This window comes from Tupaia chinensis, unplaced genomic scaffold (assembly GCF_000334495.1).
Source record: "Tupaia chinensis unplaced genomic scaffold, TupChi_1.0 Scaffold000066_1, whole genome shotgun sequence".
Lineage (NCBI taxonomy): Eukaryota > Metazoa > Chordata > Mammalia > Scandentia > Tupaiidae > Tupaia > Tupaia belangeri.
In genome coordinates this window covers 11,381,269-11,437,329 of record NW_006159525.1, presented here as the reverse complement: position 1 = coordinate 11,437,329, position 56,061 = coordinate 11,381,269, and the positions used below count along the sequence as shown (strand labels likewise).

Sequence of the window (56,061 nt, the reverse complement as noted above, 5' to 3'; positions counted from 1 at the left end):
GATTTCTTGCTTTCTGTCTCTCTGTCTCTCTCTGTCCTTCTGGCAAGCACACGTGCCCTATAGCAAAAACCTCTCAAAAAAAAAAAAAAAACGACCAATTTCTAACTAGAAATGAAGCCTGATAAGAGGAAATAAGAAAACTGAAGAAAGCAGAAAAGTCGGTGCTGAGTGCTTTGCGTATACGATATGTGCCCACATAACACACTTCACTCACATACGCAAACGATCATCGCTAGATTGTATTCTCTAGCATGTAGTCATTGCTGTCTCTCTTCTTAGATTCTTTCCCTTGTGCAATTCATTTCTCAGTCGTGTTTGGTTTGATGTTGTTCCTACTATTCCAATGAGTCTGTCAAAACCATGGTTATAAACCGGCTTCTAACCATGAAAGCCAGCAGACACATTTGTCTTTACCTTACTTACTCTCGGCTTTGTTTCTTAGGTCTGACCCTCCTTTCCTCCTGAAACCTTCACCACTATGAATTAAATTATGTCTCTCTAAAATATACACTGAATCCTGATCTGCAGTACCTCTCCATATGCTCTTATTTGGAAAAAAAAATCTTTGTCGATATAATTAAGTTAGATCTTAATCTAATATGGAAAATATCCTCATAAGAAGAGGAAATTTTCTATGTAGAGAAGCAACACAGAGAATGCCATGTGAAAACACAGATAGGGACCATTTGGCGTAATGGCTATGTCCCTGGACTCCCATGTGTTCTACCATGGTTCGAGTCCCAGACCCATGGTTTAAACTCATGCCAGGTGCGTGTGCGTGCATGCCCAAGATCCTGAGAGGAGAATGGAGGAGCGGGGATTGCGGCATGGCCATCTCCCCTGGTGGGGCGGGGGTGATTTCTTGCTTTCTGTCTCTCTGTCTCTCTCTGTCTTTCTGGTGAGTACACGTGCCCTATAGTGGAAACCTCTCAGGGGAAAAAAAAAAGAAAACACAGATAGAGAAGGAAGGCCACATCTAAAAAGGATGCAGAGGCTGGAGTTAAGCAGCCATGAGCCAAGGACACCAGGACTTACAAGAAGTTGAAGCAGTAAAGGAGGGTTCCTTTGCTAGAGATTTCAAATAGAACATGGACTTACTGACACCGTGACTTTATACTTCTAGCCTCAAAATGGAATGAAGGAGGTTCTATCATTCTATCATGATCTAGCAACTTTGAGACTTCTAGTTCATGACGTTTCCTTCAGCAGCTCCAGGAAACTAATTCATGCGTCTGCGTCCATGATCGTAGCACTATTCTTTTCTCATTTCTCTCACCTTCTTTTGGATTTTTTTATTTCTTCATCAACCATTTAAATGTTACTGCTCAAACAGAATTTGACTTTTACCCCTTTGTCCTTCTCACCTCACAGATATTATCTAGATGGACACTAATCTTTAACTACTAAAAACATACTGTTTAAATAGACAGCTTATTACAATTAAGATTACTAGAAAAAAGGCACAGAAATGATGGTTCTCTTTATTTCCAGGTCTTCAATACAAATAGTACTATTGGGTCGTTGGAAAAGTCATGCTGCATTTTTGCATAGAAAAAAGGCATATGACTTTTCTGATGGCCCGATAAATTGTTAGCAGCGCACATTTAACTCATCTTGAATTAGTGTAGGAAATGACTGAAGAAATGCATGAAAAGCTGCTCATTCCACTTTTATGTCCAAGAAGTGAGCCAACTGGCTTCCCACACCAGTTGTCCTGACAGTCATTCAAATATTTAATTCTGAATGCAGTATAAAAATATAATCTGATAATTTTTGTGTATTGTGAAGAGTCATGGAATGAAAACTTTCAGATGGAACTGATTCTAATTATCCTTCCCTTTTGAAGAATTATTTATTTAATTTTATTTATTATTATTTTTATTTTTAAGTTTGGTAGTAGGCACGTTCACTCACCAGAGAGAGAAAGAGAGAGAGGGAAGGCGAGAAAGCCGATGGTCATGTGAGAGTCCAGCACCTTAACCACTATGCCAACTGCTAGCCCTAATTATCTTTCTAATAGGTTGAAGCAGTTGAACTCAGCACCAAAGATCCTAGGTCCTAAAAATAATTTTATCATAACTAGATAAGCAACACTGATTGATTGATCAATTCCCATTTTATCTCTTTGAAGTTTAAAGGTGAACAATTAAATAATAATAATAATTAACAATTTTATAAAATGCACTTAATAACTAAATTTCCTTAGACTGTTGTGTTACTTTAAGAGAAAAGATGTGAAATGGAGCTTTCTATTATAAAGCAGTAAAAACATGTAAGATAATATGAGCATCAGAAAAAATAGTTGCCTTTTAACAAAGTCTCTTTTGTAAATTAAAACTAGATAGCAGTACCCCAAACCTAGCATAAGTACCCAGTCTGGATGAAAGTAGTCTGAATTTAACAAATGGACTTACCACTCTGTTTCCTGAAAGGCAGAGTGAAACAAAGCCAAAACCAGCTAACCTTCAGAAGCAGAAGAGAAAAGGCAATGCAGACTAACAATAGCCAGAAAATGAGTCTCTTTTTGTTGATGCCGTATGTCTTTTAATTTGCCAGAGAGTGTAAAACCTGGCTGAAGAGAGAGAGAGTGATTCCCCCTAATGGTCATGCCACAGTCCCTTTTCTTCCTTCCTTTTCTTTGGGCATGTATGTACACATTCGCTGCATGTTTCTCAGGCCTCTGGATCCAGGACTCAACCCCACAGTCAGCCTTGAGAGATCTAACCTCCTCATTCACATGCCACAGGCTGGCCTGGTAGATGATATGTTTATATGATTGAAGTTCAAAAAGGATTATATAGACTTCTCAATTCTGATTGTATCAACTTGTTTTTTGATTATTTTTAATTGAAGGAAGTGTTAATAAACATATTAACAGGTTATATATACTTGGAAAAACACAGACATAGAAGAGTCAACACCCGTCAGTTTTCCAGATAGATTCGCTTCTCAGTCACAGGTTCATAAGCGCAAGCTCAGGACTTTGTTACCTTTGGTGATTTTCCTGTCATTTGGTAGAAAACTTACCTGGTATCAGCCTATTTTTAAATGACATGTATCCACTGTGCTCCTTGTCTCTCAAAATGTATCTTTTTAGGAAAACAGAAAAATATGCTTAAAGGACAAAGCATTTATCATAAAAGACCTTTGGCAAAGCAAAGGTCAGCCAAGATCTGCATGTGCCTGATTACTCTTAGTGCATTCCTCTTGCAGACAGATGCAAGTGGGAGTTAGAGGGACATGGAGCAATGACGTTTCACATTGTGCTGAGCTGCACATCATTTTATAGGCACATCTGGGGTGAATCATATTTTCTTGGAATCTAATAGAAAGTCTTTTATTTTATTTTTCTACCTGCTCTGAAAGCCTGATAGTGCTGTTCCAGTGTCATAGCTTTAGGTCTTTCAAATCTTGTAACAAGGTGACTTTTTATTTTGACAGAGTCTCGCTTTACAACACTCCACTCCTGTTGTGGCTAGCAAGCACTTAGAACATCAACCCTTTATTCACAGATTCTGAGGAAATCTGCTGACTGGAAGCTATTTCTTCTACAGTAGGCAGATAAACAATGGCAACAACAAAAATAGGTAGAAATAATAAAATAAAGACTAGGACCAGCACGGTAGACTAATGGTTACAGAACTTGGACCCCACATGACTAACCATGGTTTGAATTACAGTTTCAATGGCTAGAAAAACACACCAGACACTTGAGAAAGCATGCCCAAAATGCTGATGGAGAAATGGAGAAGAAAGTATAGTGGCATGACAATGCTTCTTTGAGGCGTGTTTTTCTCCCTCTCCCCTTCTCTCTCTCACTGTCTCTCTCTGGTGTGTGTAAGCGCCCTCTGGCAATTGAAAACAAAACAAAAAAAGAATAAAGGAATTGGCAACTAAAGCTTGACTAACAGAAAAGAATTTGCTAGTCAGTAAGTCAAGATCAAACTTGACATAGTTGAAATGCAACCTTTACAAGTAGAATCTACAATCAAATTCAAAATGTTGAAAAATAAAATGACAGAGCTGCCTTTGTTTAACTGTAAAGCCAGTGTTAAAAGAAAAATGGTAAATTCTAGTGAAAGCTGAAAAGAGGGGAAAAGTGTAGAAGTACCTTTTCAATTCTTTTTCTAGAATATAATAGACCCCAAAAATACTTGTGAGAATGTTGAAATCAATGAACAAGATAACATGTGCTTATGTATCTACTGTGAATTCACTTATGCAAAATAACTTGAAAAGTCTACAGAAATCAAATACATTTGGTAGATCTGCTTAAATTTCTATATTTAAAGAAAATCTTATATACTAATTTTGAGGTAAACACAAATTGACTTTGAATTGTTAAAGTAACTCTTCAGCTTGCTTCCCTTGTGAATGTGTTTTCTGTTTATTTTAAACTTGAAAATTTTGTACATATCTTTATTCTCTTGAGTAGATCATAAAGGAATAAAGGAAGGAATCTTAGATAGCTGCCCTTGTTCCAGGAGGAAACTATGTTAACTAACGATAGGCCATTAAATCCTTATATCAAATTACTACCTAGCTTCTCTTGACAATAAAGTCTGATCACAGTATTGGAACTATGAAAATATGGACTATTTCATCTAAAAAAATTAGAGTCAATAATCCAACACCTTCATTTCATAAATGAGGAAAATGAAGCCCAAGAAGATAATTGCTGCAGAATGGAACACGACTCCAGACTTTAAAAATTTAAATTGCATTTAACATCTTTTCACAGTGACTCTTTCACAGCTTCATCTACTAGTGTCAGACTTCATCTGTCTTGCTTATAAAATGGACAAAAATTAAGAGGTCTTAGAGTCTCATAGACGGAAGGCCAATTAGAGACCAGCTGATGCCACTGGTTAAAACATGTAGATATAAATAGTTTCTGAAGAAACTTTTTCCTTAAGGGTGTGTAATGAGTTAAGTAGTTAATTATGGAGCTGATGATTTTTAACTCTCTATTCTACCATTTATCGGGAGCAGAGAGAATTCAGTCTCATTCTAACTTCAATGAACTTTGGGAAATGTGCTTAGTTTTCACTAGGACTTAACCTACCAAACTCACAAGATAAAAATATTTTATTCTATAAAAAATGTAAGACAAAGGGTTTAGTACCAACTTAGTGGAAGACCAGAGAAGGAGATTCTTCATTGTAAATCCCCCTTCCTCACACATGGAAGTCCTATGCTCACTAACATCACAAGGAGAGAGATGCTTCATTGAACGTAGCCTATTCCTTCACTGGATTTAAATATCTACTCTGGTACTCTCAACTTCTAGGGTCCTCAGACTTGCAGTGCTCTACAATGCTATCCTCACATTAAAACCTGGGGAAAATATTGTCATGAATATCTTAATGAACATTTAAATAAGGGCCCAACCTCAGCAGAGGGAATCTGCATTTTTAAGCTATGTATGCAATAGTAGAAAGTATTCTTTTCTCCTAGTAAAACTAGCAGCAAGTAGGTAGAAAAGGCATTTTGAAACACATCCTTTTTTGTGAAATAGTCAAAATAACACCATATGGCTGTCTTCCTTTGTTGCTTCTCTGTAAGCCAAAATCTGGCCCACTCTGCCTTTTCTCACCAAAGCACAGCCCTACATTTCTAAAGCACATCTTCATAGGTGTAGCTTAAAACCTGAAGAGTCATCTGTTTTCAGTGACCATCCAAAAATGCCCTTTTCCAGTATGGTAACTGATTGCCCCTCAGGGATCTGTATGACTACCTAGTTTAGTTCAATTTCAATACTAAAATATTGTTGCAGCATGAGTCTAACAGTGATTGGTTCAATTTCTGTACAATAGTGATCTTACAGTTTGGAAATAGTATCAATAGCATACTCTACCCTCCAAGTGTTAATTATTCTAGAAAAACTGAGTGTCACAATCTAGTCTGGCTTTACGACTAATACTTCTTTTATTTATTTATGTATTCATTCAACAAACTGGATTGAGATCATACTATGTTCTGGGCACTTTGAAATTTATTTAATGTATCTTTGAACGAAACAAAGACCTCCACATTCACAATTTACATTCTAGTAGTGGAGACAGACAACAGGTAGATAAATAAGTAAAATATATATTATGTTAAAAGGTGATACATGCTGGGACCAGCAGTTAGCATAATGACTATGTCGCTGGACTCCCATGTAGTTGACCGCGGTTCGTGGCCAGGACCCAGTGGCTTAAAACACACCGGGCGAATGTGCGTGCGTGCCCAAGATCCTGAGAGGAGAACGGAGGAGAAGGGATTGCTGTGTGGCCATCCCCCCGGGGGGTGATTTCTCACTTTCTGTCGCTCTCTCTCTCTCTGTCTGCCTGGCGAGCACACGCGCGCTATAGCAAAAACCCCTCCAAAAAAAAAAAAAAAAGGTGATACATGCTATACAAAAATGAAAATAAATTATATCAAGTTCACAAGCATTGGAAGAGCAAAAACCAAGGGTTGCTTACAAGAAAACTAAAAATATAAAAAGGACATTAGAATTGTTACCAGTGTAAGATATACTTTAGGAATTAAATTTGAGCTACACTTACAAAGTTCTGTGTTTTTAATTTTTGAAAGCAAAACACATAACCTAAGTTTGAGTGATCACTGAGAGAGGGTAGGAATTAGCATCCATCTACACAATTTTTTTTGTTTTTTAGATTTTTCATTTTGTTTTTGTTTTTGTCCATAGAGCACATGTGCTCATCTAAGAGAAACAGAGAAAGATAAATGAGTAATGAAACCTCAGTGGGGACAGCCCTTGCCCTGCATTCTCCTCTCAGGATTTCGAGTGCACATGCATGTGTCCAGTGTGATTTTAAAGTCACTGGGTCTGTGATTAGCCACATGGTAGTCCAGAACCTTAACCACCACATCATCTGCGTACACCCACACAAAGTTTTCATGCAAGGAAAAGATGCACATGTCCATCCCCACCGACCTTACCTTCTCCTCAGTCCATTCCAGGTTACATGTCTTCAAAGCTTTCTAACAACCTCACAATTGGTCCTTCTCTTCTTTTTTTTTCTTCTGTCAGTTTGTTCTGTACTCAATGGCTAGATTTATGCTCTTGAAAAACTACTCTGCAAATAAATGATCTATATGTCTTCAAATGCTTCCACTGCTCTCTTGGAGTTCAAAAATCTGAGTTAGTGTGCCAGGTCTCTGAATTGCAACCAACGGAACTCCGTTAGAAATGTTTCTCATGACTTTTTCACATTCTCTCGCATTTGAACTAGTCACGTTTTTATACTCATCTATGGACTGATTTCCCATATAATTAGTCCCATATGCCCCACCCATCGTGAGTCTGAACTAAAATACTGTCTTTCTAGTAATCGTTTCTAAAACCAAAAAACGCAGTTCTTCTACGAATTTTGTTTAATTACTAGACTATTAGTTATATTTTGATGTATAAAATAATTATTTGTGATTATGTGTATATGTGTGTGCGTCTTTTCCTCTCTTCCAGAATGAAAAAACTAAGCCAAATATTTTCAATGCATGTCATTTCAAACTAAGGCTTATAGGATTTCCTAGACTACTATGAAGTCCACTGATTGCATGACAATTTATGAAGAAAAAGAGACCCTTATTATTATTTTTTGAAGCCATTCTAACTGGAATCAAACAGTTTGATTTGCATTTCCCTTATGTTAAGAGATGCTGAACACCCTTTCATAAGCATTTTGATTGTTCTCTTGTACTTCTTGGAGAGTTGTCTGTTTAGCTCTTTTGCCTATTTTTTATTGGAGTATTTCTTTCTTTTTTTTTCCCCCAGGTGACTTGTTTGAGATCCCTGTATATTCTGGTTATCAATCCCTTATCTAAGGTGTAGATTGCAAATATTTTCTCACATTATGACGGTAGTCTCTTTACCCTAATTATTGTTTCCTTTGCTGTTCAAAAGCTTATTAACTTGATGTAATCTCATTTGTCTATTTTGGGGATTATTACCTGTGCTTTTGGAGTCTTATTTATGAAATCTCTGCTGACTTTAATGTCTTTAAGAGTTTCCCCTTTGTTTTCCACCAATAGTTTTATAGTTTGAGACTTTACATTTAAATCTTTTATCTATTTTTAAATAACCTTTGTTATTTGTTTTTGCCATAAGACACATGCACTTGCTAAAGAGAGACAGAGAGAGAGAAAGTGAGAAATCACCTCCTCCTCACCCAAGTGGGGAATGGCCATGCTGCAATCCTTTTTCATCTCTTCTCCTGTCAGAATTTTGGACATGTATGCACATGTGCCCAGTGTGATTTTCAAATCACCAAGTAAGAGACTCAAACCAAGGTCAGCCATGGGCAGTCTGATGCTTTAATCACCATGTGACCTGCTGGCCCCTTTAATATCTCTTTGTTAATGGTAAGAAATAGGAGTCCAGATTTTTTTTTTTTCCCTGCAGATGGATATCCAGTTCTAGCACCATTTGCTGAAAAGACTTTCTTTTTTCCCACTGAATTACTTCATACCTTTTGTCAAATATCATTTGGCTATATTTTGGGAATTTATTTATTTATTCACTATTTTGTTTCATTGGTCTATATGTCTGTTTTTGTGTGAGTATCATGTTCTTTTGATTATCACAGCTTTGTAATATATTTTCAGGTAAGGTAGTGAGGTGCATTCTACTTTAGTCTTTTTACACAGTATTGCCTTGGTGATACAAAGCCTTTTATGATTCAAGACAAATGTCATGATTGTTTTTTCTTTTGCTGTAAAGAATGTCATAAGTAAGTTCATTGAAACTGAGTTAAACACATCAATTAATTTGGGTAGAAGTGACATTTTGATTTTCCTGAACAAATGATGTCTTTGAATTTTTTTGTGTTGTATTCAATTTATTTCTTCAGAGATTTTCTTGAAAAGATATTTTACCTCCTTTGTTAGATTTATCCCTAGGGTATTTTTTTGGGGTTTTTTTGGGGAGGGGGTGTTTTTTGGGGGAGTTTTTTGATGGCTATTGTAAATGGGATTGCTTTCTTCAATACTGTGTCTGTTTGTTCAAGGAACCCTCTTACACTATTGGTGGAAATATAAGTTAGTATAGCCACTGTGAAAAACAATGTGATGGTTCCTCAAAAACCTACAAATAAAACTTACGGTTCCTCAAAAACCTACAAATAAACCAGTAGTATCACTCCTTGGTATTTATCCAAAGGATAGGAAAACAGTCAGAAAGTGACTTGCAGATCCATGTCTTATTGTAGTAATAGCCACAATTGCTAAGAAATGGAATCAACCTAAATAAATGTCCAAGAGCAATGACTGGATTGAAAAGATGTGTCATATATATGCTATGGAATACAACTCAGCCTTAAGAAACAATGAGACCATTTCATTTGATTCGAAGTGGATAAATACAGAAGATTTAATGTTGAGTGTAAATCAGACTATGAAGGACAAACACAGTGTATCCCTGCTCAATACATTGAATATCAACATTCTATGGCAGCAATTGAAAGATTCAAAGCTATAATAGTAGGGAGGACAAGTGTAGGTACCAGAGACTATATGGGAAAAGATTGGATAGTAGAGAGTGGGTAGGAGGTTCAGGACAGAAACATGTAGCAGATAAAAGAATGTAAACTATCTGTTGAAAACAATACATATGTTAATTTCCTTGATTTGATAGTTATGTACTACATGCATACTTTCAAATACCATAGTATGTTTGTATCCCTCACCACCCAACCCAAGCATCCGTTCCAGCTAAGGCCCTTGCCATATGGTAGGCCAACTGCGACAAAAAGGCTATACCACTGGGAACCATGGCTCATCCCTCCCCCACACACCTTTGAACTCTCAGGACTTCATTGTTTTCTATAGCAGGGGGCTTGCACACAATAATTCTCTTCTTTGTTCCTAAATTGAGGCTCAGTTGCTCAGTTTCAGGCACACCTGTTCTCTAGAAACAAGGAGGACTTTGGAGCTCCCAGGGCCAGTGACAACAATGCAAGGTCCTGATGAGCAACTTGGAGGTAGAGCAGAAAAGAAATCACCAATTGCCTACTCCTACACACCTTTTAACATTCAGAGATACCTTGAAGAATTTAGAAAGAAGCAAATAGATCACCAGATGACTAGAAACCATCGCAGAGCCACAAGAAATATGAGCAACCAGAAAATGTTTATCCCTCAAGGGAAAACATCAATTCCTCATTACTCACAGACAACACTACGGAACTCATGGAAATGTCAGATAAACAATTCAGAATATTTACAGTGACCAAACTAAATGAGATGCAAGAGAAAAGAGACAATGTGCTCCAGGAGGTGAGGAAGTCCTTTCATAATTTGAAATAGATGCCATAAAAAAGAATCAAATGGAATTATTAGAGATGAATAATTTGATATAGAAAATTAAAACCTTCCTTGAAAGTATTAGATTAGATTGAATATTGAATGTAGAAGACAAAACCTCTGACCTAGAAAAAAATTATCCAAAAGACTGAGAAAACAACCAAGAAAAATGAGGATAGTATATGAGAAGTACCAGATACCATCAAGTGCCCAAACAACCAAGATAATTGGTATCTTAGAAGAAGAATATAATAAGGGCATTGATAATTTATTCCATGAAATCTTGGAAGAAAACTTTCCAAACCTAGAGAGACATTCAAATACCAAAACCCAAGAAATATATAGGACCCCAAATAGAATCAATTCAAGAAGATCCTCTCCAAGGCACATCGTAGCCTGGATGGTCAAATTCACAGACAAAGACGGGATACTAAAGATGGCAAGAGAGAAACATCACCTTATTTACAAACGTTATTCTGTCAGGCTAACATCAGACCTCATGTTCAGAAACAATGGGAAAATATAGTCAAGGTGTTAAATGAAAAACAATTTCAATCAAGAATACTACCCGAAACATTACTCTTCATATGGGAAAAAAAAGATAAAAACATTCTCAGATAAACAAAACCTGAAAGAATTTACTAATTCTAGAACAGCTCTTAAAGTTCTGAAGGGAGTACTCTACCAGAAAACTAAAAAAGTTAGACAGACAGATATAAGAGAACAACAACAACAAAAAAAAAGGGAAAGAAAAGAAAAGAAAATGGCTCACCTAATGAAAGGAACATGTCCAGAAATATCAATAATAACATTGAATGTTAATGGATTAAGTTCTCCAATCAAGAGACACAGACTGGCTGAATAGATTAAAACAAACAAACAAAAACAAAAACAAACAAACAAACTAAACAGAAACCCTCTGTTACCTACAAGAAATGCACCTTATGGAAAAAGATATACATAGACTAAAAGTGAAGGCCTTGAAAAGACATTCCATGCAAATGGAAATCAAAAAATGGCTGGAGTTGCTATACTGATTTCAGACAAAATAGACGTTAAGACAAAAACTCTAAGAGACAAAAAAGGGCATTACATAGTAGTAAATGGGGTAATTGGACAAGAAGATGTAATGCTTATAAATATCTATGCATCCAACTCAGGAGCACCTAAATACATGAAGGAAAGAAAGACTGCTAGAGCTGAAAGGAGAGATAGGTTGCAACTCTATAGTTGTTGGGGATTTCAACACCTTATTATCTCCTTTAGACAGATATTCTAGACAAAAAATAAGCAGAGGGATACAGGACATAAACAATACCATACATCAAAAGGGCCTGACAGACATCTATAGAACTTTCCACCCTGAAACCACAAAATATACAGTTTTCTCATTCCACATGGAACCTTTTCAAAGATTGACCATATGACAGGGGACATATCAAGCCTTTACAGATTTAAAGGTAAAGAAACTATAGCCAGCATCTTCTCTGGCCATGATGGAATTAAACTTGATATTAATTTCAAGAAAAAAACTCAAATGTAACAAATGGAAACTAAAAAGCCTACTTCTGAACGACTTCTTAAATATTGAAGAAATTAAGTCTGAAATTAAAAAAAATTATGGAAATAAATGATAATGAGTACACCACTTTCCATAATGTATGGGATACTACAAAAAGAGTCATAAAAGGGAAATTCATAGCAATTCGTATGCATAAGAAAAAGATAGAAAGGTGGCAAATAGACGACCTAACATCATGCCTCAGGAAAATTGAAAAACATCATCATCATCAACAACAACAACAAAACAAAGAAATAAGAGGTGAAAAGAAATAATAAAGATTTGAGCAGAAATAAACAAAACAGAAAATAAATTAACTATACAGAAAATAAATGAAAGCAAAATTTGGTTCTTTGAAAAGACTAACAAGTTCTGCACACCATTACCTAGACTGATAAAGAAGAAGATAGGAAGAAACCAGATAAATCAAAAACTTACTAAAACAGGCAACATTACAACAGACACAATAGAAATACAAAACATCATTAGAGGATACTGTGAGTGACTATATGCCAACAAACAAGAGAACATGGAGGAGATGGACAGATTTCTGGATGCATATAATCCACCAAGATTAAATTAGGAGGACATAGAAAACTGAATAAGCCCATAACAAACCATGAGATAGAATCAGTAGTAAATAACTTCTTAACAACAACAAAAAAGCCAAGGTCCTGATGGCTTTACTTCTGAAATCTACAAAACTTTTAAGGAACAGTTAACCTCATCCTATGCAAATTATTTCCAAAGATTCAAAAGGAAAGAAACCTTCCAAATTCATTTTATGAAGCCTCCATAATCCTCATTCTCAAAACAGATAACATGGCAAAAAAGGAAAACTACATCCAATATTTCTGATTAATGTATATGCAAAATTTCTCAACAAATACTTGCAAAGCATATCCAACAACATATAATAAAGAATATTCATCACAACCAGGTAGGTTTTATTTCAGGGATACAAGGGTGGTTCAACATACACAAGACCATAAACATAATACACCATATTAACAGAAAGAAGATAAAACCATATGATCATTTCAATAGATGCAGAGAAAGCATTTGATAAAATACAACACCCTTTCATGATTAGGATCATTTCTTAACACAATAAAAGTCATATATGAAAAACCTATAGCTAGCATTATACTGAATTGGGAAAAGCTAAAACCTTTTCCAATAAAAACTGGTATTAGACAAGGCTGTCCACTTTCTCCAATTATTTTCATACAGTGCTGGAAGTCTTAACCAACGCAATCAGAAAAGAAAGATATTAATATAAAAGGCATTCAAATAGACAAAGTAGAGTTGAAAATATCTTTATTTGTAGATAACATGATAATGTACTTAGAAGACCTAAAAGTTCCCATAAAAAATTCTCAAAATAATAAATGAATAAAGTATTAGGATACAAAATCAACATCCAAAAATCTATAGCATTTCTTTTTATGAACAAGTTGAATGAAGTAGACCTGAAAGAAAGGAATCCCTTTTACCATAGCCACAAAATGTATAAGATACCTAGGGATAAACCTAACTGAGTAAGTCAAAAACCTTTACAAAGGGACCAGCAGTTGGCATAATGTCTATGTCGCTGGACTCCAACATAGTTGACCACGATTCAAGTCCCAGACCTGGTGGCTTAAACTCACGCCGGGCATGTGTGCATGCGTGCCCAAGATCCTGAGATGAGAATGGAGGAGGAGGGATTGCAGCATGGCCATCCCCTCTGGGGGATGATTTCTCACTTCCTATCTCTTTGTCTCTCTCTGTCTGTCTGGAGAGCACACGTGCCCTATAGCAAAAATCTCTCAAAAAAAAAAAAAAAAACCTTTACAAAGAAAACTGAAAATCTTTTTAAGAGATACTGAAAATGACACAAAAACAAGGGAGGACATCCCATGTTCCTGTATTGGAAGAATTAATATAAACAAAATGGCAGTTGTACCCAAATTAATCTACATATTTAACACAATTCCAATGAAGACACCAGTGACATTCTTCACAGATCTAGAAAAGATAATCATAGCATTTGCCTAGAATCATAAAAGACCTCATAGTGCAAAACAATCCTGCACAAGAAGAGTAGAGTGGGCAATATCTCACTCCCTGACCCCAAAATACACTATAAAGCAGTGATAATAAAAACAGCATGGCATTGGCACAAAAACAGACAAGTGGACCAATGTAATAAATAGAGACCCCAGAAATAAACCCAAAAACTTACAGCCAACTGACTTGACAAAGAATACCAGTCAATCCAGTTGGAAAAGGAAAACATCTTTAGCAAATGGTGCTGGGAAACCTGGGTATCCAACTGCTGTAAGAAGAAGCTGAATCCACATCTTTAACCAACTCAAAATGAGTCTAAGATCTGAAACTCAGACCTCAAAGTATAAAAATTACTAGTGGAAAATTCTGAGAAAACTCTGGGAGATATTGGAGTAGTCAGACTTCTTAAATAAGACCCCCAAAGCATGGGCAATAATCCCTAAAATAGAAAAGTGGGACTATATCAGATTAAGAAATTTCTGCACAGCAAAGGACACAGTAATTAGTGTGAATGACAACCCTCAGAATGGGAGAATATTTTTGTAAACTATGCCTCAGATAAGGGACTGGCAACCAGAATACACATGGAACTCAAGCAGCTTACATGAAAAAAAGAAATTGACCCAATTAAAAAATGGGAAAATGAGCTGAACAAAAATCTCTCTAAGGAAGACATACAAATGGCCAAGAAACATAAGGAAATGCTCAATATCCCTCATCATAAGAGAGATGCAAGTTAAAACCACAATAAGATACCACCTAACCCCTGTCAGAATGGCGAAGATTAAAAATACAAAAAATGGTAAGTGTTGGTAGGATTGTGGTGAAAGGAGAACTCTCCAACACTGTTGGTGGGAATGTAAATTGGTTCTGCCACTGTGGAAAACAATATGGAAGTTGCTCAAAGATCTACAAATAGAACTACCATTTGTTCCAGCAATTCCACTCCTGGGTATCTACCCAAAGGACAGGAGAAAGCTCAGTTAGAAAAGTGCTTGCACATCAATGTTCATTACAGTATTATTCATGATTGCCAAGACATGGAACCAGTCCAAATGTTCCTGAACAGATGAATGGATTGAAAAAGTGTGGCACATATACTCTATGAAATACTATTTATCTATGAAAAACAAGACTCTGGCATTTGATAGAAAGTGGTCAGATATGGAGGATCTATTGTGGAGTGAAGCAAGCCAGACTATGAAAGAAAGATACTGTATGTATCTACTTAATATATACCAACTATCCACACTTTATGGTAGAGATTGAAATATTGGAAGGTATAAAAGGAGTGAAAATAGTTACAGATGCTGAAGACAGTGTGGAAGTGGGGCAGGAGTGGAGAAAGGAAGAATATAGAGAAGGAAATCAGGAGAAAAAATAAAGAGGCATGACATTTGTGAGACACAGAAATGGTTTATTACCTGTTAATGATAGCATGTATGGTATTCTCAACTGGACTGGTCTGAGAAGTATTTCATGCTGGGTAAGTTCTCTTTGTAAGCCAAATGATGTATAGCGATCAAATGTTTAAAAAATAATAATAACCTGAAAAAATGAAAAGCTATTTGCTGATGATGTGTATAGTAATGTCTTTGTCTTGACTGAGATGCATGGTAATTATGCTGGAAAAATGAAAGTTATACACTATAAAGTTCTATGTGAGTAAATGTAATATAAAAAACTTTGAAAAACTTTTAAGTACTGTAGTGTGTCTTATAGAGATATACAGTGATGTATAGTATATAAATAAATAAAGAATAAAAAGATGTCCTGTCTTCAAATATGTCTAGGAAATTCATAGGTTAAATAACTTAGGTCCTACTGTTTAAATATGTATACTGTGTCTCCTTTTTAATACAGGTAAAGTATAAAACGTTCTGAGTAACAAACAGTCTTGTTTAACTTCCTATGTTCCCAAATTCAACTGATCACAAAACCCTGTTCTGCCTTATTCTCTTGACACACATGTAGTGTTACTTCTATGAACATACTATGAAGCATTTCTCTGTAATCGTTCTTGAGAAATGTTTAGCCAAACATTATGAACTCAGAAACTGTGCCTCCCGTCTCTTTTGTTCCTTGATGAAAAAAATAAATAAAAATTTTTAATCGTGCTGCCATAATACATTATGTTTCAGAATCGTGTCAAATTTGCCTAGATGTCGACACTCTGCCTACATTCTCTGTTCCCCGTGAGCACTAGTTGACCTCTGGCCAGTAAACAGGGTGCTTTGTTGATAATGATAACCTCCTTAAGCGATATTTAAGTTAGCCTGTCAGAGTCAAGTCCATGCCCAAATAGTGGCAATGGTAAAAGAGAATGTAGAAATAAAAAATATAGGGTCAGGAAATGGCACATCATTAACACAACAGGACCCACATGGGAACGGTCCTGGGTTTGATGTCCGAGGACCTCCATGAACACGCCATGTGCATGCACCTTACACAAACTAACTAAGACTAGACATAGATCACAGCATAAAAACACCATTAGGGTTGCCCCATCTGTTCTCTCTCTTGTTGTATTTGTGTCTCTGTCTCTCTCTAATGGAATAAATAAGCTGTTCAAAAAATTTTTAAATTATACATAGTATATATATGTATATATATATATATATATGTGTGTGTATGAATTTTCTGTGTTTGCAAATGGAAAAAGAATGAAACTATAAGAAGATACCCTACTTATCATAAGTAAAAATTTATCATGGAGCTGAAAGAAATAAGAGACAAGGATAAGAAAAGACAAAGGTAAGATGCCCCATTTTTACACAATAAACTCTCAATCAGAGCTGACCCCCAGGAGATGCTTAGGAATATCTGGAAATTTATTTTTACTTTTTGCAACTGGGGTGGAGAGGGGTGAGAGTTACAACTGGCATCTATTTGTGCATGTTACTTAATATCCTACAATACCAAGGAAAGCCCTCACAAAAAAAGTGAATTATGTATCTCAAAATTTCAATAGCATCACTGTTGAAAAGTACTTGTTCAGTGAGTTTAGTTTTATTTTCCAAAGTAGAAGCTGTTTGTTGTGTTTTTGTATGATGGCAAAAACATATAGAATTTTGCTTCATGAGATGTTTAATTTCCGTTTGTTCTGTTTTAATGTTTCTAAGCAACAGTCTTCTGTTTGACTGTTTTGTATAAAGAGGTGTCTTCTCAGGACTAGTAGTTGGCGTAATGGTTATGTCACGGGACTCCCATGTAGTCAACTGCGGTTTGATTCCTGGACCAGTGGCTTAAACTCATGCCAAGTGCGTGTGTGTGCGTGCATGCCCAAGATCCCGAGAAGAGAATGGAGGAGAAGGGATTGCGGCGTGGCCATCCCCTCTTGGGGGTGATTTCTCGCCTTCTGTCTCTGTCTCTGTCTGTCTTTCTGGTGAGTGCACATGCCCTATAGTAAAAATTTCTCCAAAATAAATAAATAAATAAATAAATAAATAAATAAATAAATAAAAACAAAGAGGTGTCTTCTCCAAAATAACCATTGTTGGAGATGGTACTATGCTATAGTTTGGGGAGCCAAAAATTCATGAGTTGAGATTTGGCTATGATGGGATTAAGAGAGTAAAATTTAGCGTAATCATGGTGGTGAAAGATTGAACATTTGGCAGGAAATTAGGGATGAAAGCACCAGGGAGATATCCCATGATAAATTCCTGGTGGATTTGTAAGAGAGGGAATAATACCAGATCAAAGACACACAGACATAGATGCATGCGCCCCTGCCCTCCACCCTATTCTAATGCATCCAAAAGACCTTTACCAGATGTGGCCCCAAACCTGGGACTTCCAATCTGCGACTTGAATAAAGCTCTCTTTTTTTATTTTATTAATTACCCAGATCCAGGTGTTTTATGTTATTAGCAACAGAATGGACCAGAATGAGGACAAACATGTATAAGATAACGAGTAATGTAAAATAGCAACAAATGATGTCATCAGGTCCTCATGATGATAAATCACAGTTTAGATGAAAAGATCTAAATTCTCTGTGAAGGTTTCACAATTCTTCCTTTGATTTATTATTATTTCCTTAGATTTTCTCTCAAAAGACTGAAGTAAATAAGTCCATAAATAACCTTATTGCAGATAAAACATTTTTTAATGTCTATCCAAAGTCTGAAACAAAACAACTCCATATTTTCACAATTATCTGTGCTTGTGTGTCTGTGTGTGTATCTTTGAAAATATTTCTCTTTTCTCCTGAGTTTTCTAAATGAAGTTTGGTAGTTGAAATAAAAAAAATTGTCTGATATTGTTCTAAATGCATATAAAAAATATTGATTACAATTGTATTGTAAATATGGGAAGATAAATGAGGTAAGATTTCTATACTTCATTTGAACTGATAATATTTCAATACGAGTAGATTGATAAATATGTACATATATCTTATGTATATATGTTACTTTATGTATACATATGTTACTTTATAAGAATATGCATGAACTAAGAATTGCTTTATGTATTAATACATTATATTATAAAACATCATATATAACACATAAAGTAGTTTTTTTGTTTGTTTGTTTTTAAGAGAGGTTTTTGTTATAGGGTGTATGTGTTTGCTTGAATGACACAGAGAAAACGACAGAAAGCAAGAAATCACTTCCTAGTGGGAATAGCCACACTGTAATCCCTTCTTCTCCATTCTCTTCTTGGGCTCTTGGGCACGCACGCACATGTGCTAGTGTGAGTATAAGCCACCAGGTCCAGGACTCAAACCACAGTCGACTAGGTGGAAGTCCAGTGATATAATCATTATGCCATCTGCTGGTCCTTAAAGTAGTTCTTAAAACAACCAGGAAGGTCTGTGGAATTTCTTTCCTTTTTTGTTTTTGTTTTTTGTTTTTGTTTTTGCTATAGGGTGCGTGTCCTCACTAGAGAAAGACAGAGAGGGAAAGTGAGAAATCACCCTCTGGGGAGATGGCCAAGTCACAGATCCCTTCTCCTCCATTCTCCTTTCAGGATTTGGGGCACACATGCACACGTTCCCAGCATGCCGCCAGGTCAAGACTTGAACTGTGCTGTCTGTCATGTGGTATCCAAGGCTTTAACCACTATGACACCTGCTGGCTTGTTGTATTTCTTTGATTAGGACATTAATCTCATTCATGAGGGCTCTATTTTCATGACCTAATCACCTCTCAAAGATCCTATCTTCTAATACTCATCAGACTCAGTATACAGATCACAAGTAAGCATTAGTTAAAATGCTTAATATTATCTGTTGGAGAAATTCAAATTAAAACCATAATGATGTATGGCAAACCTATGAGAATGGCTAAGGTAAAACACAAGAGGACTTCAAAAGGCTCATGGAAAGTGGAATTCAAGCATGAGTTCATTTTGGTGCAAAAAAATGAATAAAATAAATGCATAGTTTTTTCTTAATATATATTTTTCATAAATCTTTTTTTCACTTTTTTTGGTTTATAATAGAACATATATGTGCATCCATAAGAGTGAGAGAGACAAAAACATGAGCACCTTCCACAGGATATGGTCACACTGAAGTTCCCTTCCTCTAGCCTGTCAGATCTTGGGCACTTATGTATGCCAAAATGTTTTAGGATGGGGAACCAGCAGTTAGCGTAATGGCTATGTTGCTGGATTCCCACGTAGTCGACCGTGGTTCGTGTCCCGGACCCAGTGGCTTAAAACTCACGCCGGGCGCGTGTGCGTGCGTGCCCAAGATCCCGAGAGGAGAATGAAGGAGAAGGGATTGCGGCGTGACCATCCCCCCTGGGGGGTGATTTCTCGCTTTCTGTCTCTATGTCTCTCTCTGTCTGTCTGGCGAGCGCACGCGCCCTACAGTGAAAATCTCTCAAAAAAAAAAAAATGTTTTAGGATGGCTGATTTGAGGATCTGAGCCTTAGTTGTCATGTGGAATCCAGTTTCTTTTGAGGAGTACGTAACAATTGTATTGTGGAGTTGGCCTCCATGAACTTTTTGAAGATCCCGGTATCCCAAGAACAACAAATGCTCTGAAGGCTGTGGTGAGACAATGATACTCAGACATTGTTGGTGGCAATGTAAATGGTACAACTGCTCATGCCGAGATCCACCCCCAGTCTCATCCATCCCCAGAGCATGGACATTCATGCACCTGGCATGTTCCAGGAGTTCTCTGGACATGAACCAGAGGCTGCCATGTAGGTGAGCCTTACAGAGTGTTGTATGACAAATGCCACTGTTTGGCCCCATGGAAGGCACTATGTGAAACCTAAGCCTTGTTGTTATAGGCTGAATGTTCCCCACAAATCCATAGATCAAAGCCCCAATTCTCAGTACCACAAAGTCTTTAAAGAAGTGATAAAGTAAAATGAAAGTATTATGGTGGTCTCAATTCAATTTTATTGATGTCTTTGTAAAGAAGGAAATTTAGTTTTGCTTTTTTATTTTATTTTATTTTATTTGGTCCAGCAACATGGAAATGGCTAGTTAGACAAATGAAGAGATGCCATGGATGCAAGTTCAGAGAAGAGTGACTAAAACCGTCTCTTGGTAAAAGGCAACAAACCTGCCTCTTGGATTTTAAAACTGTGAAAATATAAATTTGTTGTTTTTAAGTCATCCAGTCCTAAACACTACCAGTAATTTTGTAATGGCAATCCTAGCAAATTTATGCAAGAATGAAACCTCACACATTGTTAGATAAAATACTGTTACAGTGGGTGGTTTATTAGGAAAAATGATGATTGTAACAAAAGCACAGAGGACTTGGCAGAAGCCAGAAGATGAACGAATTGGGGACCTTCCACAAGAACTTGGGAGTGCAAACTACTGCCTTCAGGTCAGATTTGATCCTTCATCTATCCTTGCCAATGAAGTTGCAGTAGGAAATACAGCTGTCTTCATTCATTTGTGAGTGTCTATAGCAGCTTTCAACAACAATAGCAAAGCAGAATACTAACAGAAACCATTTGGTTCAAAGACCTAAAATATTTACTGTCTGACCCTTTGCAGAAAAGGTTTGTCAACTTCACAGTAGAAATACAAAATGCCAGAGAGCAGGAACTTCATCTGTTTAGCACCGAGTTATCAGTAAAACTTTCTTCAATTATGAAGATATTCTATATCTGTGCTGTCATTAATGCTGCCTGCCACCAGACACATGCGACTATTCCAATTTAAATTACTGATAATCAAACAAAATTCAGAATGTAGTTCCTCAGTTTCATTAGCCCCATTTCAAGGTGGTAGTAGGCACGTGGATGATTAGCGCCTGTGATGTTGGGTAAGAGGTGCCACTCACCGGTGCATTCTCAGTGCCTGAATCAGCACATGGCAAATAATACAGAAGTAATCAATATGAAGTGAGTAAATAGATGAGTCAGTGAGGAAGGATAATGACACAATTTCTCATTGCCACATAAGTGTTGCAATTTTTTTTACATAACAATAAATTAGTTTCTTATCTCCCGATCTTTCAACACTAATCTAGGTACTGCAGTGAAGGGATTTTGTGGATGTAATTAAGGTTAGAATCTTTTTAAGTTTGTTCATTTATTTCTTCTTAGAGAGAGAGAAGCGAACCCTCAACAGGGTCTTCCATCACATTCACCCCAGCTTCAGCCAGGGAGCATCTCAGCCATGTACACATGCCTGGTATGTACAGGAAAAACTCAGGACACACACTTGTGGGAACCTTCCTCTGTGGCTACCTCATTGAAGAGTGCTACATTACTGCTGAGCCACCACGGCTGACCATGGATATGAATGTTAATGTCAATTATACTGGAATAAGCTATGTGAGCCCAATCTAATACTTTAATCCTTAAAAGCACAGAAACTTTTCTGGCTGTGATTAGAAGAGAGACTTTTTTCCAAAAGAGAAAGGCAGGAGAAATGAGTCAGATATGGAGGTCAGAGAAATGTCATAGAAGAGCAAAAAGAGCTTCTTGGCCTAACCATTTCTGGTTTGAAGGTTTAACAAGCCTTGCTTTATTTTTTAATAATATTTTTAAAGAATTTTTTATTTATTTAATTTTATTTGTTATTATTTTTTTTTTAATTTGACCAGAAGGAGACAGAGAGAAAGAAAGGAAAAGTAAGAAAGCAAGCCACCAGGTCCAGAACCAAATCACCATCAGCCATGTGAAAGTCCAGTGCCTTAATCATCATGCCACCTGCTGGCCCCGTGGGATTTACAAGTTTTTCAGATGTGGGTGGCCACCAGGAGATGAGAACAAGCAAGCAGGGACCTCAATCCAGCAACCACATGGCATTGAATTTAGACAACCATAACAAGCCTGGACATAGCCACTGGACCCACCACCCACCCTGAGCTCCACGTTATAGTCTCCGGAAAGGAATGTGGCTATGTTACAAGACCCTACGCAGGAAACCCTCTACGCCACACCATGACTGAACTTCTGGCCCATGAAAACACTGGATAATAAATGGATGTTAAGCTGCTAGGTTTATGATAATGTGTCATTGATGTATCGCAATTCAGGCATTAGAACTTTAAAATTTAGACTTTTCAAAATGATTTTAAATAAAGCATAAATAATTTTGAGAGGAAAAGAAATTTCTGATCCACCCTCTGGATTGCACTTCTGAAAGGATTTGGAAGAAAAGCAAGTGCTCAGGCCATGGGGAACAACCCTGCCTGATACAGATGCCTGTTTCAGAGCCGGTGGGAAGCAGAGGTGAAGCCAGCTGTGCTGGTCAAGGCAGATGGGACAGAAGGACGCCAAAAGACACCCCCAGGAGGGGACAGAAGGACGCCAAAAGACACACCCAGTTCCCACACTCCACCGAATTCGACATCAATTTGGGCTTAGTAAGGAAAATTTCAAGTCATATTGAGCTGGGGTACCCCTTGAAGGTGACAAACAAAAACAATCATAAACAACATAACCATCCACCCATCTCTCCTTTTATCTCGTTTTTCCCGGGGTCTTCTGTTTTCTTTCACATACTTCTCAACCTACCCAGTAAGTTACGTTGTTCACATAGTTACATCATCCCTTGTAGAGGCTAAACAAATATACATATGAGAAAGTCATAGGAACCATCTAGTAAATTATTGAGTCTTTAAGGTAATGACATACATCAAGGACTACAAATAGCCTAAATGATAATTTAGTAACCCATAGCCTTCTTCCAGGGCATGAACCTCACTCTAGGGTAGTGTTAGACCTACAGCTTCCTTCTCATGTCTCGAAGCCCAGTGCGTTTTCTACCACCCAGGCTAACCTTTCTGGTATTCTTTGATCTTCACATCTTTGTAGATTCACGTAATTTTCAAAGTACTGCTCTCTGAGTTTTTCCTACAAAATGTGCACATTAGTAGCAGAAGTACGGAGGATATTTATCAAGTCATTCCCCAAAACGGAAATTGACTTTTGTACTCTTACACTACCTATTTTTGAAATTTTTTAATGTATACATTATTTTCATGTAGTCTCTGTTCCTCATCTTCTTAGCTATAAGCTTTAAATCAAGACTTCAATGGCATTTCTGTATTCTGAGCCTATTTCTTCTTTTTTGTTAAAGAATCTTTTTTTTTATTATTTTTTAAAAATTTACAATAGGGCATGTACACTCACCAGAGAGAAAGAGGGAAAGCAAGATGCTGGGTCCAGGACTCCAACTGCAATCAGACATGTGGGAGCCCAGTGCCTTAACTACCATGCTGCCTGCTGTCCTCTCTTATTTTCTTTCCCCTTTATTTTGCCATAGGGCACAGGTGCTCACCAAAGACAGAGAAAAAGGGGGAAAGCTACCCCCAGTGGGGCAAGGTCATGCAGCTATCCCTTCTCCATTTCTCCATCCTGTTGGGATTTGTGTCATGCACTCACATACACCTGACATGTCTTCAAGCCACTGATTTGGGATTCCAACTGTACTGTCAGCCAATGAGCTGGGGTACCCCTTGAAGGTGACAAACAAAAACAATCATAAACAACATAACCATCCACCCATCTCTCCTTTTATCTCGTTTTTCCCGGGGTCTTCTGTTTTCTTTCACATACTTCTCAACCTACCCAGTAAGTTACGTTGTTCACATAGTTACATCATCCCTTGTAGAGGCTAAACAAATATACATATGAGAAAGTCATAGGAACCATCTAGTAAATTATTGAGTCTTTAAGGTAATGACATACATCAAGGACTACAAATAGCCTAAATGATAATTTAGTAACCCATAGCCTTCTTCCAGGGCATGAACCTCACTCTAGGGTAGTGTTAGACCTACAGCTTCCTTCTCATGTCTCGAAGCCCAGTGCGTTTTCTACCACCCAGGCTAACCTTTCTGGTATTCTTTGATCTTCACATCTTTGTAGATTCACATAATTTTCAAAGTACTGCTCTCTGAGTTTTTCCTACAAAATGTGCACATTAGTAGCAGAAGTACGGAGGATATTTATCAAGTCATTCCCCAAAACGGAAATTGACTTTTGTACTCTTACACTACCTATTTTTGAAATTTTTTAATGTATACATTATTTTCATGTAGTCTCTGTTCCTCATCTTCTTAGCTATAAGCTTTAAATCAAGACTTCAATGGCATTTCTGTATTCTGAGCCTATTTCTTCTTTTTTGTTAAAGAATCTTTTTTTTTATTATTTTTTAAAAATTTACAATAGGGCATGTACACTCACCAGAGAGAAAGAGGGAAAGCAAGATGCTGGGTCCAGGACTCCAACTGCAATCAGACATGTGGGAGCCCAGTGCCTTAACTACCATGCTGCCTGCTGTCCTCTCTTATTTTCTTTCCCCTTTATTTTGCCATAGGGCACAGGTGCTCACCAAAGACAGAGAAAAAGGGGGAAAGCTACCCCCAGTGGGGCAAGGTCATGCAGCTATCCCTTCTCCATTTCTCCATCCTGTTGGGATTTGTGTCATGCACTCACATACACCTGACATGTCTTCAAGCCACTGATTTGGGATTCCAACTGTACTGTCAGCCACATGGAATCTGGCTTCCTTAACCAATAGGCCCTGGTGCCAACCCCTGAGCTTATATCTTCTTAATAAATTAGAAATAAACATATTTGATCCTACTGAATCTGTACTTACCTTTAAGTCATATAAATTATTATGAATGAATGAAATATTAATTTTTATAAATTATACAATCCTAAATATATTTAATTTGTTATTAATATTGGGACCACTCTCACTGATGACAGGCAAGAACTTCTGAAAGATCAGAGGAAAGTTAATTCTCTGCTTTTCAAGAGTGATTTGTAAAATTTCTGATTGCTGATTTTATTTTCTTCTCTTTTGTATCTTAGAGTTTAATTAACAGTTTTAAAAAGAACCAGAAGATGGTATAATGATTACACCATTATATCGCTGGACTCCCACGTAGTTGACTGTGATTGGAGTCCTGGACCTGGTGACTTAACTCATCCTGGGCACATGTGTGTGTATGCCCAAGATTTTGACAGGAGAATGGAAGAGAAGGGATTGCAGCATGGCCATCCCTTCTGGAGGGTGATCTCTTGGTTTCTGTCTCTCTATCTCCCTCTGTCTCCCCGGCAAGCACACATGTTCTATATCTAAAAACTCTCTTTTAAAAAAAAGCATATATCGTCCTCAACTCCGCTGATGTGTCTTTCTGACACACTTGGATGTCCTTGATTGGTTAAACTTAAGGAAAGAATACGAGAGCAATTTGTCAATAAAAAGAGAAACCTTGATATAAGTGGCCTTAATAACAGCAAATAGAATCAAGTAATATGGTTGTATCTGAGAATTATGTCAATGTAATTGAAATAATGCTTTTATTGATAAATATACATGTCATGATATTATGAGTTAAGTTATTGATGGGATCTATCAGAAAAGGTATTCATGTCAGCTAGAGAAACAGTTCCCAAAGTATCTTGCTCAGAACACTCCTTCCAGAAATGTTAACAGGCAATCCTCACCAACTGGAGCTCATGGTTGAGTAACTTCAAGAAGTTCTTCAGGCCACATCCATTTTTGGAAAATTGCAATAAAGATTAATATGTCAAAAGTCCTGAACAGTCCTTAAAGATGTAAAATCCTTTAATTGAGTTAATTCCAGAGCTTTTCTAAATTAGGTGACTGAAGAACTACTTTCCAGAAAACATCAACTAAATGTCTCAGAGTACTAGTCTTAGATGAGAAATGTGTTACAAGAATATTCTCATGTAAATTTATTTTATATAAATAATTTTAAATTGTACAAAAAATGAATATTTCCTATGATCCATGTTTTAGTGTAATATGTGTCAGATGTTTGAAGTAAGTTTTATAAATGTTCAAAATAAATTACCTGTTGATGAAACATGTATGATAATACCTTTAACTGGGCTAATGTACAGTGTTCTCATGCTGAGAAAATTCATTTTAAAAGCTGCAATGGTAGCTAGTGGTTGAATGTATAATAAATAAATAAAAGTGTTCCCAAACTTGAGGTACCTGTAAGGGAAAAGGATGGGTTTTCATCACAGAAAAAGTTATTTCTTCGTCGCCCTTATTCCAACTCTCCGTCTGTCCCTTTTATGCACACAAATCCAAGAGAAGGTGAAGGAAGGGCATAAGTCAGCTATTTTATTTATTTATTTATTTATTTATTTATTTATTTATTTATTTATTTATTTATTTATTTATTTATTTATTTATTTATTTATTTATTTATTTATTTATTTATTTATTTATTTATTTATTTATTTATTTATTTATTTATTTATTGAGGTTTTCCCTATAGGGCGCGTGAACTCTCCAGACAGACAGAGACATAGAGACAGAAAGTGAGAAATCACTCTCCAGAGGGGATGCTCACGCTGCAATCCCTACTCCTCCATTCTCCTCTCGGGATCTTGGGCACACACGCACACGCGCCCGGATGAGTTTTAAGCCACCGGGTCCGGGACACGAACCGCGGTCGACTACGTGGGAGTCCAACGACAAAATCATTACGCTAACTGCTGGTTCCCATAACTCAGCTATTGAAGAGAACTTTGCTCCTTGTGAGTCAATGAAAGAAGCATGAAAGCTAGATATTGGTGAGTTTCGGGAAAGCTCAAATAAAAAGAAGGACATTTTAAAAGAAGAGGATCCAAAGGAAAGTCAAAGAGAAAAAGGAAGTGCCATATTTCCAGGGTTATCTGAGAGCCAGAGGAGACGATGTATGTAAAGCTCTGAGCAAATACAGCCACTGTAACCTGAGGTTGTCATTGTTATTGCCATTATGAGTGTCACAGGAGAATCTCTTTACTTCTCACTATTTATTACATTTCTTTTTTAAAAAAATATTTATCTCATGAATGAGAGTTACAGATAGAGACTGAGAGAAAGAGAGCCAGAGAGGCAAAACCTCAAATACTGTTTTTTGTTTGTTTGTTTGTTTTTACTTTATTAAAATACTGAGTTTATTTCACATGTATATTTTTGTCTCCCTACCATTTCCATGTCTGACCACCACTACTACTGTGTCCTATCATAATATTCCATACATACTTAAAACCAAGCAAAGGGTGGAGTTCCATCTTTACAAACTAAACAGGTATTTTGGACAACACATTCTTGGCAATGGAACCTGGACAACATTTATCAAACATGGTAGGGAACGTTCTTGCTCTGCATTATGCAAAGGACGGCCAGATATCAACTGTTACAGAAATGAAATAAGACAGAAAATTTTAACAAATTGTTTAAACTATTCCTTCACTGCCAGAGATCTTGAATAGCCTCCTGATCAGTCATCCGGAAGCAGTTCTTGACATAATTGATAAACCTGCCTTCCACTTTGGGAAGAGAATCACCTTTTTCTATACTTGATTGCATTTTTGCTTTAATGTCTTCTACAGAACTAGGTCCTTTGGGTGTTTTAGGTGTTTTTTTCCTGTTTTGTGAATGATTCTTGGTCTTTTGATCTTAGTGTTGATGGTTTTGAGTCTTTTCCATTCTGGTTTGATTTTTGAGCATTTTTACCAGGAGTATTTTGTATAGACTTCTTCACTGGAGCTTTTTCTTCTGTTTCCTCATCTTCGAAATCATCATCATCATCATCTTCATCATCATCACCTTCATCATCATTGTCTTCGTCAGTAGCAAGTTTTACTTTTTTCTGTGGAACCTTGTTACCACCTCCAGGGGCAGATGGCTTTCCAGATATACTTAAGAGTTTCACGTCCTCTTCCTCTTCTTCTTCTGACTCTGCATCTTCCTCCACAGCTACTAAGTGCTGTCCACTAATATGCACAGGCCCTGAACCACACTTCAACCTTAAGACCACAGGTGGTGTTATTTCAAAGCCCCCGAGGGAACCCGTTGGCTGTACAGACATTTTCAGTGTTGCCAGTGTTACTTTAATTGGACTGCCTTCATAATTCATTGCCTCTGCCTCAACAATGCGCAATTCATCCTTTGCACCAGCCCCTAAACTGACCATTCTTAAAGATAACTGGTGTACATTTTCATCATTATTAACTTTAAAATGATAATCTTTGTCAGGCTTTAGTTCACAACCAAAAAGATAGTTCTGGGGTCTCAGGGTGCTCATGTCCATGTCCATCGACTCTTCCATGGAGTGGTGGCATGCATTTGGGTGGGTGAGAAGGCAGATGGAGGTAAACAACTACGGCTCCTGGAAACAGCCATGCAGGACGGAATCACTCCAGGGACCTCAAATACTGTTTTGATAGTACTATCCACTCCCATCCTGAGCCAGACTCAGATCATGGCTATGCACAGGTCCGTAGTACTCACAAATTTACAGACACACACCTGTAAACCTCTGCAAAGAGCACAGATTTCTAGGACATTGTGTTTTACTTTACTACTGTGCCACTGTCTGGCCCCTTTATTTCATGTTTAGCCAAAGAAAGAAACCAAAGCATTGCTCACTCTTGAAGAGTATTATAGCCTCTTCTTCCATTCTGACTTCCATGAAGGACTAAAAGTAACTTAGCCTTCTTGGCCAGTATGTCCGGTGTCTAGGTGTCTTGCTCTAGTGGGAGCAAGCAAAGTACTTCAAATGAAGACTTCCAGTCAGTTTCCCCCTGGCTTATCTGTGTTCGTTGATTCAGTAGCAGCTGTTTGGAGCCCTCACAGGATGTATTCTATAGCTTCCTATTTCTGTATAGTATAGAAACTGGATCATTATTTCCTTTTTCTTTCATTGTGAAAGAGGCCCAGAGTCCACATCCAGGTAGCTGACTAGGTATAGCAGCCATTCATTTAGAGAATAAAGAGTATAAATGGATCTTAGCCATATTCCAATATCTTGCCTTTACCAGAAAGTTCCATGGAAAGTTTAGTATGTGTTTTAAGCTTCATAGAACAGAATATTGCTCCCCCTCCAAATGGCTTAAACAGTGGGATTTTAATTTACTTAATAATTAGAAAAAGAAAAATATAATCCATGGCAAGTCCAAAGATGAATTTAGGGACTTGCTGACAGCATGACAGCATGACAGCAGGGCTACAACTGAATTTTTCTGAGACTGTATAGGTGTTCTCATGAGTTTGTAAAGTTTCAGAAGTAGTTACTAGCACCAAATCTTTACGTGTTGACCAAAAGAATCAATGCATGGGTAAGTTTCCCTTTCCGTTAGTTCTCAGGAAACTTTTTCAATCGTCTCATGAAGATTAGATCATACATACATGCTATAGCATACATTCATATATCCACCCAAATGGAGGCTGGGAATAGGAGTGTCTAGTATTTTCAGTCTCTGTGATGGTACATGAATCTTGTCCACAAGGAGGGAGGGAAATGAGAATAGTTATTGGGGAAACATCCAAGAAGATTTACCCAGATGCACAAATAGTTTAATAAATGTATTGATTTTCCAATTGTCTAAAGAATCTTTTGGTGGGGACCAAAAGATAATGGCTATGTCGCTGGACTCCCACGTAGTCGACCGCGATTCAAGTCCCGGACCTGGTGGCTTAAACTCACGCCGGGTGCGTGTGCATGCATGCCCAAGATCCCGAGAGGAGAATGGAGGAGAATGGCCATCCCCCCTGGGAGGTGATTTCTCTCTTTCTGTCTCTCTGTCTCTCTCTGTCTGCCTGGCGAGCCCACACACCCTATAGCAAAAACCTCTCCAAACAAAGAAAAAAAAAAAAGAATTTTTTGGTAAACCATCATCCAGTTCCCTGGATGGAAGTTTACAGTGGCAAATCCTTAAACTTAACATTCTCCGCCCCCCAATGGAAGCAGCAGAGCTTATCAGAAAAGAATTTCATTTGGAAAATTAAGTCTTCTCAAATGAAATACCTGAAGGAGTAAGTTAAGCAAATGTCTTGAAGGACTGAACAGGAAGTAACTATAAGCAGAAGAACTGCAAGTGCAAAGAAGGCTGGAAGGCCTGAAAAACAACCAGCAGACTACTCTGTCCTTAGCCAAGTGAAAATATAATAAGAGAGCACAAAACGAAAGTATGAGAGACAACAGGAGTAAGAGCACACAAGGCCTTTTTGGTAACTTTGGGTTTTACTTAGAAGTCATTGGAGATACGTAAGCAGGATCATAACATGACTCATGTTATATTTTTACCAGATCAATCCGCTTACTCTAAGAGAAAGACCATTGAGGTCAAGAGAGATCAGCTCTGTGGCTTCTGCTATAATGAAGCAGTGGAGCTAAAATCAAACAACTATGACTTTGACTACAGGAGTGGCTGTGGAGGCAGCAAGAAAGCCTGAGTTTCCAGTAAATTTGAAAGTAGAACCAAAACCTAAACCAAAATCTTAAGCCACGAGATATTAGTAAATCTGACTAGATAAAGAACGGGAAAGCAGTAGGTGAGGATCATGCTCGAGCATTAGGCAGTGAAGGTTTTTCCGACTGAGATTTGAAGGGCAGAGTTGCCATTAACTAGGATGGGCAAGACTACCACAGGGCAGATGTAGAGAAGACACGAACCATCATTTTGGACATTATGTTAGTTAGCTAGAGCTTTCATTACAAAATACCACGAACACTTTGGCTTAAAAACCAAAATCTTGTTTTGCAGTTGTGGAGGGTAGAAGTCCAAAATCAAGGTGTGAGCAGTGTTATTTCTTTCTGACATCTGCGAGGGAACAATCTGCACTAGATCTCTCTTATATTTATAGATGAATGTCTATCTTTTCCCCTAAATCTCTTCACATAGCCTTCTCTCCTTGCAGATCCTTGTATCCAAATTTCCCCTTTTGTAAGGACACCAGTCACATTAGATTAGAGTTTATCTTAATAACCTTATTTTAACTTGATTACCTCTGTAAAGACCCCATCTCCAAATAAGGTTATGTTCTGAGGTTCCACAGTTTAGAACTTTAACACATAAATATGAAGGGGTCACAATTTCACCTAATATAGACATGATAAAATCAAGGTGACAAAATTCTATGTGTTCATTCTAGACTAATGATTATTTTGAGGACATGATTTATTTTTAAAAGCTTTTGCCTTTGGCACGTGCATTAACTAGAGAGAGAAAGACACAGTGAGATCAAAAATAAGAAATTAATCCCTAGGGGATGGCCATGCCACAGTCCTTTCTCCTCTATTCTCCTCCTGGAATCATCTTGGGCATGCATGCATACGTGCCCAACGTGATTTTCAAGCTACCAGGTTCGGGACTTGAACCACTATCAGCCATGTGAGAGTCCAGCAAAATAACCACTACACTACCTGCTGTTTCCATTTTTTTTTTTTTTGAGAGAGAGAAAGGGGAATTTTTTGCTATAGGATGTTTGCACTTGACAGAGAGACAGAGAAAGAGAGAGAGAAAGCAATAAATCATCCCCTTTGGGGCGGGGGGGAGATGGCCAAACTGTAATCCTTTTCCTCCATTCTCTTCCTAGGGTTTGGGGCATGCACACGCATGTACCCAGCATGAATTTCAAGCCACTGGGTCCAGGACTTAAACCATGGTCAGCCATGTGGGAGTCCAGTGCCTTAACCGCTACACCACCCACTGGCCCCCAAAGACATGATATTAGTTATAAAAATTGAATGTCTAATACTTCAAAAAGCATCTCATAAAAGAGAATTTGTCATTCTGTTTGGTTGGTTTTTAATTCCACACAATTTTTAGCATAGTAGCACCCGCATGTCCCAAGAAGAATTTTCAAGCCACTGGGTCCAGGACTTAAACCATGGTCAGCCATGTGGGAGTCCAGTGCCTTAACCGCTACACCACCCACTGGCCCCCAAAGACATGATATTAGTTATAAAAATTGAATGTCTAATACTTCAAAAAGCATCTCATAAAAGAGAATTTGTCATTCTGTTTGGTTGGTTTTTAATTCCACACAATTTTTAGCATAGTAAAACATACTATCTGGGAAAATTTTGTAGCTATAATTAACAGAAAATCTGGAGAATTTTAACATAAAGTCATTTACAATATTTTCAAATTAAACGTATGAAAGCTGGCAGACACAGTATTGAAGAATTCAACCACATGGTTATATCATCCCATCCCTTAGGTTATTTCTCACTTCTGACTCTTAGTGTTTTTGTTATCCTCCATTTCATCACTTTCAGATGTCTAGCATAGGTCCAGGTGTTATATTCTCATTCAGTCATGGCCAAAGAGATGAAGAGTTACTCCTACGAGTTTCGTTTTCAACAGAGACTCAAACTTCTCTCAGAAGTCAAGGAACTGAGTGTTTCGTAGTTCTCTCTTTAACAAGTAACATAGATTTTTCCCCCCAATTACAAGGAGGATGGAAAGAACAATATCTTCCACAGTACATCCTCCACAAATGTTTAATGGGTGAATGGTACATAATGAAATTGATGAGATGTCGATGATATCAATGATTTTCCACGATTTTCTTAAACCAAATACCAGCACTCATGAAATATCTGTTTCTTTGATATTAGTTATTTGACTTTATAATTTTCAACCATAGAACCAGTAGCGTAAGCAACACTTCCAATTTACTTTATTTGGAGTCTCAATTCAGAATTGCTGAAAAATATTACCACAAGCAGATAATAATGAAAAAAGTGGAGCAATGCATGACAAATTAAAAGTTTGATCAGAGGCACTAGAACCATGCTTTTTCTAGTTGCTAACAGCCATTCATGAGGTTAGTCAGTGGTCATCCTGTTTTGCACAGTTTATCTTTTAACTGCCTGTTCATAGTTTAACTATTTCTTTCCCACTGAACAAAGAAACTCTTTAAGGACAAAGACTAGATCTCAGCTTCTTGATCAGGGTGATTTTGCCTTTTGAAAGACATCTATAAAAGTCTGAAGACATTTTTCGTTGTCACAACTCGGTGTGAAGGAGTGCTACTGGTATCTAGTGAGTGCAGGGCAAGGATGAGAAGAAACATCCTTCAAAGCACAGGGAGGTATCCTCCCCACCCAAAAGAATTATCTGAACCATAAGGTCTGTAGTGCTGAGGTGAAGAAATTCTTCCACCGTAATCCTCAAAATTTATCATTTAACACATAGGCATTTGAATTTTACCAATTCTTATAATTAAAAATTCAGCTGTGAATAGCCACTAATGTATCCTTTTAACATTTCACTAATGTTAGCCACTCAAGCTCAACAGATTTCTCTGTGCATTTCAATGCTAAGAATGTGGAAAACCACTGCCTAACTCAGTTCTAAGCTGACAGTAGGTGTACTGGAAACATTTGCTGAATAAGATTGAAATTAATTTGATATTCAAGCTAATAAAATAATTTTTGATCCCTTGCAAATATCTCTGCTACTGGCTTAACCTAGCAGAAAAAGGTTGAACTGAATGCAAAATTATGTTGTGAGGTTCTAACAGAAGTGCTTTTAAAAACTGTTAAATGATTGCAGATGACACGTCTATTTCAGTTTCAGCAAGAACATCTGAGAAAGATAACAAAGTGGTTTGAAGCAATTCCCATCATCAATTTGAGGAAAGTTAAAAAGATGCCAGAAAACTATTCTGCAGTGAAGAAACTAGATGCTCAGCTTCCCTGAAAGATCAGGAAAAGGTCGCTGCTACAGTCTATTACTGTTCTGAAGACCCTTTCAATGACCCACTCTTTAACCTCTAAGTTCCACAGGGATAGAATTTAGACATCACTTTAGACCAAGTGCCATGTGGTGTTTTTCAGCTTCCAGTGGAGGATGATAAGGATGTGTGTGTGTAAGAAGGTTTTCTGTGTTACACTTTCTGGTAAGTTGCTTCATTTGTTTGCAATTTTCTTAAAATGTGAAAGAAATAAGGGGGTAGGAATAAGAGTAGGGCTTTTCTTCATTATGTTCAAGTATTTGGCCAGAAGCTCCCCTGAGACTTTGTGATAGCTCATTTATAATATGGTGCAATTGGATCATCATTATACTTACATACCATCTGTTCACTTCTCTTTTTTACCCACTTGTTTCCATTTGAACTATTTTCATCTAAAGTGATACACATTTGCTAAGAAAATCCCAAGCATATTTGTGTAGGAGGACTTCTGGACAAGAGGCTTTCAGAGTATTGAAAGATGCAATTTCATCTAGCACACATTTATCTATTTCATATAGAGCTAATTTTTGTGTCCCTGTACTTAGGGAGTTCAGTAGCTGCACATTTCAGTTGTGCTGTTCTTTTCTCTTTAACGAGGCTATTTGGATTCAGGCACATATTCAGGAGAGCTGGAATGGAGCCAGTATGTGAAATTTGGTATCTGCATTTCTAATCATCATAGATTACAAATTCTACACCACACATCTCATTCTGTCCTCTGATACGCATATACTATCATTGCCAAGCCCCTTTGCCATAGATTGATCTTTCACAACCAATTTTCAAATTAAAGGATATGACTATCTGGCTATTCCTTCTGGTACAAATCCTTCCTACCACCTTCACATGAAAGTCATTACTTCTGCTGTATTTTCAGCTCAGATTAGTATTTCTTTCCTTGCATTCAATAACAGTGAATCTGAAAAACTGTAGTAGTAAGCACTATATCCAGGAGGTTACCTGACTATTGATCATGTAACAAACCTGATAGTGATTTATAAGATGAATCCAGATTTCTATAGATATGGTATTAGGATGAGCATTTCACATGCATTCCCTGATTCGTGTACATGAGAACTTTAGAAAATAGTTAGTAGTATTTTATAGTTTTAAGAATGTTGAGGTTTAGTGATAGTAAGTAAGTCACCAAATTTTCACACTTAGTAAATCTTGGAGCTTCAGTCAAAACCAGATTTTTCTAAACTCAAACCATACTCCTAATAATTAAATAAAGTCTAATTATCTCATGTAATGTAGGGATATTGTCATCACTATTTTAAGAAATATTCCCCATGAGATACTACTAGCCTAATCTCTCTCTTTCCCGTAATCAAAAAGGGGAGGCATGTCCAATCTCCTGGGAGTGAAAGAATCAAGACAATAAGATAGGCCTTAGACTAAGAACTGATGCTGAGTCTCACGTGAGAAAAAGCACCCTAAACTCAAAATGCTGAGGTCGTACATTCCTCTTTAGAGAAAAACTACTAGGTCCACAATAGATCCTGATATATATGTGTGTGTGTGTGTGTGTGTGTGTGTGTGTATGTATATATACACACATACATACATACATTTTTTTCTGAAGCTATTACATTATATACACCAACAGTGAACAGTCTATAAAGGAAATTAAGAAAACTATTCCATTTACAATAGAATTAAAAAAGAACAACTTTCTTAGAAATTAACCTAATCAAGAACGGAAAAGACTTGGACACTGAAATCTAAAAATATTGCTGAAGAAATTAAATAAAACACAAATAATGTAAGGATATTCAGTAGTCATGATTTGAAAATTTAGGATTATTAATACCTGAATACTATTCAAGGTAATATACAGATTTAATTTGGTATTTATCAAAATATCAATGATATTTATATATAAGTAGAAAAATCTATCTTAAAATTCATATGGATTTGGAGGTGTCATACTTCCTGATTTCAAATTTTACTTCAAAGCTGCAATTTTAAAAGCAGTGTATTACTATTGTAAAGACAAACCAATAGAAAAGTGGAGTTTAAATATGGACCCAGAAATAAAACATTGTCAAGTGACTTTTGACAAGGGCACCATGGCATTCAACAGGAAAAGGACACTCTTTTCAACAAATGGTACTGGAAAAATTGAATATTAACATATAAACCAATAACTTAGACTTTTGTTTTACTCTCTATACAGTCTTAATGTATCAAAGACCTAAATGTAGAACAAAACCTTAAAACTAAAATTCTTAGATGAAAACATGATTAGAGTTTCACAAGATTGAATTTGGCAATGACTTCTTGAATGTGACAATAAACATACAAGTAACAAAAATAAAAATAAATAATTTAAATAGTGCATTAAATTTTAAAACTAATAGATTAAAATGCACAGTCAGTTAGGGCGAAAAGGAAACCCACAGAATAGCAGATAATATTTGCAAATCGTATATCTGATAAATGACTAATACCTGGAATTTATAGAAAGCTCCTACAATGACAATAAAATGACCTGATTAAAAAGGCAAAGGACTTGAAGAGACATTTTGCCAAAGGTATGCAGATATCCAACAAACATGTAAGAGATGTTCAATATGGTGAGTTATTAAGGAAATGCACACTAGAACCATGATAAGGTATCACTTAACACCAGTCAGGATGACCACTATCAAAAATAAGCAAATAGGGACCAGCAGATGGTTTATCAATTATATCACTGGACTTCCACATGGCTGACCAAGGTTCAAGTCCTGGACCGGTAACTTGAAACTTATGACAGGCAAGTTTGTGTGCATGCCCAAGATCCCTGAAGGAGATTGGAGGAAAAGGGATTGTGGCATGCCCATCCCCTTTAGGAGGGTGATTTCTCATTTTCTCTTTCACTGTTTCTATCTCTTTCTCTCTCTCTCTCTCTCTTCAGCAAGTGTATGCACCCTAAGGAAAAAGCCTCTCTCAAAACAAAACACCAAACAACAAAAACAACCGAAAATAGAAAATATATGGCACAGTAAAGAACAGTGGTGGCAATTTAATGTGAACTTCTAAATATTCAGTAGAATTAATTTCAAATACATACAACACAAAGTAACAATAACTGTTGGAGATGGTAAACATATTTATTTCCTTAATTTGATTATTAAATATTATACACATACTTTGAAAAACTATACTGCAACCACACAAAGATATACAGCTATTATACATAAGTCAAAAATTACAATAAAGAAAAATAGAAGAAACAACAGGGAGACCCAAGCCACTCAACTTGAGCTAATCAGAGATGTCCACCCAGCCTGCTGTGGGGGAGGAAGGGCTGCTCTAGCCTTGTTCTGGCCGTCAAGAACCATTACCAGGTTCCTGAAATCACTGAGATAGAAGAGATAGAAGGAGCATTGGGGAACCCCACCCAACCTGCTATGGAGAAGGAAGGGCTTCTCTGATTCACGTGGCATGCTTTCATTGTACTTTTCCAGCTCAACTTCCAGCCACCTTGGGAGCAGAAAGACTTGAATACAGGAACCAAACACTTGAAGACAGGAGACTGGAAGAATTGTCTCTCACAACCCCCTTAGAAGTAAAAGAAGAGGAACTCCACCCCTGAAATCCTGAAGTCAACATTCCTACTGTAATTCCACACTCTCATTCACAGTAGAGGAGGGAAACTGGCACAGAGCTAATACACACGATAGGGAAGGCCATGAGCATACAGCTACAGAAACATATTCCATAAAAGTAGAAAGAATTGTATATTACCAACCAGATGACTAAAAATGAAGGCAGAGCCCCCCCAATTCTTCCCCCTCAAAAGAATATAATAACTTCTCACCAACAAGGGATAAAACACAAGAGATTGCAAAAATGTCAGAAAAAGAACTCAGCATATTAATTGTAGCAAAATTCAATGAGATGCAAGAGAAAACAACCAATTTTAGGAAATGAGAAAATTCTTCTATGACTTGAAGGAGGAACTTCATATAGAGATATACACTCTGAAAAAGAATCAAACAGAACTGGAGATAACAAATATGATACAGGAAATCAAAACCTCCCTTGAGGGGACCAACAGATGGTATGGTGGTTAAGGTACACTGTACACCCACTTGATCAACTGCAGTTTGAGTTCCAGACCTGGTGACTTGTTTTATCACTTTCTCTCTCTTTCTTTTGCTCTCTATCTCTCTCTGGTGAGCTCATGTGCCCTATAGCAAACTGAAAAATAATAATAATGATAGATAAAATTAAGTAATTTTTTTTTTTAGAAAAACATCTCTCTCAAGAGTATCAACAGCAAACTAGACCACCTAGAGGACAGAATCTCTCACCTTGAAAACATAACCTCCAATTTAGTCCAAACAACTGAAATAGAAGAATAGAAGAATAACTGTTAAAAATCAGGACAGTGGAACCAGCAGATGGCGTTATGATTACATCACTGAATTGCCACATAGTCGACTGCAGTTCGAGTCCTAAACCCAGTAACCTAAACCTCTCACCAGGTGCACATGCACACGTGCCCAGCAAATATCAAGAGAATGGAGGAGAAGAGATTGCAGTGTCACCATCTCCCCTAAGGCGTTCTCACTTTCTGTTTCTCTGTCTCTCTTTGTCTCTCTGGTAAGCACACATGCCCTATAGCAAAACAAACAAACAAACAACAACAACGACAAAACTCTTTCTCTTGGACCAGCAGTTAGTGTAATGCTATTTCACTGGACTCCCATGTGGTCAACCGTGGTTCAAGTCCCAGACCCGGTGGCTTAAAACTCATGCTGAGCGTGTGTGCATGTGTGCCCAAGATCCCGAGAGGAGAATGGAGGAGGAAGGACTATGGCATGGTCATCCCTCCTGGGAGGTGATTTCTAGCTTTCTGTCTCTCTGTCCTCTGTCTCTCTCTGTCTGTCTGGTGAGTGCATGAGCCCTATAGCAAAAATCTCTCAGGAAAAAAAAAAAAAAAAGACAACATACTGGAAATCCTAGACAGCATTAAATGGCCAAATATTGACCATAAGAGGTATTACAGAAGGTGAAGAGACAAATGAAGGCATAGAAAAATCTCTTTCTTGATATATTGGCTGAAGACTTTTCAAATTTAGAGAAGCCTACAAACAAACTATAATCTAATTGGAAAAAAATGAAAGACAAAGACAATATTCTAAAAATGGCCAAAGAGAAATGCCACGTCACTTACTCCATTAGATCAACATTGGACTTCTCAACTAAAACAGTGAAGTCGAGGAAAGAGCAGAAAGATATATTTAAAACTCTGAAATAAAAACAGTTTCTGCCAAGAGTATTATACCCAACAAGATTATCATTCAAATGAGAAAAAAAAAAAATAATTACCAGATAAACAAAAACTGAAAGAATTTGTCAAAACTAAACCAGCTTTTCAGAAAATACCTAAGCAGGACTAGCAGATGGCATAATGGTTACGTCACTGGACTCCCATGTAGTCAATTGTGGTTCAAGTCCCAGACCCAGTGGCTTAAACTCACACCGGCTGTGTGTGCGTGCATTCCCAAGATCCCAAGAGGAGAATAGAAGAGGAGATTGTGGCATGGCCACCCCCCTGGAGGGGGATTTCTTGCTTTCTGTCTCTCTGTCTCTCTGTCTTTCCAGTGAGCGCATACACCCTATAGCAAAACTTCTTCAAAAAAAGAAAATACCTAAGGGAATACTATACCAGGAAAATTAAAGGGAAATAAATAAAAGTAGCAAAACATAAAACAACTGTTAAAAAAAAAAGGTTTAACATTGATAATAACATTGAATGTCATGTCAGGATTAAATTTCTCAACTAAAAGGCTGAAAATGCATATTCAATTATTTTATACACAAGCAGGTTTAAGTACAAATTTACTAATTATTTGATAAGCCATTGTCTTCATAGATTTCAACTTATATATTTACTATTACTCTTACTTGTTGTATAAAACTAGATAACAGAGGAAAAGTCCACAGTGAGTCTGTCTTTAGAATGAATTTAAAGAACATTAAAATCAAAAACGTTGTAAAACTTATAAATTACCAAATCACTGACTTCACTATGTCTTCACTTTTAAATATCTCTTTCCCATATTGTTTTGTTAGCTTTTTTGATTTTTGCATACACAGTATAGTATTATGGTCTTACAAGAATGCACAATGAGTAAGTAAGTTCTCTTTTTCTTCCTAGTGAACTCTTGTTATGTTCAATTTTACCTATTTGTAACTAGACCAACGACACCACAAATTTTCTCAGAATATAAAATCTTATCTCCCACAATTGTCTATATAGAAATTATAGATTCTGGGAACCAGCAGTTAGCGTAACGGCTATAGCGCTGGATTCCCACGTAGTCGACCGCGGTTCGTGTCCCAGACCCGGTGGCTTAGAACTCAAGCCAGGCGCGTGTGCATGCATGCCCAAGATCCTAAGAGGAGAATGGAGGAGAAAGGATTGCGGCGTGACCATCCCCCTTGGGGGGTGATTTCTCGCTTTCTGTCTCTCTGTCTCTTTCTGTCTGTCTGGCGAGCGCACGCGCCCTATAGCGAAAACCTCTCAAAAAAAAAATTTTTAGATTCTTATTTCATTTGCTATGTATGTTAAGATTATCTGTATTTTAAAAAATCTGTCTTCATTAATTTATGAGTTCTTTGTTGACTGATTTTCAATAAATGTGTTTTTCTTTAGAATCTTTCTTCACACTAAAGAATCCAATACACAATTTTGTACATACTTCCAGAATAACCAGAGGAGTGGATTTGAGTATTTACAAGATAATATAATGTTAAAAATTGAAGGTGGCAAATATGTTTATATCCTAGGTTTGTTTATTATACAGTACATGTGTGTTTTTAAAGACCATTCTGTACTCTACAAAGATATTTAATAACTATATCTAAATAATAAATTGTGATAATTTTTAATTTACAATAAAAATAATTTGTGGAAAATAGAAAATCAAGGTGAATTGAAACATTACAAAAACCAGAAAATAGCAAGTATTGGTTAGGATAAGGAAAAACTGGAATCTCTGTGTGTTGTTGGTGGGAATTATAATGATGTAGCCTCTATGGAAGACTGTATGACTGCTATTCAAAAAATTAAAAATGGAATTACCATACATAATGGTTTGAATGTTTCTCTCAAATTTCATGTATTGGAAACTTAACCCCCAGTTTTCAGAGGTAATTAAATTAGAGGTAATTAAATTAAAGGTTATCAGAATGATTTCCCTTGACAGAACTGGTGGCTTTATAAAAAGAGGAAGGACATGAGTTGACATACACTTTCTCTATCTCAACATGTGAGGCCTCCATAGACCCCTGGAACACTCAGACAAGAAGCCATTTTAAATCTGAGGTGTGTCCTGGAGCATTCAGAGACCAACATGATTAAAGTTATGCTCTAAACCTCATCTTGTTGAAATGCTCAGACAAGGTAGGCCGACCTCTGTCTTCTCTAGTCTCTGTCTCTCTCTCCCTCTTTTTAAATTTTTTTTTTTAATTTAAAAAAAAATTTAATCACTTCTTCTGACCTCAGCCTTTTTTTTTCTCCTGCTAATTTCAGAAGCTATTTTGAATCGGAGGTGAGTCCTGGTATAAGCACTCTGCAGCTATCAGGCCATACGATTTTCAGTTTTTACTTTTCAAAAAATATATATTTTTTCTTTTTTGGGGGTTGTTTTTGTCTATTTTTTTTTCTCTCTTTTTCTTTTATTTTCCTTTTCCTTTTTTTTTTTTTTTTTTTGATTTTACTTTTCTACTCTGCTCTTCAGTCTCCACACACTGTGTCTAGACAGGCCTAGGTTCACTGTAGACACGCATCTGAATACTTTTAGGGTCATTGAAATCCTCAACACTTATTGAACCTCCTGCTTTAAGGAAGAAATTTTGTCTTATAAATCTGAACTCATAATCTCTTTCTTTGGATACCACATTACAAAACACAGTAGAGGAGTGATTTTGTCACAGAATGATCAGAAACTACTGTATAGGTACAAGAAATAAGAGAAACCAAGAAAGTATCTCCTCCCTAAGTGAAAAGAACAATCCCTCATTATCCAGACAGTACAGTGGAAGTCGTTGAAACATCTGGTAGAGAATTCAGAATTTTCATAGTGACAAAACTAAACAAGATACAAGAGCTGAGAGACAATGAACTCAAGAAGATGCAAGAGAAAAGGGACAATGAGTTCCAGAAAGTGAGGTTCTTATACAATCTGAAAGAGAAAATACATTCTATAAAAAAATAATAATAATAAAATAATCAAATGGAGCTGTTAGAAATGAAGGCTGCAATATAGGAAATCAAAACCCTCCTCAAAAGTATTAAAAGCAGATTAGTCCATGCAGAAGATCAAATCTCAGATGTTAAAGGCAAAACTTCTGACCTGGAAAAAAGAACAACAACAATAACAACAACAACAACAACAACAAAAAAAACCTGAGAAAATAACCAGAAAAATATAAAATGTATGAGAAGTATTAGATACCATTAAGTGCCCAATCATCCAGATAATTAGTATCCCAGAAGGTGAATAAACTAATAAAGGCATTAATAATGTATTTCATGAAATTTTGGAAGAAAATTTTTCAAATCTAGAGAGGCATTCAAATTCAAATTTCAGACCCAAGAAACACAAAAGACCCTGGTGACTCATCACTCATCCCCACCACTACTTGCCTCTGGACTTCAAGTTTGTTTCTTGGATCTTTAAGATGAGCTTGCATCCCTCCCCTATCTAGAGACTGGTTCAAGTGAGAAGCATTACCAGACACTAGGCTACCTGTGGTTGTAGGCCCTAATGGCCAGAACCCATCGCTCATCATTCCACCTCCCAATTGCCTTTGGATTCACAGAACTTCAGTGTTTTGAATAGTGTACAGTGCATAACCCAGGCCAAGAGATCCTTTCTTTGTTCCTAAAGTGAAGTACATTAGCTCAGTTGGAGGCTCACCACTCTGGAAACATGGAGGATTTTGGGTCAACCAAGACCAATGACAATAGTGCAGGGTACTCATGAGCAACACAGAGGCAGACAAGAAGAGAAATGGCCAATTTTCTACTCCAGCATACCTTTGAATACTCAGAGGTACCATAAATAAGTTAGGAAGAAACATATAAATCACCAGATGACTAGTAACAATCACGGATGCTCAAGAAATATGAGCAACCAACAAAATATCTCTCCCCAAGAGAAAGCATCAATCCCACATCACTCACAGACAACACAATGGATGTCGTGGACATGCTGAATAAGCAATTCAGAATATTTGTAGTGGCCAAACTAACCGAGATGCAAGAGAAAAGAGCACTTGCAATGAGCTCCAGGAGATGAGGAAGTCCTTTCATGATTTGAAAGAAGAAATAGACACCTTAAAAAAATCAGATAGAACTTCTAGGGATGAAGAATGTGAAACCTCCCATGAAAGTATTTCGAGTACATTAGATCACACTGGAGATCGAATCTCGAATGTAGAAGGCAAAACATCTGACTTAGAATAAAGTATCATGAAGACTGAGAAAACAACCAAGAAAAATGAGGATAATATAAGAGAAATACTGGATACCATCAAGGGTCCCCAACATCCAGATAATTAGTATCCCAGAAGAGGAGAAAAATAATAAGGGCATTGATCATTTATTCCATGAAATCCTGGAAGAAAATTTTCCACACCTAGAAAGGCATTCAAATATCCAGACCTAAGAAATATATAGGACTCCAAATAGAATCAACCCAAGAAGATCCTCTCCAAGGCACATCATAACCAGATTGGCAAAAACAACAGACAAAAACAAGATACTAAAATTGGTAAGAGGGAAACAACAAGTTACTTACAAATGTCACCCTATCAGGCTAAGATCAGACATCTCATCAGAAACAATGCAGGCAGGGAAAAAATGGGAAAATATAATCAAAATGTCGAATGAAAAACAATTTCAACCAAGAATACTATACCTGGCAAGATTTTCTTTCATATGGGAAAAAAAAAGATAAAAAAAAAATTCTCAGGTAAACAAAATCTGAAAGACTTTACCAACTCCAGATCAGCTCTTCAAGAGGTTCTGAAGGGAATAAGAGAACAAAAAACAACCAAGAAAATGGGTCACTTAATGATAAAAACAGGTCTGGAAATATCGATTAACACTGAATGTAAATGGGTTAAATTCTCTAATATAAGAGACACAGACTGGCCAAATGGATAAAAAAATTAAAAAATCAGAAACTCTCTATTTGTTGCCTACAAGAAACGCATCTTGTGGATAAAGACATACATAGACTAAAAGTGAAAGGCTGGAAAAAAGAGATTCCATGCAAATGGAAATCAAAAAAGGGCTGGAGTTGTGGTATCGATTTCAGATAAAATGGGCTTCAAAACAAAGACTGTAAGAAGAGACAAAGAAGGGCACTATATAATAGTAAATGGGGTAATTCAGCAAGAAGACATAATGCTTATTAATATCTGTGCATCCAATTCAGAAGTACCTAAATATATGAAGGAAAAACTACTGAAACGAAAAGGAGACATAGGGAGCAACATTACAATTGTTGGGAATCTCAACACCCCATTATATCCTTTAGACAGATCTGCTAGACAAAAAATAAATAGATACAGGACCTAAATGATACCATAAATCGAATGGGCTTGATAGATATCTATAGAACTTTCCACCCTAAGACCACAAAATATACATTTTTCTCACCCTGGCATGGAACCTTTTCAAAGATTGGCCATGTGAGGGACCAGCAGTTAGCATAATGGCTATGTCACTGGACTCCCATGTAGCCGACTGTGGTTCACGTCCCAGACCTGGTAGCTTAAACTCACACCGGGCGCATTTGCATGTGTGTCCAAGATCCTGAGAGAAGAATGGAGGAGAAGGGATTACGGCGTGGCCATTCCCCCCCCCCCCGGCGGGGGGGGATTTCTCCATTTCTGTCTCTCTGTCTCTCTCTGTCTTTCTGGTAAGCGCTCGCGCCCTATAGCAAAACCCTCTCCAAGAAATTGACCAACTTAATGCTAGAAACAAGAAGTAATGTTGAATGTTAACTTCCAGGATTTAAATGGAAAGATTGGATCACAGTAACACTGCAAATTCAACAGAAGAAAGATTAATTACATTAGAATAAACTGGTGAAATATAATTTTATGACTTTTGTGTAAAACATTCTTTTATTTTGCTATGCTTTGTTTTCCCAATTTAAGGATTTTGCTTTCTTTTGAGCTGTTGATAGATTTAACAATTTGTTACAATGTTTTTTCTTTTGTTTCTTTAAATGGAAACATAAACTTTTTCCCCTTCCTGATCTCTCTGAAGTTGGAAAGCATTTTGGAATATTCTTATTTGGTGGCAAAATGTTTATTTGCATAAGTTCAATAATACCTGTTGCCTTACATCAGAAATTAGAAATACTTGTTATTGGACAGGGCTTTGACTGGAATGTCATATCTGAATGTTAAACCAGAAAACTATGGAACGAAGATAGATCTGAAGTAAGCCAACAGAAGCTCTCAGAAAGATGGCCTGGAACCATAAAGTGTCTGCCTGGCAGAGAGGATTAGAGATGCTATATGAAAGAGTTATATCATAAAATTACCTGGACTTTTCAAGTCCAGCATTGCTGTCAGTAGAGATTGCAAAAGAGCAGCCACAACCAAAGGATTATTTTGAGGAAGACTTTGAAGGAAGAAAAAGAGACTGAGCTTTGCTAGCAGGTGGTCTATCACAGAATATGTGGTGGCAGGGCTGAACTGAGAAGGTTTATGTGTGAATTGTGTGCTGGGTGTTTGCTTTTCAACAGTTTGAGTAGTTGATATGTAAATATTTTCTCAAAAATATTTAAGACCATACTGTCTCTGTTATAGAGTCAAAAAAATTATAACAAATATTTTGAACATTATCTTTAAAATTCAGTTTTTTGAAATTTCGAAAGTTGTTTCTTAACTGTCAAGAACTATGGAAGTTGAGCAAAATTTATTTGATACGTAAAGTAAATGTTTGTAGGAAAATGTAAAAGTAAATAAATAAATAATTAGGGTGGGGAAAAAAAAGTGATGTCTCCCACTATGTCATGAGGGAGCCAGATGACACTCACCAAAGGCTGGCACCTTGATACTGAAATTTCCAGACTCTTAGAGCCATGAGCTAAACAGACTTTTTTTTTTCTTAAATAAATTACCCAGTCTGTAGTATCCATTTACAGTAACAGAAAATGAACAAAGACACTAGCTACACATCTAAATTCATATCAAAAAAGAATTAAAAGTAGAATTTTGAAAAGGAATGTGTATATTCATGTTCACAGCAGCATTATTTAAAAAAGCAAAGAGGGGTTAGCCACTCAAAAATTCAGTGATTGATAATTTTTTTAAAAAGTATAAATATATAATGGAATATTATTCAGTGTTAAAATAAGGAAATTTTGAGGCTATAGGGTGGTGTCGTGGTTCAGGTGTGGGACTCCCACAAGGCAGTCTGAATTCTGGATTTGGACACTCAAAAATCATGCCGGGTGCATGTGCATGTGTGCCCTAAATCCTAGGAGGAGAACAGAGAAGAAATAATTGTGTCATGGCCATTCTTCCAGGGGCAATTTCTCATTTTTCCTTTCACTGTCTCTGTCTCTCTCCAGTGAGTACATATGACCATGGCAAAAACTTTAAAAAAAAAAATGAAAAGAAAATTCTGACAAATGCTACTACATAGATGAATTTGAGTATGTTATGCTAAGTGAAAGAAATCAGTCACAAAAACACAGCAATTTTTTTATTCTACTTACATGAATTATGTAGAGTATTCAAATTCATTGAAACATAAAGTACTGTGGTATTTGTCAGGAACTAAAGATAGAGGCACCAGGGAGTTGTTTAATGTGTAGAGAGTTTCAGTTTCATGAGATTAAAAAAATTTTGGCAATTAGTTGCACAACAATGAGAATATAATTTCTGCTACCAAACTGTACACTTAAAGATGGTTTAAATGGTAAATTTTATTTTATGTGAATTTTTCCACAATTACCAAAAAAAAAAAAAAAGCAAAAACAAAAAAACAAAACCTCACTGAGGTTGATACAGTATTCCCTTCAGTGAAGAAACAGAAAACCCCTGTAGTAATAAAAGTATTATCAAAGGGATGCAGGAGCCAACTAGAAGACCTTGAATTGAAACAATTCAACAAGAAATAAATGTCGCTGGAGTTGGGGGGAGCCAGAGCTGGAGATCTGAGAGAATAAATTTCTGTTGTTTTAACCATTAAAAAAAAGAAAAACACAAGAAATTAAAAATGACACAAGATGTTCCTGGATTGGAAGAATTAATATAATCAAAATGGCAATTATACCCAAATTAATCTACATATTTAATGCAGTTCCAATCAATGGACCAGACACATTCTTCACAGATCTAGAAAAGAAAAACATAAAATTTGTCTGGAATCATAAAAGACCTCATATTGCCAAAGCAATCCTGCAAAAGAAGAGTGGAGTGGGAGGCGTCTCACTCCCTGACCCAAAAATATACTATGAAGCTGTGGTACTCAAAAAAGCATGATACTGGCACAAAAACAGACAGGTGGACCAATAAAACAGAATAGAGTCCCCAGAAATAAACTCAAAACATACAGTCAACTGATTTTTGAAAAAGGGTACCAGTCAATCCACTGGGAAAAGGAAAACCTCTTCAGCAAATGGTGCTGGAAAAACTATATATCCACCTGCTGAAAGATGAATCTGAACCCCTACCTGTCACCATTGACAAAAATGAACTCAAGGTGGATCAAAGATCTAAACCTAAGATCTCAAACTATAAAACTGCCTCTGGAGAACACTGGGGAAGCTCTGAAAGACATTGGGGTAAGGACAGTCTTCTTAAATAAGACCCCCAAAGCACAGTCAATAATCCCCAAAATAGACAAATGGGATTACATCAGAATAAGAAGGTTTTGTATGGCAAAAGACACAGTAATAAGTGTGAATTGACAGCCCTCAGAATGGGAAAAATATTTTTGTAAACTATAAACTATATATCAGATAAGGGATTCATAACCAGAATACATAAGTAACTCAAGCAGCTGTTTCAAAAAAAAAAAAGATGATCAACCCTATTAAAAGATGAGAGAATGAGTTGAAAAAAACCACTCTCTAAGGATTACATACAAATAGCCAAAAGGCATATGAAAAAATGTTCAACATCCCTCATTGTAAGGGAAATGCAGATCAAAACAACAATGAGATACCACCTAAACCCAGAATGACTAAATTAAAAAAAAAAAAAAAAGATAAGTGCTGGCAGGGGCGTGTTGAAAGGAGAACTCTTTTACACTGCTGGTGGGAATGTAAATTGGTCCAGCCACTGTGGAGAACATTTGGAGATTCCTCAAAAATCTACAAATAGAACTTCCACATGACCCAACAATCCCACTCCTTGGTATCTTCCCAAAGGACAAAAGAATTCTTAATCAGAAAAGTACTTGCACATCGATATTTATTGGGCCTTATTCACAATTGCTAAGACATGGAACCAACCCAAATGGATTGGTTGAACAGATGAATGGATTCAAAAACTGTGGCACATATACTCTATGGAATACTACTCAGTCATAAAAAACAACAAGATCCTGGCTTTTGATAGAAAGTGGATGAATATGGAAGATTTACTGCTGAGTGAAGCAAGCCAGGCTATGAAGGAGAGACATTGTGTGTCCACACTTAATATATACCAAGTGTCCACACTTTATGACTGAAACTGAATGCCTAAAGGATATACAAACACAGTAAATGGTTGTGAATACCAGATATAGTGTAGGAAGAGCATGGATGAAGGAATAGAGTCTGAGGAAGGACAATAAGAGAAAAACAAAAGACAAAGAATTAATGGGACAAAGAAATGGGGGTATTACCTGTTCAAGATAACTTTACAGTAGTATCAATTGGACTGGGGAGAAATGTAAACAAGTTGGAATACTCACTTCGCAAACTAAATGATGTGACTGAATGTATAAAATAACTTGAAATAAAATAAGATTAAAAAAAAGAAATGAATTGTGTTGGTGTTAGACTCCAACCCAAAATATGAAATAAATATTCATGGTTTTATTATGAAGATAGAATATCTACATAAATCATTTCAAATTCCTCTGCTTGGGAGACTTGTCTATTCTTCATTTATTTACTTATTTAATTCCTTATTTATATTTACTTGCCAGAGGGCACATGCCCTTGTCAGAGATAGGAAAAGAAGAAAGAAGGGGAAGAAAGCATTCCCACCTGATGGAATGAGGTCATGCTGCAATCCTTTCTCTTCTGCTTCTCTATCTTGCAAGATTTTGCACACGCACATACATAAACTCAGCAAGTTTCTCAACTACCAGGGCTGGGCTTTAGACTGTAGTTAGCCATGTGGGATTCAGCTACTTATAGTCTAGGTCCACAATTATTTATTTACTTATTTATAGTATTTTTGATTACCTTTACTGTTCCAAGAAGCTGGTCAGATATTTTAGAGGAGGACCCTCAATTTATATTGTCTAACATTTTTCGCATCTTTAGGTTGAGGTAGTGGGTTGTGAGGAGGAACATAACAGCAGTAAAGTGTCATTCTCATCATCACATCAAGGGTACATCCTATAACATGACTTGTCACTGGTAATGTTGACCTTGATCACCTGGTTGAGGTAGTATTTTTTTTTTTTTTTTTTTGCTTTCTCCACTGTTGGGTTGCACTTTATGTATAGGGACATTCTATAAAACACCTGATCAGTATGCTTCAGAACTGTCAGGATCATCAATAACAAGGAGAATCTGAGAAACTCTGACTACCAAGAAGAACCCAAGGACAACTAAATTTAATATGCTATTTTGTGACAACTAAATTTAATATGCTATTTTGAGTGGACTCTTTGGACAAAAAAACTTAAGTCAGTAAATCTGCGAACCATAATGTACCTTAGTAAATACTAATATATCAATTTTGTTTAAGCAATTGTGACAAATATACCAGATTATTGTAGGATATTAGCAATAGAGGAAATTGAATGTAAAATATATAGAAAGTGTCTGTACTGCTTTCAAAATTCTATACATCTAAAATAAATTTATTTTAAAATCTAAAGGAAAAATTATAATTGGGGATGAAATGTGAGTAAAAGATAAAAATCTTAGTTGTGCTTAAAATAATATCCATTTTTTGGGAACCAGCAGTTAGTGTAATGGCTATGTCGCTGGACTCCCACGTAGTCGACCGCAGTTCGCGTCCTGGACCTGGTGGCTTAAAACTCACGCCAGGCGCATGTGCGTGCATGCCCAAGATTCCAAGAGGAGAATGGAGGAGAAGGGATTGCGGCATGACCATCCCCCTGGGGGGTGATTTCTCGCTTTCTGTCTCTACGTCTCTCTCTGTCTGTCTGGCGAGCGCACACGGCCTATAGCGAAAATCTCTCCAAATAATAATAATAATATCCATTTTTTTAATTCTTCTCTCTCAACATTTTGCCCATCCATCTTCCATAAGATTCAGATTGAAGGACCACTTGATGGGATGAAGACAAGGGAAGGAAGAAGCACATAAAAAAAAGACTTAAGGGAACCAGCAGTTAGCGTAATGGCTATATCGCTGGACTCCCACGTAGTCGACCACGGTTCGCGTCCTGGACCCAGTGGCTTAAAACTCACGCCGGGCGCGTGTGCGTGCGTGCCCAAGATCCCGAGAGGAGAATGGAGGAGAAGGGATTGCGGCGTGACCATCCCCCCTGGGGGGTGATTTCTCGCTTTCTGTCTCTATGTCTCTCTCTGTCTGTCTGGCGAGCGCACGCGCCCTATAGCAAAAATCTCTCCAAAAAAAAAAAAAAAAAGACTTAATAATGTTTTGGAATGGAAGAAAAAAAGCTAAAAATTAAATAATCTATATTTCAAGGTCAGATGAAAAAATGATGATTAATATGTTTAAACCACCTTTGAGAAGTCAAAGCCTCCCTGAATTTAAGAGCAAGAAATACAGATAGCTATCCCTGCTGAATAGAGCCATTCATTGAAAGTCAGCATGTTCTTCAGCCTTTACACCTGATTTTACCTCAACAAGGAAGTAAGGCCAAAGTCAAGTTTGAGAGTTGAGGCTCTGGACAACCCATGAGATAAAGCTGAAGCAGTTCATTTCTCCATCTAACAAATACCTGCAACAATGTATTTCCTACAAACTGTAAGCCAACAGGTACTGTTTCAGGTTACCAACGACTTTTACCATATAGTTGTCAATCTTTGGTAATCCAAAAGGATGTGAAACACACTAGCAAACACCAAAATACTTTCAAGGTCAGCTAGTGGTCCATCAGCTTGCAAAAGCCATAGGACCGTATCAACGGGCCTTTGTCTTCTCTCCCTGTCAAGAAACAGCTCTTTCCCATTTGCCCAACACCTTGCCAAAAAACAAGCCGTTAGTTACCACAGCACTGTCAATTATCTATGGCAGCTAGACTTGATAATGTAATCAGGAGGGCATATCATTTAATCAAGGTCTTTGAAACAGGGAGAAGCAATTGAGATCACCAATCAGGCAGTTGCAGGGGGGATTGCTCAGAAATAATTTGTATTGAACTGATGAAACAGCAAGTCCAGCCTAGAATGGAGAGCAAGGATTTTTCATGCTGGTGTCATCCTTCCTATGACTGCTAATCTTTGTACAGTGTGCAAATGAGATGGGAATCCATCCTTCGTTGGCACTTGACTCCTTAAATGTCACATTTCCGGCTTGTGCAAGTCACAGATATTGACTAGATTGTCTCTGGAGAAAACAGACTTTGCTGAACCTTTGAAAGAAAATATGGACACAATGGATCACATTAAAGTCACTTACATATTGACCCGATTATATCTAAATATGTGATCATGGATAACATGAGCCTCTATTCCAACAGGGAATTTAACATCCTGTAGACTTTTCTCAGAAATTCTGAGGAAGTGTCTGAAGTGGATTTCTCCTGATCCACTTGATATCTGATACAACTTCTATAAGGGTTCCCAGGGAATATAAATATTAGAAATAAAGCAAGAGTAAACATATTCTAAATTATTATTGACTCACATGATTTGTTAAGATTGCATGTAATTATTTATGACCTCTTCATTATTACAAGAGTAATTTAAGAGAATTTCTAATGCTTCATAAAATGTAGAAAGATAAAATAAATTTGAAATTGGCTGCAACACGAAATATAGTAGAACAGATAAACAATACAAATGCTTAAGGAAATTGCCTTTTAATTTATTCTTCACTTCACTTAAAATATTAAATATTTGCTTGCTAACTAGGAAGGATGCATATTGTTATTCTCCACAGAATATATATATATATATATTTTGTGGATATTTCACAATAGTTGCAGTTACTCTTCCATTTTAATAATTTGGCTATTTTTCTATGTGTTTTGTTGTATATTAAAAAATTACAAATATGGAATCAGAGACACTACAATGGAAGAATAATTCACCACTTGTTCATTATATACTTTGGAGAAAGTTGCCTAAAGTTCTGGTTATTTGTTTCCTTCTTGAAAAATGGAGACAAAAACAAATACTGACATAAGGGTTTCTTATTTTAGAATATGAAACACATAACCCACTGCCATAAATATAGTAATCAGCTAATAAATGATAGCTATTAACATCTCTTTCTGCCTGTATTTGCTTTGTTTCTAAGGTATGCTTCAAAAAAACTACCATTTTCTCCTTAAATAAAAGATGAAATATTACTAATGCTTCTCTCTTTTTTAAAAATAATTATTTTATTTTAACTTCATTATTATTGTTACTTTCCAGTTTGGTCATACAGACACAGAAAGAGAGGGAAAATGAGAAAGCAAGCCACCAGATTCAGGACTTGAATCACGGTCGGCCATGTGGGAGTCCAGTGCCTTTAACCACCACGCCACCTGCTGGCCCCACTAATGCCTCTCTCTTTTAACAGATGCCATTCTTAATTCTTAATGTGACCTGGATGAGATTCTATCAATCTGTACAAACTGACGGGAAAAAATGTTTAAATATGGAAGTATTCTCAAGCTTTGACTTTCTCTTCCCTGGACATCCCATCTGAAAAGGAGAATCTTGTATTATCCAACTTTACCTCTTTCTCTCACCCCTAACCTTAATTCTCTAAAGAAGAGTTCTGTGAGATTGGACTATACAATTATCTGATGTGCCCTTGAGGGCATGGAGAAGACTAAAAATGAAGAATGACAATGTGAGAGTCAGAAAAGGAGAGACAGGCATCATGCTTACAGAGATGAAAAAGAATGCTGATGGACAATAAGGGCTATCAACAGTGAGAGTTTCTGCAAAAGTCGTTGGACTTTAGAAAAGAGAAAAACAGGAAAAATAATTTTTAAAAGTGGTGTTCAGAATTAATTCTCAAATTCACTTTAAAATTATTTGAAAAATAAGTAAAAGTTGGAGTTAAATTTTAATAATAGTGATTATTAGCCAGTGTTTCTTTCAGAACAACAATGCTAATACTGGGGCTATCTGGTATCCCGTGTTCTATTTTAGTTACCAAAAATCCTCCACTCATTTTTCTTTTCTACTTAAATTTGTTGTCATCAAAACAGAGCTACTGAGGGAGAAAATTTTAAAGAAAACTTAAGACTAATTTTTTTTTTGGTAGACATTTTTGCCTTAGAGACAGTGTATTTGCTAGATAGAAGAGAGAAGAAAAAACAATGAGAGGGAAAGTGAGAAATCACCACACAGGGTGAATGGCTACACCACAGTCTCTTCTCCTCCATTCTCTTCCCAGGATCTTGGGTACATGCACACACACCCAGCGTGAGCTTCAAACCACTGGGTCTAGGACTTGAACCACGCGTGGCCATGTGGGAGTTCAGTAACATAACCACTACGACATCTGCTGACTCCAAGACTAATTCTTAACTGCTGTTTTGTTGTAAGGTATAATACTTACTAACTTCATGCTAAAAATATTCTGTTATTCCTCAATATATAGGCCCAAAGTATTTGAAAGTAAATATTATTGTTATGTTAGAGTTAATGTACTGTTCTCATAGGATTCTGACTTTCATAGACTTTAAGGGAAACTAATTTTAGTGCCTCTTCAAAGATTCATTTATTAATAATTGTATTGATATTTATCCAGTCCTTAATATACAAGTATGTATTAATAATTTTGTAGTGACTGAAGTGATACTTTGGGAGATGTCTAAAATTAAAGGATAGCTTCCTTTAGGAAAGAATTCTCTAGGGGACAGCGAGTGGAGTGGTAGTTAAGGTTCCCAAATGGCCGGCTATGGTTCAAGTCCCAGTCTTGGCAGCTTGAAGGTCATACCAAGCACATGTACAAGCATGACCAAAATCTCAGGGGGAGAATGGAGAAGAAGGGATCATTGTGTGGCCATTCTCCCCAGAGGGTGATCTCTCACTTTCCTCTCTCTGTCTCTGGAGAGTACACATGTCTTATGGCAAAAAAAAAAAAAAAAAAAGAGAGAGGAAAAAAAAAGAAAAAAGTCTCTAAACACCAGAAATAAAAAAAATTTTGAATGTCTTTCACTCTTCTTCAGACTCATTATTAATCTAAAAGCAAAGTGTATGTCATGTTGGGTAAAGTCTCTTCACAATCTAAATGATGTATAGCTATTTAATGTATGAAATAAAGATAGATAGATAGAGAGATATAGATAGAGTTTATGTATCTATTTTTTAAAAGAATTATTTATTTATTTCCATTTGTTATAGTTATTTTTTTTCTTTATTTGACGAGAGAGAGAGAGAGAGAGAAAGGGAAAGTAAGAAAGCAAGCCACCAGGTCCAGGACTTGAACCATGGTTGGCCATGTGGGAATCCAGCACCCTTATCCACCACACCACCTGCTGGCCCCGAGTTTATGTATCTTTGTAAGAACTTTCCTTTTCTTTTCTTGGAATAAGCTACAAGACACTGAAATCTCTATGTTTGGAGAACACATGTTGGGGCCAGCAGATGGCATAATGGTTATGTCACCAAACTCCCACATAGCCAGCTATTGTTCGAGTTCCAGACCTGGTGACTTGAAAATCACACTGGAAACATGTGTGTGCATGCCCAAGATCCCAGGAGGAAAATGGTGGAGAAGGGATTGTGCTGCGGCCATCCTTTCTGGGTGGCGATTGCTCACTTTCCCTCTCACTGACTCTGTCTCTCTCTGGAGAGCATATGCATCCTGAGGCAATAAACCTTTAAAAACAAAAACAAACAAACAAGATCAAAACAGACAGCACATGTTCCTCTCACCCATATGCTTGGTTTTGTTTGTTTTGCCATAGAGCTCATGTGCTCACCAGAGAGAGGCGGACAGAGGCAGTACGAGAGGAAGTGAGAAATTACTCCCCAAGGGGATGGTGCCGCAGTCACTTCTTCATTCTCCTCCGGGGATTTTTGGCATGCATGCACCGCCTGGTATGAGTTTCAAGCCACCAGCTCTAGGACTTGAACCTCACTTGGCCATGTGGGAGTCCAGTGCCTTAACTACTATGCCATCTGCTGTACCCATGTACTTGTTCCTACTTCGATTGACAGAAAGATTCTAAATTTCACCAGAAGACTAAATATAAAAATGGCCATTAAGGAAAAAAAAATAATAAAAGGAACTTTACCATGTTCTTATGATTATCAAAATTAGATATTAAAGCATATTATAAATCCATAGTAACTTTAGAGGATAATAATGGCCTAGGAGTATACAAAATAGAACCAGAGTAAAACAGACAGAAGTGAACACTAGTGTCACAAGAATGGGGACATCTGAAATCAGTGGAGGAAGTGTACATGCATGGTGCTGAAAATAACCAGGTCAATACTTTTTTAAAAAATAGGGGGGGATAGTTTCTTTTCCATGCCTTTTATCATGAATAATTCTTGGTGAAAACAAAGTAAAATACACATGTATAAAATGTATAAAATTTGTGGAATAGGGATCAGCAGGTGGCATGGTGGTTAAGGCACTGGACACTCCCACATGGTCAACCACGGTTCCAGTCCCAGACCTGGTGGCTTGCTTTCTCATTTTCCCTCTCTCACTCTCTCTATGTCTCTCTCTGGTCAAATTGAAAGTAAATAAATGAATAAGTAAAATTAAATTTAAAAAATTAGGAGAATAAAATGGTTTTCTTTCAGAACTGAAACTATAAAAAAAACTGATAAATTCAACAAAATAAAATGTAGCTTATTGTTTTTTAAAGTATTTTTTTT

The 56,061-nt window shown here is 36.8% G+C and overlaps 1 pseudogene; it reads right to left on the bottom strand.

The window, feature by feature from the left end:
- Window positions 1-27,586: 27,586 nt before the first annotated feature.
- Window positions 27,587-28,448, bottom strand: LOC106733293 (nucleophosmin pseudogene; annotated as a pseudogene).
- Between the last annotated feature and the right edge of the window lie 27,613 nt (window positions 28,449-56,061).